This window comes from Engraulis encrasicolus, chromosome 14 (assembly GCF_034702125.1).
Source record: "Engraulis encrasicolus isolate BLACKSEA-1 chromosome 14, IST_EnEncr_1.0, whole genome shotgun sequence".
In the NCBI taxonomy this organism is placed as follows: domain Eukaryota; kingdom Metazoa; phylum Chordata; class Actinopteri; order Clupeiformes; family Engraulidae; genus Engraulis; species Engraulis encrasicolus.
The window spans coordinates 27,948,476-28,020,564 of NC_085870.1; the positions used below are offsets into that span (position 1 = coordinate 27,948,476).

Below are 72,089 nucleotides of genomic sequence, written 5' to 3' on the forward strand. Positions count from 1 at the left end.
GTTGTGCTCAGACACGGTTATATCTGGCTTCAGCAGTACATCTGTATTGGGGGATCAGGCAGGTGTGAGATAGTTTAGGGCCTCACAAATTTTGTAAGGCTGAAGACTTTGGAATTGTTGTGAGAATGTTTTGACTGTCATCAGATGACAAATACATACTAATTGTATGTCATTTCTTAACTGACAGTAAATGAGCAGATACTCACCCAGAACAGTTACTGTGGCAAGGTCTGAGTGACTAGATACTGTTCGGTCCTCAGGTGATTTCTCCTTTAGATAGTGACACCACACTTCAGCCTCCAGAGGGGAACTCTGACGTGCCCACTCCAGCACCTGAACGCCAGTGAGGGAGATCTGACATGACGTGTGACTGTAGGGTGCAGCTTCTACCCCATGCAGGCCGAACAAACACAGAGATGCAGATTGAGACTTGGGTACTTCACAGGTCATCTGAACTGAACCGCTCTCTCTGATGACTGCAGGGGAGATCTTCAGATGGGGCTTCGGAGGAACACCATGTGCTTCTAAAGATTAAACAATTTGAGTGAGAACGACTTGAGTGAAAACTCACAGGCGGCAAAGGTTCTTTGTTAAAAGGGTCATCCAGCTTTTTAACCCATTGGCGCCTGAGCCCGTTTTTAGAAAAGGTCCCCAATGCCTGAGGGTTTTTTGAGATAAGAAAAAATGGTTGGAAACTCCTATGAAAAATTCAATATCTCAGCCTCTGGAACACATAGGGACATGGGACAAATTGCATTTAAAAGGTAAAATCCTCTGCTTTCACGGGATTATGCTCATTCAGCATTAACACTAACACATATTCCTTAAAAAATCATATCTCATAATCAAATGATTGAAAAAAGTTTCATGTGCTTTCAGGATAATGCGTGATGCTGCTATTTATTATAGGCTATTAGGCTACTAGGCTATTGCTACTGTTACAATAGCCGACTATAACTAAATAATAATAGGCCTAATCATTATTATTATAATTATTAGGCAGTCATTTCTGCCATAAATCGGGGGACATTTGTCTAATACAGCCACTTGCTCTCCCACCGGCGAGTATGGCCGTTGTATTTTTCCAAACGTTATGCAGAGACCGATGAGCAATTTCATCCTATTTTGAGACGGGGCTCCACTTTGAGCTGGATGGCCGCGCGTCTATAATCCGCATGTCTGTTGTCTGCCTCACCAACAGGCTATCACCATATCCGTAAGTTCCTCAGAGAAAATATTCTGAAATAGGCCTATATCTAAAGGACGTGCTTCCTCAGATATTGACACCTTCGCCAATTGCCCCGAGTGTCGGAGTGAACTTTTTGGTAATGTCGGGTGCGAAATCTAGCTGACTGTCTATTTGGAAGACACTCGCCCACCCCTTCATGCGGCCGCGGCAAATCACACTCCTGCTCTCTATCTAAAGGGCCTTCCATCATATTTCCTTTCCTCGATTGAAATCTCTTCATTACCTTTCAACTGAACATCGCGTTCGCTGTAACAGTGTGTCTCGCGAACCACAGCCTTTTTTTTTTTTTTTACCTGTGTGAAACAACCCACGTCTGCAAAAGCGATTTCATTTGATATTTTTGTCGACGAATCAAACTTTTTTTTTTGCCACATGATCTTTAAAAAATCGAGAACACCCACCTCTTGTGTATTTGAACAAAATATTGTGCATTGCATCTCCCATGCGTCTTGAAAATATTGACAAATCAATAATGTTGCGTTTTGCAACAACCGGCGTCAGGGCCAATGTTGCGTAACGCAACAACCGGCGTCAATGGGTTAATACAGAAAAAAAAAAAATTGTTGCGCTCTAGACGCTAGGGGTGGGTATTGGCAAAGGGTTCACGATTCGATGCGCATCACGATACACATGCCACGATGCGATTCTATCACGATGCATTGCGATTCATGTACTACTGTGATGCATTGCGATATTTACTTCAGTAAATGTGTAAAATACAGCTTATTTGTCAGTTGCTGTGTAGCTTTCATAACTCAGTTCATTCTATTTAAGCATTGTATCATCTGGGAGAGAGCTTACATCACAACAGAAATATTACCTACTCTCTACTGAACAAAATCAACCCGTGGCAAATAGAATTTTATTGTTATCAAATAATCAATTGTCATGAGTCCATGCAGTATATTGAGAAAATAAGTATCACGATACCTTGTCATGAATCGATGCATTGTATCGTGAAAGTAAGTATTGCGATGCATCGATTCGACGATTATTTTGCACACCCCTACTAGACGCACAGATACAGTACATAACCAGATGCATGGACCCAAACAGAAAAGTTCAAAAGGTAAGGCTAGGTTCACACACTGATGGAAAAACGCAAAGGTCTGGCACACCATTAATGAATGAATGAATGAATGAATGAATGAATGAATGAATGAATGAATTAATTAATTAATTAATGTAGATAGCAGAACAGACGTTTCAGCACACTGCTGACAGTCAAGAACAGATGCATTACCCAAACAGAAAAGTTCAAAAAGGTAAGACTGGATCACACACTGATAGAAAACTCAAAGGTCAGGCACACAATGAATGAATGAATGAATGAATGAATGAATGAATGAATAGGCCTATACGTAGCAGAGCAGACGTTTCAGCACACTGCTGACAGTCAAGAACAGATGCATGACCCAAACAGAAAACTTCAAAAGTTGAGACTGGATCACACACTAAATAGGCACCAGAGGTTATTCGGCACCCTCGTGGTGTGAACATGTTACTGTGCTGTCTATTTCCAAGATGCACTTCCTGACAGCCAGCCATTTTAAGAATTACTTCTTAAAGAAAACTCACAGGCAGCAAAGGTTCCTTTTAACATTACACATAAACAAAATAGTTAATTAATTGTGCTGTCTTCAGTGTGTTCAGTCTCTAAACCAGACCTTTGTCTTTCTATCAGTGTGACAGCCAGTGTCAGAAAGTGCCTATTGCAAATAGACAGCACACAAACATGTCCACACCACACAGGGACGCCGATTAAACTCTGGTGCCTATTTAAGGGTCATATGTCAGAGGCTCAAAGAGAGTGCCACTTTGACAGGCCTGGGGAACAGGTGAGTACTGGAAGGCACCTACCCACACGCTTGGGCCTGTGTGGCCAGCATTTGGGGCTTGCATGTTCCATTGAAGTGTTCACAGACCTTTTGGATTTACTTGGCCTGATATGGTCCTGTACTGGAAACTTGATATTTTCTGTATTTGTTTTCTCACAATTTGTGCACCTAGAGGAGAGCCCGTCCTGAGTGTCTCCTAATTGGCTCTCCTCTAGATGCACAAAGTGATGACCAGAGGTTATTCCGCACCCTCGTGGTGTGAACATGTTTGTGCTGTCTATTTCCAAGATGCACTTCCTGACAGCCAGCCTAATCATTTTAAGAATTACTTCTTAAAGAAAACTCACAGGCAGCAAAGGTTCTTTGTTAAAAGGTTCATCCTTCTTTATAACACTACACATAAACAAAATAGTTAATTAATTTATGTTATTGATAGCAGAGTCTTGTGCTGTCTTCCGTGTGTTCAGTCTCTAAAAGTTAGTCGACACCCCTGTGTGTTCTGACAGCCAGCCTTATCTTTCAATGGCACATATAAGGACAGGAACATGACGGTCTTGAATGCCTAAGTCTCCTCATAAGTGTACAGATACAATATCTGCATTCGTCCTGTTGTCCCTGTCCAGAATAGTACGCTGTTATTTATGACGTCTTGTCACTTTGGAGTTGTGGGCCACTACCAATTTTAGCTTTCTTTGAATGTTTGATGTTTGTTAGTATCTATGTCTCTGAATATTGTCCCTACTTTGTGGCCCCTTTGTCACTAGGACAGCTATGGTTCTTGTGATCAAACTGACTCTATGTAGGTACTACATGTCACTTGTCTAATATAAGTGACAAAGTACAAGCTGTACTGCTATTAAATCGGCACGTAAAATTTAAGATTTGTTTAATTTTTTTTTTTTTTACCTTTAACAACGATGGGAACAGCCTGTGAATGGTGTGATGGTTCAGCAGCTGTAGAGCACTTAACTCGGACTACAGCTGGTAATTTGGTCAGGCTGGACCATTTCAACAGATCTTCCCCAGTGATGGAAAGGTGGCATAATGGATGCGTTTTGGCATATGCTATTTTATCAGCTAAGGAGAAGATGCAGTAGGAGACAGATGGAGAAGTTGACACGCTGCAGGTCAGCTTAACTGATTCCTTCAATAGTATAATCTGTGAAGATTCAGTCAGTTTAGGGGGAGTTCCTATGGAAATGAAAGAGCAAAAAGTCATATTACACTGATACACTGTAAAGTCACATTGTCAAGTCTCTACACTGTAAAAAAAAAAGAAATATTATTAATTATCTGTGAGGAATCCTAAAAGTCAACAGTTCTTCGACAACCCCCGGTGCTTTCTTAAAGAGGTGTTCTCAGTGGCAATCGAATATTCTTCAAGGAACATTTGGGTTCCTGGGTTCTCTCATGAACATTCAAGAAAACCTTGGCGTTCTTCCAAGAATCAATTTGTTATAAGGTCTAAGTTTCTCTTAGAACATTTAGGTTCCTCAGAGAACGTTTGTGGATTGCTCCGGTGGCAAACTGAAGGTTCGTTAGGAATACTGAATGTTAATTTTACTGTATAGCAAAACAAGATGGAAGTACATTTTGCATTTTGAAGTGTCTGTCAATTTATATCTCTGTATGTTAGAGTTGATGTAGTATAGAGAGAGAGGAAAGAATAATTTATGTCATTCTTTCCTCTCTGGTATAGAGTGCAGAGTTGATGTTCTAAGCAGAGAGGAAAGAATAAATTATTATTTCCTCTGCATTTCTACATTCTAAACAGTGAATGACTCACCGAGGGCTTTTGTGAATTGACCTAGAGTTAAAGCAGACAGAAGGATACAGGACAAAATCAGATGGAAAAAATAAAGGTCATGTCAATGTCAGGTCATGTAAACACATATGACATCACAACAATGATGAGTTGGACAGAGGTCCCGGAATGCACAGAAAAACTACATACAATTACGCAAACGAATGGCCACTGGTTGTGTTGTGGCACTTAAGCCCTTATTTATATGCTTGGCAACTGTCTGGGAAGGGAAAAACGGGACACATCGGTCACACGGCGATCTGAGGGTCCTCCTCCAGAAAAAAAATAATTATGCAATTCCCTGCATTTTAATGACATTGAGTCCCCTGTCTGCTCAATATGTAACGGTTGGCAATCCAATTGCTATTTTAAACAACAGCCCTAAATGCTGCTATAACAACAACCAATATTTTGCTATAGCTTTCTGTTCAGTGCCTGCAGCTGTCCGGGGGAGGTGTGTTAAGTCTAAGTTTAACTTTTTTTTTTTTAAATTAAAAGGTCACTATGCGCAGAGAGCCACGGTTGGGAGTGCATATCAGGTTAATTTGTGAATATCCGCGCTCACAAATATTGCAATGGGAATGTGGTTGGCAGCATCACTGGGCATGTCGTTTCTATCCGATATGCCGCATGCATAACTTGTTCACGTGCACGTGGATGTGCACAACAGTGAGCCCGTTGCATGTTTGCCTCGTGATGCTATTACGACAGGGATCTTCTTTAAACAGCTTGTGAATTCATCTGCTGATTAGACATATTCTTTGTTGTTGAAAATGAAACACCATTCGTTTCCTCCGATTGCTCCTCACATGCATAATTAGGTTTCCGTTTTGGGCGCGGTTTGTGGGCCAAGCGAAATCTATGACTAAATGACGTTGAAAAATAATAATAAACAACATGAACTTATAAAGATATGTCATACAAGTTGAATGTTTAGATTACTGTTGCACATTTTAAAACGTTGTCCATATTGTAATGGTGCAAGCGACTGTATTTTTAAGCTTTAAAGGTTATGAGTTGGGCGTCAGGCAGCAATAAGACTGCTGTCGGTTTAGCCTTCGTTACCTTTCCAAATATGAATAAAAACCACTGACCAACACATAAGAAATAACTCAGATCAACACAACGAATATATTTTCTTATTTTTAGTAGTGCACTTTGGCAAACCCTTGTTTGCAGACTTGCGTGCTCTTATCTCAATTTCGAACAGCGCACATCAGTGTCTGGCTTTAGTGATTCAGAAATTGTCATCTTCTCGGCGCACACTTCATGGTTCCTTCTCTCTTGCTCACTCGGCTCGTGTTTATTGCGATCCTGACAGTCTCAAACCCATTTTATAGGCTGCACGGTGAGATGTAGTGCACACGGGGCAACACTGCGCTCTCACTCCTGAGGAGGCAGAGGTAGTCCGTTACAATATAGTATACTTTTAAAAAAAAAAAAATTCACAAGAGGTGCCAGATCAGCCAAAACCCCGGGGGTTCAAAATCGCAAGGTGGGGGAAGGATCCTGTTCCGGCATATTCCGGCACAAATTAAGCTCTGTCTATATGGAATTAAAAGCATTATAGTATGTATCATTACATTAATGGTCAAAATCATGTTACAAGAAAAATAGGATGAAGTGTAAACTATACTGCAAAATATCAGTGCTACTTACCGCACATCTGGGTGATTGAAAATATCTCATAGACGAGGAACACTATTCTGCCGACTGCCATCATACTAAAGGAGATTTCTTCATGTGACAAATAGTCTGAGACACATACAGATATACAGTAGCCTACATGCCTGCTAGAGGAAGCAGAGGTGAATGGCCCCTCCCCTCTCATTATGATGGTCCTCCTTTGATGGGACTTGTGGTCTTTGCATGTGTGTAGCGACCCCCAACTGCAGCACTACAGTAGCTGAGTGTTGATTAGCCTAGTATCTGTGTACTGAATAATCATAAACTTATAGACAGTAGCCTATCCTGGCAATGTTGCTGCGGTGGCTTCAGCTCACTTCATCCATATTTCCATATTTCTCAATTACAGAATGAGGATCGTGACGTTCAGTTGAAGGGCTACAATGATGTTGAATTTTTGCACCATTATCTTTTTTTTCTTCTAATTCACATAATTTCACCTCAGGAAATAAACTAATGCTAAACTAATAAACTCTAAAGTGAAACAGAAGGGCCACCAGACTAGCTGGGTGTTCTCTTTCCGAACAAACTATGCTCAGGAGAAAGACCACAGCTCAGTAAACACATCAGTCTGTCATGAGTTTTGTGCAACACAAGAGGAAAAACACTCAGCCACAATAACGCCATATACACAGGCAATGGGCAATGCTATTATGGGCATCATGCAAAGGGGGTACTGTGAGAAAGATCAGTTGGGTTTGTGGCTGACAGCAGCTACAGTACTCTACATTTGCGTGCATGTCTCTTGCATTGCCTCAGTGATGGCAGACCACTATTCTTTGGCACATGGAAGAGATGTCAAAAGTAAAAATAAAAGGAAAAAAATAATTGTGTACATGGGTGGTTGACGTTTAAGGGCGTAACGCAAAACAAAAAAAAGTCTTTCCAATTCCTGAAAAAAATGATGGAAAAAAATAGAAAAAAATAGAAAAAAATAAAGCACTCAGTGGTCTGTGGAATTTCACCTTATTTTTGCCATTTTTGGGAAAATGTGTCCTGCATCAACACATAGCATAGGCATGTCACACCGCAGGAAAATGGAGTCACACCACAGGGAATTCACTGCATTATGGCCATTTTAATCATTTTGTATACATGACTGACATCTGAGCTCATGCTAACTTAACATAATGATATCATCATAATGATATCATGTTTAATCTTAATATGTGTTTTCATTAATAAAAAAAAAAATGTTCCTCCTATAAGAGCAGTCACACCACAGGACACCATAAAATGAACCTAAGCATTGCGTGACAGAAAGATTGCAATATGAAGACATATTAAGAGGTTAAGAGTCACCTTAAACTTCCACAGCACTCTCCAATAACTGAGGTACTGACTGGTTAGGAGCCAGTCTTTAAGACCCTTGTAGTTGGCCTTGCAGCTGCCCATTCACAAACATTGACATACATGTCACCCCACAGGACGCAATTTGTGTTACGAAATTGAACTTGTAGTTAATATTACTGTCTTGAGTTTTTTCCACATTCACATATCTTAATCTAAAGTTAAGATTTATGCAATCATGCCAAATGCTTCATACATTATTCAAAATGTTGTTGGTTAATTTATATATATATTATTATATATTGTTTCATTAATGTTACAGTCACACCGCAGGAAATTTGACATATAAACCTTTACATAAATCTTAACAAAAATGTTTCTTCTCATCTAAGACTAATATGAAACATAATGTACCACATCTTCTTTCATTGACATTTGTTTTTTAAAGGAAAATAACAGTTTTGTAGGTTTTTAACCAATGTTACGAAAAAACAAGGCGTCACGTCTCCCACCCATGTACAACACTAGCACATAGTTGTTACACCATTTACTCCATTGTACCTATGAGATTGTGTTGTTACTTAAAGGGGTATGCCACTATTTTGGGGCTTAATGCAGTTAACATCGTTGGTTGGGGTTTATAAAGGTGGTAAAGTGTCTAATTTTTCATGTTAAGCGTTGTCTTGCTTTAAGAGAAGTTAAAAGAGGGAATATGTCGCTAAGCTAGTGAAAGTCAATGGATCCGTGTTGCATTGTAGCATGCTATACGGATGCATTGACTTTCACTAACTTAGCGACATGCTCCCTCTTTTAACTACTCTTAAAGCAAGACAACGGCTTACATGAAAAATAAGACACTTTACCACCTTTATAAACCCCAACCAACGATGTTAACTGCATTAAGCCCCAAAATAGTGGTATACCCCTTTAAAAACACTAAAAAGCTAACAAGGACCCACAACAAACTTTATCCAACCAGTGCAGGGTCATCTGATCGCAAGAGACGTACACAAGTCTGCTGGTTACTCAGATAAGTTACTTGTGGTGGAAGGAAACTGTGTTTCTTTTTTTTACTTTTACTTTTGACACCTCTGCATGTTGGGCTGTCACCTTGCAGCAGGTGTGGCATGAAGGCGTGCCATTGTTTGCACTGTGTACTGTATCACAATGACAAAAAGTGGGACTTTCGCAATTCACACCCTTCTAGAGAGAATTTCTGCTCTTTTTGGACTTCTAGATCCTTTGACTGTATTCTCTTGTTAGTTGGTTGTCAGCTTTTCTTTTCTTTTTCAGGTGATGTTGGAACTGTATTTTATCCTTTAGTAGAGCAAACATGTTGCCTTGGTACAAATGTGCCTTTTCGCATTCAAGAATTGCTGTTCAAGGCTAAGCGGAAGATTAACTTACTGGACTGTGCAAAGACTTTATCTGTACCAGAACGATGGAATGCCCAAACACAACAAAGTTACATCTATACATAGCAGGCCAAGGTCTGTGTGTTTGTGTGTTTGTGTGTGTGTGTGTGTATGAACAAATCTCTATCTGGGTGATTGCCCCCCCCCTCCGTAGCGGGTAGAGATTAAATGTAAATTAGGGACAATCCTTCAATAAAATGGCTTGGAGCTGTTAGAGCTGGTAGAACGACTGGGGAAAATTGTAGCTAACGGTTTTCCCTACTCGCTCTCCAAGCCGGCTTGAAACTTAAATAACAATTCTCTGTTGTCTATTCATTTCAGGTGTTTCATAATACAAATGTTAAGGATTATCAAATTGCTGGGCTAATCTACACTCACCGGCCACCAAATTAGGAACACCTGTTACAACTACTCATTGGGCATGGTTACATTAGTCACTTGAAGATGAAGATTTTTTTGCTCCAATGTGACACATAGGCCTATTCGATATATGTGTAGTGATACACACTGAAGTAATTGGTTGTTGCCCATTGGAGCAGCCTCAACCTATGCCCGCGTTTGCCTACCTATTTAAAGTAGAATAATTTTGAACTCGGGAGGCGCGACAATCCGCCCCCTCCCGCTGGTGCTGTAGATTCTCTGCTACCTGTGGCTGTGCTCCCAGCTGTTGGCCTTGTCTTTGGTCAACAGTACTCCTTGTGAAACTTGACTTCTCGTCTGCCAACACCTGGTAAAACTTAGTATTTTCGTTTATTTGTTCTACCTGCTGACAGGAGGCCCTTTGTCTAGCTGCAGATAGCCAGTAGGCTACCTTATGGGCCTGATTTATGTGTTCATTTTATTTGTGAGAGCCACTTTATGTCAATGTGTGTGGTTAGTGACCACCTCTACCTACCGGTACCTCTCTGAATATTGTCTGTGACAAATTAAACTTTGTTGCCAACTGTATGTCAGTAATGGTGGGAGGTATTGCCAGCTGTGGATCACCAGTGGCTCTCATAGCCCCTTTCCCTGTGTAGTGTGTGTGTGTGTGTGTGTGTGTGTGTGTGTGTGTGTGTGTGTGTGTGTGTGTGTGTGTGTGTGTGTGTGTGTGTGTGTGTGTGTGTGTGTGTGTGTGTGTGTGTGTGTGCATTTCTGTTTAAGTTGTATACATGTGATTCCCCCACTCCCCCACAGTGATTTTGGTTTGTTGTGTTTTCAATTCAATTTATTCAGTTTGCAGTGTTTTTGATTTACCTTATTTTGCTTTGCAGTGAGTGTGACACGCGTGCTTGCTTGCATGGTGTGCCCCTTGAACCCCTCCTCTGTACTTAATATATTGCCCCCTGCTGGTAGGCCTCAGCCCTGTTAATGTTAAGTCCTCCTTACTCCTGCCCATATGTGAAACCAATGTCAGTATGAATGTGATGGTGCTTTTATAAATTAACAGAAAGTATATGTTTATGAGCATTGTAATAAAATAAAAGAGCCTTTTTGTATTTTCTTAACTCTGGTCTCTGGTGTCACTCTGTGAAGTGTTTGTATGGTTAATATTCTAGGGGTGAAAGTCCCCTGGTGGCATGGTCGTGCAATTGTTCATCAGGTCAAACTTAGCTAATTCTTTACGGCCAAGGCTACATATGCGACCCATATGTAAACAGCCACAGAGCGCATGAATTCCGATCTCCTCAGATCCGATCCAGGCTCTTACCAAATGTGGATTTTAATCGGATACAAATCGGATATATGTGTATGTGTCTGCGGTGTAAACAGGAAGTTCGGATATATCTGATCAATGTGACCCAGGAGTCATCAGAAGAATTTCTCGCACCTGTTAACAGAGGGTGGAGGCGTTATGATGTCAGCTATAGCAGAGCAGAAGACGCAGCCGCGGCAAACATGCATGGAGGAAGTTTAGGCCTATTGGCGGCAGGGTGATATATTTTGTATATAGAACTGATCCTAAATAAATAAAGAGTGATGCACAAGTAGAGGTTTTTTACATGATGAAATAATTTAATATAATAATTATTAATAATTTAGCCATCATGGTTCACCCTGTCTTTTCAGATAGCACACACGCGTCCTCAAGTTTCCCTGAGTTTGAATGGCTTTATCAGTGGAAGTCCCTTTGATGAACAATATTCAGTTGGTCACTGTAGAGTTTTATGTTTCCTGCCTGGTGCGTGCTTCTGCAACTATAGTGGATATCAAGCTATGTAGAGTTTGTACTACAGCATGTCGTGTCCCTTGTTTGGTGGTGAAAATAACGCATGTTTTACAGAGACGCAGGGTGCCTTTTCATATCGAACTGGGCCAGGGCAATAGTGAAGGTCTAAAGTTATAGCCTACTTAAATGGTGCTGTGTCCTCATTATTACAAATGGTATTAACTATAGAGGATAATAATCTATTCGAGCAGTCGCCTTAGCTCGCTAGAGAGTCTAGTCTAGCCTATTGATTTTTGTTTAATATTAAATCTAGGAAAATGCATGGCCTACTATGGCCAGAGGTTCTATTACTCAGTTATTATTGCTATTACGTGCAGGCAGTTAAAAGACTCAAACCTACTGTATAACGCATCTCTTTAGCAACTGGAGTGTTTCTGTAAGCAATTAAGAAGGGAATACAATGCGTGCAGATGGGTTACAAGTCCACATGGAGTAGGCTAGCGTTTTCGGCAGAGATGGGGCACAAGAAATGCGCGATCAGCCGTGAGGCGTGTCGACATGGCTACTGGAATGTCGGAAACGTGTGTGTAACGCATCATAATGGGGAAGAAAGTTTATTTAAATGACTTTGAACATGGCATGGCTGTCAAGCCGAAAGGGCTTGATTTGAGTATTTCAGAAAAGACTGACCTACTGGGATGTTCACACACAACCATCTCCAGGGTTTACAAAGAATGGTACGAAAAAGAAAAAAAATGCAGTGAGCAGTGAACAGCACGTCAAATCTTGAGGCAAATGGGCTATAGCAGCAGAAAACCACATTTGGTTCCACTCCTGTCAGCTAAGAACAGGAAATTGAGGAAACAATTTGGACAGGCTCACCATAAACGACACTAGAAGATCAGAAAAATGTTGTCTGGTCTGATGAGTCTTGATATTACTGCAACACTCAGGTGGGCCTTATGCGAATGATCCCACGTTTTCTATGAATGGTCCCCTCGGAAAAATACATTAGACGAAACGACCTGTCCCCTCTGAAGATTTTATACGAAACAGACGGGGGCCTGCAGCAAAGACAATCACTAGTACTACATGTATAAATGGCCATCCGGGTACTTTGTTTGTGAACGTGCGTTACGCCCCTTTTAGGGGGAAAACAAAACGAATGTGTCATTAACTTACATGCAACATCAGCTAGCCTAAATAAACACAGCCAATGCGGCCACAGCTGTTTGACTTGCACTGGCTTTTCCCCCAAAGTTTCCCCCCACGAAAGGGTGTATGGCACATAGCACACGTCACGCCATTTATAGGTTTCGTACACTATACTATCAATAAATCTTCAATTATATTTGGTCAATCAAGTCTTTCAAGGTAAAACTGGTACTAGATATGTTGCCGTGGGTATGGAAACTCAGGTTAAAAAATGATGGGGTGGTACCCCTCATATGATGGGACAGTGTATAGTGGCAGTTGTGAAGCCGATGAGACAAAGACAGACGCTGAATATTTTGTCACCACTATTGCAAACACATATCACCCTTGCACTGAAATTTATAAGCGGTTTAGACATATATAGATGTTTTTACGTCCGCCAAGGAGCGGATTTGGATGAAACTTTGTGGAGTTGTTGGAAATGACCCAAGGAACAAGTGATTTGATTCTGGAGGTGACCACGAACCGGAACCAGGGCCTATTAAAAAGATTCTTCACCATTGTTAGTAATCTAAATGACTCTCGTGACCGCAAATTAAGTTGCTGGATAGGGCGAAACATTCCAGTTTCTAACTCCACAAACAGAAGGCAGAAAGACTTCAAATAATAATAATTAAAAAAAAATGGGTGTAAATGTTCTATCAAACAGCTTCCTTGGCAGAGGTTTGCAATCTCTGAGTGCATTTCTAGTTAAAAACCATCAAAAACAGAAGTTGGGCCTACATAAAATTGATTTGGGCCCGCAAACACAGAGACATCATGTCAAAGTCAAGGAAAGAAAGAAAAGGAAAAAAATGTTCAGAGTTTAGGGTAAGATTACAATGTCTAATTAACAGACTGTTGGCATAGTCCCTTTCCCCTTTATATTACAGTATCTCAGCTGTCAGTTCTTTGTTATTGTGTTATTGTTAATGTTATGTTATAAAGTTGTGTTAGTTTCATTTTAGGTCAGTTATGGAGCCTGTGCGCAGTGCCACCCTCCAGTCCAGACGATGGCAGTAATGCGCGTTCTTGTTGTTGCCAACCGCCAACAATACCACGAAGAAGCTACCTGAAAGCATTTCGACTTTCCCACACCGTGGTGAATAGTGTATTTCTGTAATATCTTAAAGTTGAACAAATGAATTGGCATTTAAAAGTAAGGGTCGGCTTTAGGCCTATCTGTTCGTGCTAAAGATTGAGGCGCTACACATGTCATGCACGTGCTACACTTGTATCAACCTAGTTATATTACCTGAAGTTCTCTCTGCTGGGTAGCTAGTATTTCAAGTTCATGAAAGAACTAAGATGAAGATGGTCCCTGTGTCTGAAGCAATGATATGTAGACCTCCTTGGTCTGAAGTCTTTGAGAAGAACCAACGTTTTTGAAAGGATGTCAAGAATGGAACAACTCACCAAGAAAAGGGTCCTTATTAGCTACAGAAAAGCATGGGAAGCTCAAGTTCCGTGGGTTAAAGGAGTCAACGACGACCGACATAAAGCGTTTTGCTCTGTGTGCTGCCGAAAGTTATTAATTAGCTATGGTGGGTTTCGTGACTTAACTCGCCATGAAAAGACAAACGCGCACAGAAAGGCTGAGCTATCGAAAGGAGCGAACGATGCTTGCACAACCATCGTCACATCTACCTCTGAGATTGTTGCTGAAGCTGACTCCACCATTGAATCAAGTGGGACTCCCCAGCACACTGTGGATAAGAAAATGCACGTGGACAGAACCAGAGAGGATACGACAACCAAGCATGTCTTGGTAAGAAGCACTATGGGGAAGATAGTGTCAGAAGGTAGGGGTGATGCATTTTTGGTTGGTTGTCATGACTTAAGAACAGCTATCAGTTTTCATAACTAAAGATGTAGTCGCCTATAAAAATCAGACACAGTGCACTACAGTGATGTTAATACACCACCATGCTAAGCATGACCTAGGTCCCACTCTTCTATTTACTCTCAATGGTCCCACTCGATTAGATTTGTTAAACTATTTTAGATTTGTGAATTTAACAGTATTTTGAGCTTTCTATGGCTTTGGCTTTACTGTGTTAAGTCAAATCCAAGAGTGAGACCACAAGTGTTCAGGACAGTGTTGAATTAACACTAACACTTAACCTACTGTGTGTAGGCCGTGAATTAATAATAAGAGATAGGCCCCTATGTGGGTGGTTGACGTTTCAGTTAACGCAAAAAAAAAAAGTTTATCCAATTCCTGAAAAAAAATGATGGAAAAAATTGGGGAAAAAAATAAAAAATAAATAAATCTCTTAGTGGTCCGTACAATTTCGCCTATTTTTTTTTGCCATTTTTGGGAGAATGTGCCCTGCGGTGTGACATCCTTGGTGTGACATTTCTATACAATAAAATGATTAATATTCTGCACAAACATATCCCCCATGCTCTTTGTACTATTGTTCCTTTAACCCCCACCCCCCACACACACTACTACCCACCCGCACACCACACCACAGGAAATTCACTGCATTGTAGCAATTTTAATCCTTTTGTATACATGACTGAGCTCATGCTAACTAGATAATGATATTGTGTTTAATCTTAATATGTGTTTTCGTTTATATTTTTTAAAAAAAAACTTTTTTTCCTTCTATAAGAGCAGTCACCGCACAGGACACCATAAAATTAACCTAAGCATTGCGTAACAGAAACATTGCAATGTGTAGACATATTAAGAGGTTAAGAGTCACTTTAAACTTCCACAGCACTCTCCAATAACTGAGGTACTGACTGGTTAGGAGCCAGTCTTTAAGACCCTTGTAGTTGGCCTTGCAGCTGCCCATTCACAAACATTGACATACATGTCACCCCACAGGACGAAATTGAACTTGTAGTTAATATTACTGTCTTGAGTTTTTTTTCACATTCACATATCTAAATATCAAGTTCATATTTATGCAATCATGCCAAATGCTTCATACATTATTCAAAATGTTGTTGGTTAATTTATTTATATATATATATGTATGTATGTATGTATGTGTGTATGTATGTATGTATGTGTGTGTATATATATATATATATATATATATATATATATATATATATATATATATATATATATATATATATATACAGTATATCACGAAAGTGAATACACCCCTCACAGTTTTGCAGATTTTCGAGTATATCTTTTCATAGGAAAGCATTACAGAAATGTAACTTTGACACAATGATTAGTGACCTTTTAACAACATATTTAACCGCTTAAATTTCTTGTTCACTCAGAAAAAAACTAAATACAGCCATTAACGTTTGAACATGTACTCACAAAAGTGAGTACACCCCAGATTAAAATCCGGTAGAGAAGGGGCTATGTTGGCTCGAATCGTCTCGAAATGAAACGAAATGAAAAGGGATGACAAGGGAGGTCATCAGTGTGCGTTTCAACCTTTCTTTGCATTGAACTTTCACATTTTGAGTCTGCATCTGGCTTAAATAGATTGGTGTGAGATTTGAATGCAATCCTATGGAGAATATCATGATCTGCTTCAGTAGTCACAGTGCACGTTGACATGCATGTTTCTTTTAGGTGTATTTCAGATTACCAATGTTGACAGTGTTCATTCATCCCCAAACCATGTCAGTCCCACTACCATGCTTGGCTTATGAGAGGATACACCTTTTTTGTAAAACTCACTTGTTTACCACCACACATGCTTGACACCATCTAAAGCAAATTTGTTTATCTTGGTCTCAAGAGAGATGAACAGACCAAGGATATGGATCACTGGAACCATGTCGTGTGATCTGAAGAGACCAAGATAAACAAATTTGCTTTAGATGGTGTCAAGCATGTGTGGTGGTAAACAAGTGAGTTTTACAAAAAAGGTGTATCCTCTCATAAGCCAAGCATGGTAGTGGGACTGACATGGTTTGGGGATGCATGAATGCTGTCAACATTGGCAATCTGAAATACACCTAAAAGAAACATGCATGTCAACGTGCACTGTGACTACTGAAGCAGATAATGATATTCTCCATAGGATTGCATTCAAATCTCACACCAATCTATTTAAGCCAGATGCAGACTCAAAATGTAAAAGTTCAATGCAAAGAAAGGTTGAAACGCACACTGATGACCTCCCTTGTCATCCCTTTTCATTTCGTTTCATTTCGAGACGATTCGAGCCAACATAGCCCCTTCTCTACCGGATTTTAATCTGGGGTGTACTCACTTTTGTGAGTACATGTTCAAACGTTAATGGTTGTATTTAGTTTTTTTCTGAGTGAACAAGAAATTTAAGCGGTTAAATATGTTGTTAAAAGGTCACTAATCATTGTGTCAAAGTTACATTTCTGTAATTCTTTCCTATGAAAAGATATACTCAAAAATCTGCAAAACTGTGAGGGGTGTATTCACTTTCGTGATATACTGTATATATATATATATATATGTATATATATATATATTAACCAACAACATTTTGAATAATGTATGAAGCATTTGCCATGATTGCATAAATATGAACTTGATATATACTGTATATATATATATATATATATATATATATATATATATATATATATATATATGTATGTATGTATGTATGTATGTATGTATGTATGTATGTATGTATGTGTGTGTATATATATATATATGGGTGGGAGACGTGACGCCTTGTTTTTTCGTAACATTGGTTAAAAACCTACAAAACTGTTATTTTCCTTTAAAAAACAAATGTCAATGAAAGAAGAGTTTTGTAGGTTTTTAACCAATGTTACGAAAAAACAAAGCGTCACGTCAACCACCCATATAAACCTTTACATAAATCTTAAAGGGACAGTTTGGTCAATTTCAACATGCAGTTGTATTGCTCACGCTACCCTTGACTTGTCAGTACCTGGTGATGCCACATTTTTCGGCTCAGCCCTTTCCGAGATATGAGCAATTGTAATGGGGGCAGCGTTTGTTTACATTTTTAAAAAATGAAACATAGGCCAACTCCAAATATTTTCCCAAAAGGTACTGCTGTTTTCTAGTTGTCTGCTGATGTTTTATAACCTTTTGGATGTTTTTGGGAATAAATAAAAATGTTTTTTTGAAATGTAAACAAAGAGCTGCCCCCATTACAATGACCAGGATCTCGGAAACGGCTGAAGAAGAAGAAAAAAAAATCTCAGCCACTGACAAGTCCAGGGTAGTGTGAGCATTACAACTGCATGTTGAAATTGACCAAACTGTCCCTTTAACAAAAATGTTTCTTCTCATTTAAGACTAATATGAAACATAATGTACCACATCTTCTTTCATTCACATTTGTTTTTAAGAGGAAAAATAACAGTTTTGTAGGTTTTTAACTAATGTTACGAAAAAACAAGGCGTCACGTCAACCACCCACCTACAGAATGTCAACATCTTGATTGCGAATCAGACAATGATCTTTGAAAAGTGTTTTTGTGAGGTATTGAGTAACATTTATGTCTTGTTCCAAGGGGCAGAAGCTTGCCAATATGCCGGAGTCAGCCACTTCCCATCTCAAGGAGTTCCAGCCAGCAGGTTGAACAAAGTTCAAACATCGAGGGCCAGAAATATCTGCCCACCTCTCAAAGGTATTACATGAGCTACTGTATAAAAAAAACTGGTATCGATGTACGTTACCACTTTTTTTGAAAACCGATACGAGTACAAATACTTGTCGGTACCGAGTCCAGGGCTTGACATTAATTTTTTAACCCACCGGCTACTGTGGCTAGTGGTTTTCCCGAGTCACTAGCCATGCAGGTATTCCACTAGCCACAAATTTTACATTGTTTTTTTTCTTTATCATGATAGTGTACATGGTAGTGTGCGAAGATGAGATGCTAAAGCAAGATGAGTGTATAGCTTTCTACATGGAAGTATATCAAGCAAATAGAAACTGAGTTGCTAAGTTTTGTCTTGAACTTAAATACCTGTACAAACTGATTAAACTGCCAGCCGAATTGGCTAGTGACACTGAAAGTATTACTAGCCAAAGCCAAGTTTCACCAGCATTTGGCCCGTTGGCAGGTGCCAGTGTCAAGCCCTGCCGAGTACCGATACCGATACTTTTACTAAACACTGGGTGTTTCTGATATGACGTTTATTAGAATGCCCACAATGCAATCACAGCCCATTTATACTCTGGCATAACACAACATGACCACAGAGTGGCAGTATCAACCTACCGCTATGTAACTCAAAGAGGTTGTTTGTTCACGGTTGAGAATCACTGTATCAGATCATGCTTTCCCTTTACCTCAACTGGTTAACATAAATGAGTGTACTACTACGGAACCAGATTCCTGGAATACCTACCTACCAGGACTGACTAGCATCACAGCAGGCAAAGGACAGATGTGACTGAAATACACAGGGAATAACTACAGACAGACACACACACACACACCATAGGGCCAGAAAGTATTTATTTAAATCAGGGAGTTGTGGGAACCTCGTGCTCTACTCCAGTAAATATTCATGGAAAGATCAAATTTGGCAGTAGACAGCACAGTTTCAATGAGCAGCATAGTTGCAATACCTGTGGTTCTCCTGCAGTGAATAGCCTACTGCAGTGTTGCAGTATCTTGCATACAGACATTGTAAACACTTCATTTTTGACATTTAGGGAAAATGATGTAATCCTGTTAAAAAAAAACTTGCAGGCTATTATTGTACTGGGCTATTAAGGCATTTTGTCATAATGGGAAAAGCTGCATTAATTGAGCTCACTCTTCTACATTCCATGATAAAACCAACCCACTCAGTGCTAAGTGTATTGCCGTTCATTTGTTCTTGATCGTTCACTACTAAAGAAAACAACGGTGTGTGGTCATTTAAGCAGCAGAACTGCTCTAGAGTAAAAAGACGCACGCCGACTTCAGCATCTCAGGTTGATAATGTATGCCACTGCACCGCCCTCGCGGCCTTCCAGTGCGAGGTTGAAAGTTTTCCGATGTGAAAGACTATCTGGGTCCCCCATATCAACTGGCGACTCCAGATGATAGAAACACAGCGATTGGTCAAAAGGAAAGTCTATCAATCCTGGTCTGAATGAATACGCCCTTAATTAAGAGTGGCATTTGCTTACGACCAATCACCATTGTTTCTAACATCTGTAGTAGCCAGTTGTTACGGACCAAGATAGTCTTTCACACCGCAGCCTTTAAGTTTTTGAGTCCCTGCTCTACTCCTAACTCCGACATACTTGTTGCAGATCTGTCGTCTTCCTTGCACATGTGGGTCCCACCTCTGAGGCTACTGTCAGCGTCCATTTGGCAAGTGGTCCAGCAGCGCCAAGTCCAGTCCTACAACAGGGTGGAGGAGTTTGTTTCTGTTGTTTTGGAGCTGGTGCCTGATCTGCTGAGCACTGAGGAAAAGATTGAACTGCTTATCGGCCTGAGAACAAAGGTGAATAAGCACAGTCAAACTCTGTCATGTAGCGAAAGGTGTATATTTTAAAGGTGCACTGTGTAATATCTTAAGTGGTCAATTTCTTCTTCTCAATGTCTATCTTTTCACAAATGTTACCTTTTTCATGAATTCTTACCGACCACTATTACATTCTAAGTATTCATTATGACTTTGAGAATTGCATTTTTTTAAATGAAAAGGAGTATCTTCTCCATTGTACACCATTTTGAATTTCCAGAAAGAGACATTTTAGCGGCAGAACTTGCTGTACTTTAGACATAGTAGTAAATATAAATGTATTATTTTGTAAGTATGCATGAAAAGGTCAAATGTGGCAGCAGACGGCATAAAAGGGCAGTCATGGGTAAGCGGTTAGGGCGTCAGATTTGTATCCCAAAGGTTGCCCGTTCGACTCCCGACCCGTCAGGTTGGTGGGGGGAGTAATTAACCAGTGCTCTCCCCCATCATCATCCATGACTGAGGTACCCAGAGCATGTTACCATCCCTCCGCACTGCTCCCTTGGGGTGCCATTTGGGGCTGCCCCCTTGCACGGGATAAATGCAATTTCTTTGTGTGCAGTGTGCACTTGTGTGCTGTCACAATGACAATGGGAATTACGACAACGAGCAGCATAGTTGCTATGCCTACTCCGGCCACAGTCCTACACAGTGCACCTCTAAGTGACATCCAAAATTATTTTCGGTCTTTGACAGTTTGCTTTAGATTCATGCCATCATGCACCATTCATCACAGTCAAGATGATGCTCCCACACCTGAATAGAGTCTCCAGGATTGCTGAAATCGCTTCCAGTGAAGGGGTAAGAACTGACTAAAAACGAAAAGGGCAGTTTATAAATGTCATGTAAGGTAGAGGACTGCGCACATCCAAAACTTCAGCGCAGGACAAAAGGGTCAGACCATCATGAAAAAAAGTTGAATGTCTTGCTCCCATTTTGCTTGTTCTTTTATTTTTTTCAGCAAGTGAACATTTTCGAGTTGTACCCAGGCATGTAAAATGATTGTGCTGTAAAGCAGGTAACAATACAAACAAAGTAACAAAACAAAACATATCAATAATCTACCTAAACTACTCTGGCTGGACAACAGGATCATTTTAAAGTCATTTAATAAGGTTTGGAGCTCTGTGCAGTTACTGCCTTTTTGCTTTGTGGGGCAGTATGTAGAGCGGAGTAGAGTATACTTTATTTATCCAGAGGGAAATTAAGGGGTTCCATAGCATACTGTATGTACAGATTACACAAGACTAGAGATGCACCGGATCCTGATTTTTAGGATCCTACCGGATACCGGATCCACTGCTTAAGATCCTGCCGGACCCGGATCCTGTGAAAAACCCTATTATCCTGCCGGATCCGGATCCGGAACCGGAACCGGATCCGGTGCATCTCTACACAAGACATTACACACGTCATTGCACATATATTAACCATAAAGCACACGCTTGCATATATTCAGCCCAAGGCAGATCACGTACGCACGCGCACAGACACACACAGAGACACACACACACAGAGACACACACACACACACACACACACACACACTCACACACAGGGCTCTTGTTGTACTGACTGGGTCGGTTGTTGTCCTGCTCCTGTTTTAAAGGATATGGGCCAGACAGTAGATGCTGCTGTCAAGGAATTCAAGGAACTCATGCAGGGCCTTCTGAAGAGTCCTGCATACAGGAGAGATTTCTTCCAGGTGAGAATAACTAATCATTTATTATTTATTTTATTTAGTGTGAGTGTGTGAGCGTGTGAGCGTGCCCCCCACTGTTGCTGTGCTCAAGTGTGTGCTATTTAATAAAATGTGCAATTATGTGCATTAGGTCTTTGTGTACTATTTTCATTATCCTAATCCTGTCCTCCCTTGTGCTTGTGGCCTCTTATTGACTTCGCAAGACGTCATTGACGACATAAGTTTTAATTTAACATCTCAAAAGGACGAGAGAGAGAGAGAGAGAGAGAGAGAGAGGTGTGCAATGCTTGCCATGGATGTTACTGAATGTTGTCCTTAATTTAATCAGAGTAAGTTAGAGATGTTATTTTTCCCAATGGGATTTTTTTTGTCAGCAAGTGAGGTTAACACCAGGCAATTTGCATTTGCCTGTGGCATGATTAAACAAAGATTTATAGACATTACATTACACATTACAGTATGGTATGGACGAACTTCTCGACCAACATCAGTGTGTGACCTCACCAATATGCTTTTGGAAGAATGCTGAGAAATTTGGAATGGGATTGCAGTTAAGTTCATATGTGAGTCAAGGAAGGTTACTGAATACTTTTTGTAATATAGATTGAGGCATCATATTGTACACAGCTCCTTTAAAACCAGTACTGTCTTTTCGTTCCTGGGCAATTTAACAATATCTTTTCTGGGTTTGGGCAATATCTATTTTGGTTTTGTGCTCTGAGGTACTTGCATATACTTAGAGGATCTCTTTTCCAATAGAGACATGGTTGGAGCATTTTCCCATTGAACAAAAAAATAAAAATATAGCAAATAATCAATAATTTTCATGAAGACGTGGTGATCTTTTAATTAGAATCTCTAATGTGGGTCATGAATGGCGTCATGAATAGAATTATACACTACTGTAAAAGTATTTTTCTCGAAATCATTATTTTTGGAAGGCGCACATGAAATCTGTCTTGGAATACTTGGAGGAGGGGCAAGACACTGACAGCCAATCACGTCAGCTAATTTTTTGACCGACAGCGGTTTCCAAGAATCAGATGTTGCACCCCAGGGTCGCACAGCCAGGGGAAAGCAAAAATGTAGAACCCATGTTTAAATCTTTTGGCTTCGTGAAGAAATTGTCCCAAAAAAATGCAAATAAATTGGGACATTTTCTATATAGTCCTAAAATTTCTTGTCATTTTTATAGGAAATCTATCCATTGCGCTATGGTCCAAGCTATGACGCAGCCCTGCAGTTGCTGGTGTGGGAATTCCTCTCTCGACTGGAAGTGTTGCTACCAGTGCCAAGCTTCCATCAGGTAGGTCATAGAACAGGGACCGCGGGGTGAAATTGGTCAGTGGGCCAGATTTTTCCAACGTAGACCTACGTAGATTACACTTCCGGCCTGAAAACACTTTTTGTAATATAGACTATACTATACTACTATTTTGTAATACAGACTATATAGTCTACCAGCCGCACGCTCTAGGGGCGGAATTCTCCCACCCGCTTAAGTCAAAAAGCGTGCAACAGCGCCTCCGAGCTTACTCAAGCCCGTGAGTAAACGGGGCTTACGCGCGATTTCATCACTTGCGCACTTTGGGTGGGGCCAGGCCAAAATCAGGGAGTTCCCCATGTTAATCAATCCTAAGCGGATTCTCCCGTCCACTTAAGCGTGTTTGCCTTTACGCGCATCAAAGGGCTGTAGTAAGGTCAAGCGCCACTATGAGGTAAAATGTAATTAGGGCCCGAGCACCGAAGTGCAAGGGCCACGCGGTGGCCCTTCGCCCTCTCGGTGCGAAGCCCTATTGTTTTCCTAAGGATTATTATTATTATTATTCTCCCTTGGTATTTAGCCACGTTGGGCCATTTTTCAGGTACTTCCGGTGCTCGGACACTTACGCCACTTGGTACACAGATCGGAGATAGCCACCGCTACTCAGGCACCGAATATCAACCCCTGATGGGACACGGGGACGACGCCACGCCCCCAAACGCGTTTAGGGGTGGGGCCAACACATACTTTGAGCTAGAGACTCGGGAGTTTTTTTAAAATGTGTATCTCACTAAGGCGCATAATAAAGTCCAATACAACGATATGGCCACGCCCAACAGGAAGTGAGATATTTTGACTTTTTTGGCACTTTTTGGAATTTTTTGGCATTTGTTTCGGACTTCAACGTACTTGTCCTACACCGTACATCGTATTGACTTCATATTCGGTGGACATGACCTCAAGGCATTGACGATAATATATTGCAAAGGAATTTTTGATATCTCGTAATTTGACAAGATGGCGGCTCAATGAATTTGGGTATATAAATTGGGTTCTTCCGGTGGTCGGACACTTACGCCACTTGGTAAACACATTGGAGATTCCCACCACTAGTCAGACGCAGAATCTTAACCCCTGATGGAGCGCGGGTACGAGGCCACGCCCCCAAATGCGTTTAGGGCCGGGGCCAACATATACTTTGAGCTACAGACTCGGGAGTTTTTTTAAGGTGTGTATCTCACTAAGGCGCATAATAAAGTCCATACAACGATATGGCCACGCCCAACAGGAAGTTTAGGGGCGGGGCCAACCTCTACTTTGAGCTACAGACTCGGGAGTTTCTTAAAGTTGTGTATCTCACTAAGGCGCACAATAAAGTCCATGCAACGATATGGCCACGCCCAACAGGAAGTGACATATTTTGACTTTTTTGTCATTTTAAAACAGGAAGTTGGCCACCATTTCAGTTTGGAGTGTTTTAAAACCGTGCAAACGCACACATGTATGCATATAATGAATACTGACTTTTGTATTTGCCTGAAATTGAGGCCACACCCCCAAACACGTTTAGGGGCGGGGCCAACATCTACTTTGAGCTACAGACTCGGGAGTTTTTTTAAGTTGTGTATCTCACTAAGGCGCACAATAAAGTCCATACAACGATATGGCCACGCCCAACAGGAAGTGAGATATTTTGACTTTTTTGGCATTTTAAAACGCACACATGTATGCATATAATACATGTTGCTTGAAAGTAAGTTTTGTGTATCTGGCTTAGACAAACAAAAAATGGTGATGGGGCGCTGGCAATATGCCCCGGCCCTGCAACGTAGGTGCGAGGGCCCGATATCGCCGCTAGCGGCTTTAATTATTGCATTTGATGCTCGCTTCGCTCGCATTTTGAACATGTTACACGGCATGCTTTGTTGATGTTCCTTACCGTCCGCGTGAGTCCAAATTGAAATTCATTCACAGTTCCACATAAACGTCCTTCATTAATTGTGACGAAATATGACCAGCTGCCCAGAGCATGTTCTCATATCGGTGAACTTACAAACAAAAGCAGGTAATTAATTAATCAATATGAGGATCATCATGTTGTCTCCACGGACGGTAACCAAAACCAAAAACACCTCGTTGCAGGTTGCACCATGCACAAGTGGGCTAAATTGACAAGGCACGCCAGACCGCTGTTCCAGTCGTCCTCACAGCCACCCAAAGTATACCTATTCCAAAACGTCCTTCACCATTTTTACTATGTTGTAGCCACGACGTTAAGTAAAGGGTTTTTATTTCAACTCCTCCACTTTTGTGATTTATTGGAACTCGTGCATATGTGCATGTAACCTATTAAACTTTCTGAACTGATGCCCGACATACAAAACCACCACATACTGAGGTAGGCTACAGGTTGTCCTATCTGTTTTTGTAAGGCAGAAAATATTTCCTGAATGTCATTACAGCTAAAAGTAAAAGGTAGGCCTACATATCAGAGCATGTCTTTGGCATTTCGCTTCCGGTCTCTATTACACCCCATCAGCTGCGCGTTTAGGTCCTGGCTTGGCATTGCATGCCCATGTCCAATTAATTCCCATGTCTGCGACAGAATATAAAGTCTCCGTTTTTTCATGACGATCGATTTCCTTGTTCATTCTTCAGCATGCATGTAGCCTAAGTGTAATATGCTGACGGACAGCTGAGATCCACATATTTCCAATTATTTTAATATCACGTTGCTGTACAGAGAAGCGGAGAAAACATGTGAGACAACATGATGATCCTCATACTGATTAATTAATTACCTGCTTTTGTTTGTAAGTTCACCGATATGAGAACATGCTCTGGGCAATCGGTCATACAGCTCCAGGCCTTTTTATTAGAATACCATGAAAAAGTTGATTTATTTCCATAATTCCATCAATAATGTTAAACTGTCATGGATTGTAGATTCATGGCCCAGTTCTTTAACTATTCCAATCATTAAATTGTTTATTTTTACACATTTTGGTCTTCCAGCTCAAAAAAAACATGAATTGGGGAATTCACATCATTAGAATATTGTAATAAAATCACAATTTTCCTCATCAAAATTTGTTTCACATCAGTGCACATCAAATCAGTTGAACTTTGGTACTTTCTACACAACATGCAATGTTCAATACTTGGTTAGGACTCTCTCTGTCTTAATATTATTAATAATAACGGCCATGATGCGTTTAACATTGAAGTCAATGGCAGAAACAGTGCATGGGAGTAATGGAAGGCCAGATATCCTTGATGCTTTGCCGTCAGCTGTTTTTGTACAGCTGACCTGGTGTCCCACACTTCCCTCTTCAATATACCCTGTAGATTTCCATGCCACGTTTTGGCGCTAACTCAGCAGTTTAATTCTAAATAACCAGAAATGAAACCCCATTGAAAATGAATGGGGTTTTATTTCTGTTGAGTTAGAATTAAACTGGTGAGTTAACACCAAAACGTGGCATGGAAATCTACAGGGTATATTGAAGAGTGAAGTGTGGGGCACCAGGTCAACAAACAAGAACAGCTGACAGCAAAGCATCAAGGATATCTGGGCTTCCATAACTCCCATGCACTGTTTTTGCCATTGACTTCAATGTTAAACACATCATGGCCATTATGAAGACAGAGAATGTCCTAACCAAGTATTGACCATTGCATGTTATGTAGAAAGTACCAAATTTCAACTGATTTAATGTGACCAGAATTTTGATGAAGAAAAATGTGATTTTATAACAATATTCTAATAATGCGAATTCCCCAATTCATGGTTTTTTTGAGCTGGAAGGCCAACGTATATAAAAAGAAAAAAAATAATGATTGGAATAGTTAAAAAACTGGGCCATGAATCTACAATCCATGACAGTTTAACAGTATTGATGGAATTATGGAAATAAATCAACTTTTTCATGGTATTCTAATAAAAAGGCCTGGAGCTGTATTTTGTCACAATTAATGTAGGATGTTTATGTAGTGGAACTGTGAATGAATTTCGATTTGAACTCACGCTGACGGTTAGGAACATCAACAAAGCATAGGGCCTACCGTGTAACATGTTCAAAATGCGAGCCAAGCGAGCATCAAATGCAATATTACTTTTTACAATATTATTTTACCTCATAGTGGCGCTTGACCTTACTACAGCTCTTTGATGCGCGTAAAGGCAAACGCGCTTAAGTGCACGGGAGAATACGCTTAGGATTAATTTACATGCGAAACTCCCTGATTTTGGCCTGGCCCCACCCAAAGTGCGCAACTGGTAAAATCGCGCGTAAACCCCGCTTAATCACAGACTTGAGTAACCGCGGAGGCGCTGTTAAGCGCTTTTTTTGACTTAAGCGGGTGGGAGAATTCCGCCCTAAATGTTTAATCATGTTTATTATTTCAATCAACCTGTTGCGCACCAAAACGCTCAGCTGAGTTCCCGCCAAAGGGACACATCGCGTTTCCATCTCATTATCTCACCTCCAATACTTGCCTTGTGCTTGTGAAAAGGAGCGGAGGTTAGATTTTGAAACGCTTTTGCAAGAGGACTTTTGGCACGTGGTTTTAAATTCAAAGTTAAAGTTCAGTGTTGGATCTCAATGGACTGCCGAGGTTTTCACATGGTTGATCTGAAAATCCATGCTCCATATTTTCTTTGTAGCCACAACTGATGAACTTGGTGGAGACTCATCCCCCCATTTAGCATATATCACGCCTATGTTGGGCTACGCGCTGTTTTTCTGAGTTAAGCGCGAGGGGTGTGGCGACGTTCCAGAGGGGAGAATACGCGCAAGATAAGACCGCGCAAAATATGCGCGCGTAAAACCGACTTAAGTGGAGACGGGAGAATTCCGCCCTAGGTACTCTCAGTCAAGACTGTACTCTGTTGTTCTACCCAAGTGGTGGAACTGTCTCCCAGAGGCAACAAGACTAAGCACATCTCTTGCAGCCTTCAAGAAGCAAATAAAGACTCTTCTCTTTCGTGACAATCTACTAACCCCAACTCCGATGAAGTTGGGACGTTTGGTAAACAGTGAATAAAATCAAAACGCTATCATTTTCAAAACATTCAATCTATTCATTAGATGGAGAATAGTGAAAAGACAACATATTAAGTGTTAAAACCGAGAAAAAATATTGTTTTGGGGGACATATGTACTCATTTCTAATTTGATAAATCCAACACGTCTCAAAAGAGTTGGGACGGGGATCAGTGAAATTTAGTAAACATCCAAATAAGATAAAACAACAAAGAAGAACATTTCAAAATGAATTGTACTGACGGACAATATAGGTGTCCAGGTATAAGATCATCACAGAGAGGCTGAGTCACTCAGAATTAAAGATGCAAAGGGAATAATTACCATAGTTATTACATACATTTTTGAATTCCCTTTGATTTACCACGATTGAGTGTATATAAGACATATTTTTGTTAATAAAATCATTGTATAGGTTCATGACATCATGAAATATATATTGGCTATAGTCTCACTCTAATTCCTGGAGTGCTAGAGCTATTGAAAATTGACCATATTAAGAATGCTTAATGCATGAAAATGACACAGGGGTTTAACATTCTCCTAAGCACCTGAGCTCACTTGAAATAGACCCAGAAGACATGGGAAACTGTCCTTTGCTTACAGAAGTCAGCAGAAGTTGTAGAAGTCCATTCTTTTTAGATGCGTCCCACGCATCTCTATAAGAGGCTTTGGTGTCCGTCCGTCCGTCCGTCCGTCCGTCCGTCCGTCCGTCCGTCCGCCCTCCCGTGATGGGTTTCTGAATTGTGATTCCCTCTTGTGATTCCCTCTTGTGTCCACAAGGTGGCAGTCGCTCAGTTTTGGCCTGGAGCTCATGCGTGCAAACCAAAAGCTCTTTGCCAGTGAGAAAAACATGGCGGCACTTCCTGTTGATTTTCACATGAAAGTTTTGCTTAATTTAAAGTCCCTAAGCGACTATAAATGTTGTGGCTTCCATATATTGATGTAAAAGTGCCCCACAAAGTAATGAAGCACAACAAAGTTACTCCACATTACCATTTGACCACTCGTTTTTCTATGCTAACAGGGTAGCTAATGTAGCATTGTAAATGATCCAGGGAGAAAGGGGGAAATGTTGTGATTTCAGTCCGCCTGAGGCAACGATTTTCGTGGGGAAGATGACCTGCATCTCGGTGGCATTGAACCACGCCCCCGTACCTTATTTGGCTCGCTCAGCACGTGCGTCCTCAGTCCAATCGCAATGCTTTATTTTCCCCAGACGTTTAATCGCATTTAAGTGAAAGTGCCATGTATACACATCGCAAAATAACTCTTAATCCGATCTATATAAATCGCATTTATTAAATCGGACTTAAAAACATCATGTACACGTAGCCAATGTCTCATTGATTAGTTTATGGAACTTACGGTTTGTCTGTTACGGCCCACGAAGACAATATCCACGTGAAAACGCAAACGCCTGCAAACCACTGTTTTGACAGAAATACAGTTCACCTGTCGCCTACTCTGTTTTCTTCCCAAAGCGGCATTTAAAAGTATTCCATGAAATCCAACATCAACGTCACTTCAAATAGGTGACAGCATCATGCACACACATGAAATAACACTTCAGTGAGGGGGGGACATAACTGCTCTCATATTAAAGTGAAAAGAGAATTTCACATTTTAGTTTATTTAATGTAGGCCTATGCAAAATTGCAAATAGCCTATTCATTGAAATGTTTCATTGTAATTCATTGTAATGTTTGCCTGTTTTTTATGTTTGTAATTATTTATTTTTTTAAAATAAAAAATCGTGATTAAAAAAAAAATAGCCTAACAAAAATAGAGATTTTATGTTAAAAAAAAATGTGATAGGCCTATGGGATGGACCGATGGCCCCCCTAAGCTAAATTCGCCTTAGGTCCCCACATTGCTAAATGTAGTGTAAGGGATTATTTTGAAAAGACAGTAACATGTAATCAGCAATGCATTACAGTTTTTCAGTAAATTGCCCAACACTGTTGAAATCCTATGGTACTTTTTCAAATCCAGGCTTATACAGTACATGGTAGGCTTATTGATAAATTGCCTTGACAGGTTATGAGGAGGCCAAGGGGGCGTTTGGGCAAAAAAGGTTCAGAACGGGCATAGACGGACGCATCTGTTGTCCGCCTGTCGGACTTGTTGACAATAATAGAGCATTGCACATCCTGTGCTACAGTGAAAATGGACCATCCAACTTGTGTTAGTGCTAGCTTCAAAAGTCAGCCTCCATGATGGCATGCGGATGCAGTAGTGCATTGGTTAAGATGTTCTCACTCATCTGTATAGTTAAATACAGTGCTGAATGGTATAAATGGGTTTTAAACAGCATGAAAAGCCACTCATGCATTATATTTTGAAGGGAGATCTTCGATTACTGCCACATAGTAAGGTCAAATTGCATTCTCTACTATGTTTTAACAGTTTGGCTCCATCATAAGGACCAGCATGTGATAAAATGGTGGGTTTTTGGTCAAGACCTGTCACACTGTAAGCACTACAGAAAGGAAAACATTGCAAAACATGACAAGGAATACACCCACCATTTAAGCTGGTGAAATCATGTCCAAGATAGGAATTAACACTGTTTTTTATATAAAATCATCTCATCGGTTAATGTATTTAACTGTTAAGTGTTGTCTTTTGTTTTGTTTTTAGTCTTCCTCGACATTTGCTGCCATTTATTGTCCCCGTCCCAACTCTTTTGAGACGTGTTGGATTTCTCAAATTAGAAATGAGTACATATGTCCCCCAAAACAATATTTTTTCTCGGTTTTAACACTTAATATGTTGTCTTTTCACTATTCTCCATCTAATGAATAGATTGAGTGTTTTGAAAATGATAGCATTTTGATTTTATTCACTGTTTACCAAACGTCCCAACTTCATCGGAGTTGGGGTTTGTACTAGAATAATGTCTGAGCTGCCCTAGCCCCAGGCCAGACTCTTGTCATTTTATCATTTGAAAACATAACACAACAAAACACATTCCTATGAATGACACAAGTGTAAGTGAGCAATTGCTTTGACAATATTGAAGGCTTCCAAACGGGCCTGGTTTACCCTTAGCAGAGTTACTGTTTGCTAAGTCCAGTGTAATGTCTTCTTGTAAGCACTACATCGAAGGTGTTTCAATTGTTTAAAGAGACAGTTTATTCCAATGCTCCATTAATTCTGGGACTTTTGTCATTATTCTCCATTATTCACTCCAGTAAAAGACAAGAGACGTACAATCACAAACACATTTGCACATTCCTACCGGACTTAAATTATCACTGGATTTGCTCGTTCTCAAGTAGCCTCTCAGATGGGCCTGCCCGCTCATCATAACAACATTTCTATGAAATTACTGAGAGCCTTAACACTAGAACTACCACGGAGGGGTCAATTGACCTTTTTACCTAAAAGCCCCACAAGAGGGTCATTTGACCCTTTGGACCCCCTGCGGACACTCCTTTTGTTGTGGAAATGTGGCTGTTAGCAGCTCACAGCTGTCACTTGAGTCACAGAGGGTTAGGGTTGCAAAGAGGAGGATACTGACACCCTCAGAATTGGAAACCCACTCTGCACAGTGTTGGCTACTTAAACGTTACAAAATGATAGGCTACAGTTTTTCTCGATTGGTTTGGCTCATTTCTCAAAACTGAGATGACATTCTCAAAACAACACGGACAAATCTCCAAACCAACTTACAATTTCCCACAACAGAATGGCATTTTTCATTGCTTTCATCAAATTTCAAATGTTTTGTACATGTCTCAAAAGTTTAGTAGGCCTACATCTCGGCAGATGGCTATATACAAGTACCCTACAGTTGACACATTGAGCATACATTTAGCACATTTTCCAAATAAATTGACCTGTCTTATCTAAACGAATTAGACAATTCTCAGTCTAATGGTTGCCCTCTCCAAAACATGTCAGCATGATTTCATTGTGTGAGTCATCATATGCAAAGTAGTCTACACAATTGTCAAAACAGTCAAGGACATAATATTTTAAGAATTTCTTTACTGTAAACAGTAAGTTCATGACAGTGTTCAACAGGCCAGATGGTATTGTAACTTTATTAGTTTGTAGAAAATAATTTTACAACCATGTATACTACAGTTTCCTCTGTTATTTGAACGGCATTCTGTGGAAGGAATATAATTTCGACACACGGGTAAACTGTTTTTGGAGTGATATGAGCAAGTGATGAGGATCCATGGCGTTATGCTGAACCATCCAGTTTATTTTCACAGAATGACTAAATGAATGAAAATGAGCCAAACCAATTGAGAAGGATATATGCCATTTTTATGGTACTGACTATTTATGTGGGAGAAGGTTTAATGCTGATGCAAGAATGAGCTGTTTTGGGAGCATATGACATTCTGCTAGTTATCTGAACTGTTGTGCAGAAGTGTAAGAATGCTTAGCCAAATGACCCAAAATGTATAGAAATGTCATCTCGGTTTCAAGAAATTAGCCAAACCAATCGAGAAAAACTGTAAACAATGAATAATTGACTTACCTGCACATACTGGTGCTACAGCTCTTACTCTGCCAGTATTCCTATCAACTGATACTCTGTATATTTGTTTCATAGCGATTCGTTTCTGGATTGGATTGGTCAAATAGATTAGTCACCTGCAATGTGGAACTCTCCTCATTTGTTAGGCAAAAATTATGTTACTTGTTATATACTAACCTGATTGTCATAATTTTGATATGACATCTTCCAAAACGTTCCAAAATATTTTATCCCAATTCCCTGACACTATCTTGAAAATTGAGCAGAATATTCTGCATATGATGACTTATATGAAGAAAATGTGCTGACATGTTTTCAGGACAACCATTACACTGAAAATCAACCAATTGGGATAGATCAGCAAGGTGCATTCATTTGAAAATTGTACTAAATGTAAGCTGATTGTGTTAACTGTAGGATACTTGTACATAGCCATTTGCAAGGGTGTACTAAATGATTGAGACATGTACAAAAGCATTTGAAATTTGATGAAAGCAATGATAAATGTCATTCTGTTGTGAGGAACTGCAAATTAGTTTTGGGATTTGTCCATGTTTTGAGAATGACATCTCAGTTTCAAGAAATGAGCCAAACCAATGGAGAAAAACTGTAACACACTGTCCGCCAAACTGTGCTATCTGTCTTTGCTGCTGATATCTTCATGCAAGTTGCTATTTACCTGTGGTGATTTTGGAGGCTGACAGCCCTTGGGAAGAAGCTGTCTGTCCCTGTTTGTCTTGGCTGTTAGCACTGTAAGGTGTGACCCCCTCACCCCTCACCCCACACACGGCCCCTAACAGCCTCATTACCATAACAAAATGAGTGATTAGTGTATTAGGTAAAAGCCACCGGGTCAAATGACCCCTCTCTGGTACTTCTAGGTAGGCAGAAAAATCCTGGTAGTTCTAGTGTTAAAGGTGCGCTGTGTAATATTTTTAGTTGTTTATTTCTAGAATTCATACTGCCCATTAACAAATGTTGACTTTTTCATGATACTCACCATCAGTATTCATTATGACTGGAAAAATGCACTTTTCATTCATGAAAAGGGTGATCTTCTGTATTGTCCGCCATTTTGAATTTCCATAAATATTTCTAAAAAAATCCCTACAAAACTTGCTGTACTTTGGTCATACTAGCAAATATTAGTTTATTATTTTGTAAATATTCATGAAAAGATCCAATTTGGCAGTGGACAGCACAGTTTCAAGAAGCAGCATAGTTGCAATACTTCCTCTGGCCATCATCCTTCACAGGGCACCTTTAAGTAACATTTTAAGGTTTAGTCATTACAATTAAGATTTAATCATTACGGGAGCGCTGTGGCCCAGTGCGCTAAGCCCCCCACATTTGGGCTTGCATGGCCACGGGGACCCCGGTTCGAGTCTGGCCGGCGTCACATCCTGATCCTCCCCCGTATCTGTATCCCACTTGCTTTCTGTCTCCATGTCACACTGTCCTGTCAAATAAAGGCATAAAAGCCCCTAAAAAAAGATTTAAATCACAATTAAGTTATAACAGAGGCTCTGAGTAAAGTAATCAGTTAATGAGCGTTGCCACCGTGCTGCACTGCGTCGACTACATTTTCTCGGTGGTATTCATTTCGTCGCACAGTCATAAGTTGCTACTCAAAAAAGTGTCAAGGTTGGCAGGTATGGGAATGGGATGGCACTTAAGTTCATAATTCCTTTTTTTGTTCACGAAAAACACCTCACATACAATGTAGACAGAAAGTGGGAAGACACAGAACAAAAAACAAAACAAAACATCAATAACATATATTTCTAGTTCAAGTTCATATTTCTTTTCAGGCAGCGTCTTTGTTTGACGAGGACCCTTTGCTCTTGGAGGAATTTCTGCAAATGGGTGACGATCTACAGCCCATTCAGGAGTTGTTGCTTCACAAGAGACATTTTATGTTTCTGCTGTCAGGTTAGTTCATTGACCAGAACTGAAGTACCACTAGAAGTCATTTCTAAGTCATTCATAAGGTGCACTGTGTAATGTTTTTAGTAATTTATTTCCAGAATTCATGCAGCCCGATCACAGGGCGATATCTTTGATGATGCTGATTGCATAAAAAAGTCCTAGGCCAAACTCTTGACGTAATGTGTATGTGTGTGTGTACTCTACTTAAAAAAAACTTACACTACACTACTTTGCATCTGCACTTGTTGTTGTGTATATTTCCTGTGCACTTCATATTTCTTAGTTAGAAAGCGTCTGCCAAATGTAATGTACAATATGTAAAAGTTGATCATTTGATTGATACTCATTTAAGCTGCATGGTTAATGTTTAGTAGTCAGGGAATGATGTGTTGAATTGATAACTATTTTCCCAGGGTCCTCGCCGCCCACCAAGAGCAACAATGTTCTCTCCACATCGTCTGATTTGCCTATTGTGCAACCAGTCCTTACTGCCTCTGATTCTCCTATTGTGCAACCAGTCCTTACTACCTCTGAGCAATCAGACAAATGTCTCTCAGCGCCCCATGAACCCCACAGTTCCCAGAACAGGCCAGACATGTTTGGAGTCTCAATCGATGAGGACTGCAGTGCAGATGTGGTCGAAGGAGATTCAGAGGGACAGAGTGACACCAGTCAACACGACCAACAGGGTGACTCAGGGCAGAACAGCCAAACATCCAATGGCTTGTCGTCATCACCGTACATCGTGGTTAACTGGAGGGGAGATGATGATGATGATGACGATTATGACGATGACAACGATGACATTGATGATGATGATGATGATGATGATGATGAGGAGGAGGAGGAGGAGGAGGAGGAGGAGGAGGAGGAACATTCACAACGAAACACGGATGAAGAAGCAAGTGGCTCAAGTCAACATGACCAACAGGGTCACATGCAAATAAGCAGTCAGAGGACATTGAATGAGGAAAAACAGAAAGAGATTAATGGTAAAGATTTGTTTTCCCTTTTAGGCAGGTCAGCAGGTGGAAAAACTAGGCCTTTCATCCTACCAACATTTTCTCCGCGGATTACTGATCAGAAGGCCTATTGGAAGAGATTAAAACATGGGGCCACCTCAGTTTTTGCCCAAAATTCAATATGGCCGTCGTTTTCCAAAATTACTGGTTTTCATAGCCTGGGCGAAAAGCCGACGGTTGATTCAGTCAATCAGTCTGGCAAAAGCCATGAGGAATCCGTCTCCGTGGAGGGTGGGAGATGGTCTGATCTTACTCTACCATTTAAATAAATTGGAGTTCCAAACTCAAATTAAAACCCATATTTTGCTTCATTAGCATGCCTGTTACGATATAGCGTCGCAAAAGCATACAAATAACAAAACAAAAGTGTGAATATAGTTACCTTAACCAATCAGTAATGGACTTCACGGGTGAGTTCTGCGTCACCACTCTCAACTGTTTGCTGATTGGCTAAACACTGCGAGAACCGAGCTCGAGGCTTTTGCCAGACGATGTGCGGAGCCAAAATCTTTGGGTGGAGTACATGGCATGGCGTTGCCAGGCTAGGTTTTCATGCATCAGGCATGAAAATCCCTCACCTTTCGGTGAAATTGGCCTTTTTGAAAGCAAAATGGGTCATTTCTGTGAATCGTGCAGATCCGAGGAGAACATTTTAGGGGAGGGGGGGGGGCTCGAGCGAGGAGAAAAGTGTACAGCAGAAAACAGAAAACTTGCAGCAAATTGCTGGAGAGATTCCACAACTGACGATGACCAATTACAGCATTTGTAGCTGTCGACACAGTCAATAATATGAACGAGCTCAATCTAAGTCCCGTCCTTCATACTTCTCTCTGAAAGACAGGCAGCGCTGAACGCAATTTAAAACCACGTTACACGGCACGATTTCCTGGTAGGAGAGAGAGAGAGAGAGAGAGAGAGAGACGCTTAACCAGGCCAGTCAATCCATCGTTTGACACGGTACAGATTGCAAGAGAAATCATTCCCAGTTTTTTGTAATCCTGGTACATCTAAATGATGTATTAAAAATCTACCGATTCATATTTAGTGGAACACGGGCAAACACGTTTTTCACGTCAAAGTTGGAGCTTTCCTATTACTTTTTTCATAGGGAAACTGGTATACTAGGCAAATTTAGTAAAATTGTATTAGTTTGGATACAATTTCAGCAGTTTATCCAAACTATGACAAAGATTTTTTGTATTGCAAATTGTCTGAAATATGATGAGTAAATATGCAAAGGAGTTCACAACCAGGCAAGCGTTGAGGGGGCATTTGAGAGTGCTGAGAGGAGGGGGTGCTTAGTTGCCTTTGGGGGGCATTAGTCTATTTTATTTTCTAATAAAGGGGGGCAGGGTTTTGATGAGATCAATGGGATGTTAGGAAGCTTACGATGAGGTGAAGGGGGAATTTATTCAAAAAAGGTTGAGAACAAAACCCTATCTATCTATATCTATCTATCTATCTATCTATCTATCTATCTATCTATCTATCTATCTATTAGAGCTGGGCGGTATACTGTTAAAAAACTGTGATCTCGGTTTCACCTACACAAGGTTCTCTTTTTGATGAGAGACGTTTTTTTGTTGTTGTTGTTCATACTAGGCTATTTGCGTGAACTTCATACTTCATGTCACAGTTCATTTCAACTCTGCTATGTAAGTCCACTGTTGCTTTTCTACTAGGAAATGTCAACACAATTGAAGATGTTGATTGAAGCCATACAAATAATTGGTTAATCGCGCTAAAGAAGCTGGTGACAGTGAAGCATAGCCTAATGAAGGACCCACATGGCATGGATGAATCATGATGAACATTTCAATAAACTTAGCTTACATTTGATCTCACAAAGTTAAATAAAAGGCTATTCTAATAGGCTACAACAGTTCTTAGATTCTTAACTGTATTTAATTACCATCCCAACTTTGTGTGCAGGACTGCTGTTAAGGCTGCTTATGAGTTTTGCCATTGAGGCTAATTTAGCCTAGCTTGCAAAATGCAATGGGCAGACAAGATACATTGCTACATTGCTGTTTGAAATGATTTAGGAGCGAAATACATCGCCATATGACACAAACTACCTGACAAAATACATTCTACGTTAGATTTGGCCTTTAATTCAAAGAAAATATTCACACAATGTCAAGTAAATCCGTTTGTTTCGTGTCTCTTCAGTCTGTTCCGTTTCTGTCCCACTGTTTACTCGCTAGTCATGCGCTGCGCAAGCAACATGTGGTCCTAGTGATCAGTGTTGCCAGGTGTACAACGACAACTAAGCAATTAGTGTTGCCAGGTGTAGAACAAGAAATATGCAGTTTTGGGCTGTCTTGAAAAAAAGCCAAAAACAGCTGCTTATAATAACTTATTAAGCCTTTTTACTTGAAAGGGAACTTAAAGTGTTGGGTAGGGAAATATAAACTATAAATTATAAAAATATTATTGAAATGAAAATAGAAATAAAAAATAGAAATGGAGATTAATTTAAATTCATGATTGTATCTCATTTTTAAATTAATTTTTTTTCGTACAACAGATTAAGATTTGGGGGGAAATCGCCGCTTATCAAAAAACCGTGCAGAAAACCGTGATGTCAATTTTCATCAAGAAAACCGTGATGCTAATTTTTTCCAAAACCGCCTAGCCCTACTATCTATCTATCTATCTATCTATCTGAATCTATCTATCTATCCTAGCCCCCCCCCTCACGCTATCTGCCCCCCTCATCAAACATGACCGCTAAATCATGAATTAAAGATGGCGGTTGGCAGTTCTTCTCATGTTCACTGTCCCTGGGTCTCTAGGTATGCTCAAAATTCAAATTAAAGACTGTTTTGGCTAAATTTTCTCCCATGGGGGACCATGCCTACACACCCACCTAGTATGACTCTCATAGCCTACAAAACCATCCCCCAAAAACGCCACTGCACACCACACATGAGCGCACGCACCGCTGCCACACACGCGCTCCGCCCCGCAGCACCCTGCCCCGCTCCGCCCCGCCGCACCCTTCTCACCTTTTTCATCCCTGACCCATTTTCATGTCTGTCATTATTATTACAAGGCGATATTCATGAAAGATTAACTACTTCTGGACTATTCTGTCCTATCTGCTTGGCAAAAATGTAAGTGGCCGCATGTTTATCTCTTCCAATAGGCCTTCTGGTCAATACCACATGGATCATCGTCACATATTCATATCTCTCCAAAATCATTATACCCATGTTACTAAAGAATCATCAGTGTCCTTATGTTTGTTAAGGGTAATAAACTGTAATATTTTTCTCTATACTAAAAATAATCATGTTTTGTATGGTTTGTGATGTGCAGGCTGCATAAATACTGGTGAGAGGACGGGGAAAATCCAGAATGAGGGAAAGGACCCACCAGACACAAAAGTATCCGCTGTGATTCTGGACAATGATGTTGGTCTGTCTTTGCCCAGAAAACATGACAAAGTCTCTTTAAAAGTAGACCTGGAGAAAAACACAAATTACCACACCAAGGAGAATCATGTAGAGGTTAAGATGTCTGCTAATGGACCATCTCATCCTTGCTCCATATGTGACAAGACTTTCACCAGAAAACATGATCTTGAAAGGCATCACAGAATTCATACAGGGGAGAAACCTTATGTGTGCTCTCACTGCGGCCAGAGGTTTCGACTAAAGAGTTCATTGACCAAACACGTGAGCACCCATACAGCAGAATGGCCATTTGAATGCTCAAGCTGTGGGAAGAAGTTCATCAGGAATTCACAGTTGGTACACCATTTGAAATTGCACTGGGGTAAGACTCTTTTTATGTTGTGTGTTAAGTCAGACCCAAGTATCAGCTTCATACGTATGTTGGTCCCCCTTTGCTCAGGGAATATGACAAAGTATCTATAAAAGCAGACAAACCTTTGAATTCCCACACTGCAGAGAATCATGTGACTGCAAACACTGATCCAAACAACAAGACTGCTGATGAACCACTATAATGTATCTATGCTCCATATGCGGAAAAACTTCAATAGAAATGATTTCAAAATTGATCAAGCCACTAATGCAGGAGAGAGACCTTATATCTTAGTGCCCCTTGCACCTTATGTGTGCTCTGAAATTTGACAGGAAATTTTGATTGAATTTGTTGCTGACCAAGCACATTACCACTTACACAGCCTTTTATTTTCTGTGATATTTGCTTTTCAGACTGCATGATTGATTGTGAGAGGATGGTTAATAACAGGAGTGAGGAAAGCAAGCCCCCGTCTACAGAAGGTTCGCGGTCATCCACACAACAAGCCACCTTGCAAAAGGAGCCATCCCACTCAAACAAGCAAGTTGCAAAGAACTCCCGGAAGTACCCATGCCTGGAATGTGACAAAGTGTACATGTCTTCATCTAGTCTTAAGAGCCATCAAACAATTCACACAGGGTTGAGGCCTCATGCATGCCCCCAGTGTGGCAAGACCTTTCGACATAAATCTGGGTTGACCATACACCTCAACATCCATACAGGAAATCGACCATTTGAATGCTCAAGCTGCAGGAAGAAGTTCTTTCGGGATTCAGATTTAGTAGAACATCTGGTACGGCATACTGGTAAGGCTGTTTTTTTTAATAAAAATGAGGAGAATGTTTCCATCTTTCAAGTCTCAACCTGTTACCATCATTCCCTCTTGAATTAATATTGTGATGATATTGTCTGAAATATCTGTTTTATGTAATGAACATCTGCATATTTTCCATGATATTTGTTTTTTCAGACTGCATGATTGGTTTAGAGAGGATGATTAATGACAGGAGTGAGGACAAAGACCTCCCGTCCACAGAGCGATCTCGGTTATCCACACTACAAGGCACCTTGCACAAGGCCCACAAGGCTCCAAAGTACCCATGCGCCATCTGTGGGAAAGTCTTCTTTCGTCCGTTTGATCATGCAGAGCATCAGAAAATACACACAGGGGAGAGACCTCACCCGTGCTCTTACTGTGGAAGGACGTTTAGAACAAAAACTATTTTGGGAATGCATATACGAACCCACACTGGGCACCGTCCCCATAAATGCTCAGTGTGTGAAAAGCGTTTCTCCCAGCAGTCACAGTTAATTGTTCATAATCGACTACACACTGGGGAGAGACCCTACTTGTGTTCTTTCTGTGGGAAAGATTTTTACCATTTGGGCCATTTATACAGCCACACAAGAACTCATACTGGAGAGCATTTTCACCACTGTGAATTTTGTAACAAAACCTTTAATAACTCTAGCACACTGAAGGTTCACAGGAGGGTCCACACAAAAGAGAAGCCTTTCTTATGCAGTCTTTGTACAAAGAGTTTCCCCTCTAATACTGGACTGAGGAGACATATGCGAACACATACAGGAGAAAAACCCCATACATGTTTAAAGTGTGGGAAGAAATTCTCAGAGACGGGCAATTTGAAGGTCCATCAACGTGTGCATAGGTAATACTTAATTTGGCTGTATAATGTGATTTCAATCTTGATGACAATAATGAAGCAAAAAATAAACAGCACTTACAAAAATTACATGTGGATGTTGTCACTTGTCAACAAGACCTACATTGTTGGAGTCTTAATTATGCTGTAACTTTTGTCATTGACCAGTTCGGTTAAAGCCTGCGGAGTGTGAAGGTACTTAAAGCCTCAAGTGTTACTACTGTATACAGTCAGCCATGTTAAATTAATCGAAACTTTATCCACTACTTGCATAAAGTTGATTTTAACAATTCATATTTTCGCAATTGTGCATAGTAGGGCTGTCAACAAATATTCGACGTTCGAATTCGAGTTCGAATAGTGCTAGAAAACACAAATTCAAATGTGGAAATTAATAGTCGAATGTGGGGGAAAAAATGTGCATGGTAGAGGAGACGCTGGATATGCTGGCTGAAAGCATAGAAGTGTAGTCCAACTGGACGGCAGAATAAAATATTTCACCTCCTGTTTTATCTTTAACACATGTACTTTTCAGCTACACGGACAATTGTTGCAGCATTTCTATGAAGTTGTTAACGGTGCTTTTTTTTTGCTCTTTACTGAATTGAAGGTTGGTTGACCGAGTTCAGCATTGAGTTTCAGTTCATGTCCGTCCAGTCCCAGTGTAAGTAATCATTGGAGACAATCACAGCTGCTTTTTAACGAAGCTGAGAGAGAACCCATAGTAGAACAGCTGAGTTGGTGTACAGTACAGTAAGACAGCTGAGCTGATGTACCATTTACACATATGGAGAGTAGAGCTGTTGTACAGTATTCACACATAGCTGAGCTGGTGAACATTACACATAAACAATGCACAAGTTATTATTTCATGTGCGCTGGTTTTTGTTCTTATTTCTAGGTTTGATGTTATTCTCCCATGTCCATGGCAAGTATCATATGTATCTCACAACTTTAAATGGTTTATTATTCAAAATATCCTGGTCTGTACCATTTCCTGAATGAAGGAGTCTGAATTTCAATGGGAAATCAAAAATAAAGCATGCTGCTTACAGTGTTACAGAAGAGTTTTCAAATAACATAAAGGCGATAATGATGACATGAGGCAATATAATATCCCTTTCAGGACATCAAGAACAAAAACTAGAGGCCCCTAAGGTGTCTGTGTCTCCAGCAGTCATCCTGCCGCAAGACACCACTACTCTGACCTGTGTAGTTCCACACTACTCAGCATCTCAGTGTTACTTCAGCATAAGGGGCAAAAAAGAACACACACCACAAGCTGAATTCAAGTCCCACTCATCCTGGCAGCTGGTTGCTACATGGGAACAGCTCAAAGCATGGTTGGATGTGAAACTACCATCAGAGCTGCATGTAAAATGTTACTATACAGTACCTACCAGTATTGTAGTTCAGCAGCCCTCTCAACACTCTTCCTCTGTTTCACTGGTTTTATTGGGTGAGTATGAGAGAACCTCAGTGGTGATACTGCAGTGATTATTCTCTATGTTGTACTGTTTGTCTTCTTTATTTCTGCTGTGTGTGTTGACAGGTGAGCTGCAGAAACCCATTCTAGGCATCAGTCATGACAAAGTGCATATGCTGGTTGATATCACCTATGAAATACCTGCACTGTCTTGGAACGTAACCAAATGCCACCTAAACACTGGACACGAGTTATATTTATCTCCACAAAAAAGGACACAGCACTGCTTGTTTCATTTGGAGAAGAAGGATTTGTTAAGCCGTTTGGAGTCATTAACTCATTGCCTGCCTTCGACGTCGCTATGACGTCATTTCGAATAGTGACGCCCCCTGCCTTCGACGTCGTTCGCCGATAATTGCGTTTTTTTACAGCCAGGCCTCGAGGACGGTCTGACCCACAGACATCATATATGAAGACTAGATACGTCATCGCGTATTTCAAGCACGTCCGCACAGGTCGGCCATATTAGCGCAGCCTAAACTCTCCACAGACCCCCGTTACACCTGAAGTAAACTGAAGAATTGAAACGTCGAGATACTTAAAAATGTATACTGTTGCTTCGCTGAAATATTGACACGTGTATATAAATGGTAGGGCTCCTTAAAACTTAAGTGTAGACTGGGGTAAAACGCCCAAGAGATGCATCCCTCTTAGCCTGTTGTCCAAACATTTAGATAGACCTACAGCAAATACACATTTTAACCATTGCTGTGCATTATGTTGACGGCATGGATATATTCATTGCACCAAATTAAAGACGACAGAGATGACGTACTGGAAGAGAGATGTACAGCGCAACAAGTTCATTCTATCTGGATGGCTTTAGCGTCACGACTCATTTTGAACACAAGGTGGAGCTGTCGAAACCAAAGCATATACTACAAGTGAACGTTTATTTGTTATTTTACTGAAAATATAAAAGATTACGTTGTGCATTTGTTTATGGGGTCTATTTAATTACATGAATAAGCCTACTGAACTATATTATACATGATTTTAGACCTATGCACATAATAATATAATGTAATATAATATAATAATATTGTGAATATTCATCACTATGCAGTATCAACATATACTTTCGTTTGGAATTTTTTATACTGTATAAAAAAACAACCCTTTCGAAAATCAATATAAATTTGAGGGAATTATGGCCATCTGAAGAGTATACAACACCCAAAACTCACTGCAACTGGTTGAGCCAGAAGGCTGCTTTAACATGGCCGCCATGTGCGGACGTTCGTCTTGGATGACGGGAACGCGGACGACGCATCTAGTCTTCCTATATGATGTCTGTGGTCTGACCTATCTTCTGTATACATTTCAAGCCTCTAGGCATTTTCTAACTGTTCCTGTAGGTGGCAGAAGTGTCCTTAGGAACAGTCAAGGCAGGGCTTTAGTTCAGATCAAGAGGACATGTCAAGACAAAAACACCCCTTTTTTACTATTATAATATAATCTCAAAAGTAGCATAGCAAAATCATTTTTGAAAGTAAAGCACCTGTGACAGTAGTCTACTTTCTTGCCCTCTGATTTTAACACAGGTAGGCTACTGATTTTAGTGTCAGAGCCTGACCAAAAAAACCCTTCCTCTCATGACCAAAATACAACCCTGTTGCTATCTAGCTAGAAGGCATTGTACCTAGCTTGCCCAAAGTACACCATGAGGTGATCTGTGTGACAACCTTTCATTTTGGATCATGTGATCAGCCTACACAACATCAGGATGATGCTTACAAAATATCATCTAACAGGAGAATGCACGGGACTAGTGGTGACTGATGTGTCACCTCAGTTGGGAAATGTTTGGCTATAAAGTTTGCTACGTTAGCTAGCTAGCACGAAATCGCTAACATCTTATAACTAAGCCTAAATAAAGGAGCCTTGGTAAGTCAACTATTTTTTACTCATTCTACAGTTATTTTTTATGGATCTGTATAGTATGATCAGCTTACTGTATCATCAAAAAAGACAGGGGGGGTTGCAGATTCTTGGAACAGAGTAGCCTTTGTGTCTGGTCAGATGCTTTCAGCTCACATGAGAAAGCATTGCACTTAGCGTCAGACCACCACTCCAATCGGCTTGTGAAATGTTGGATATGTGATCAGTACTTTATCAAAAGAAAATTCATTGAACAATATATGACAAGATCACTATAGCAGAACCATGATGACAGTAATCATCAATCTGCAAATTGTCCGCTCTGCCAAAGAAGCTGCAGTAAGCTACGCTAAGCGGAGCTGCCTACCTACCTGCCTCCCTCCCCCACAAGACACAACACGGACGGGAGGAAATAAACCAGCTGTGATTCGTTCTCCAACGAGGGGAGAGAGAGAGAGCAAAATCAGAGGGAGAGGGAGAGGGAGGGAGTTCCCAGAGTTAGGGGCACCTGCTGTCATGATCCATTCTGCGCGCCAGCAACTAAATCAAAACACCCTTGTTTTCGAGTCCACCCCCGTTATATTTCAGTATATTAGGTTGAAAAGTTCATACAAACGATTTTTTGTTCAGGCTACAGATGACAGAAGACTCTGTAATAGCATCTGATAGGTTTGGAGTTGTTAGGACGATGCCATTATGGGCGAAACGTTTGCAGTTATAGTTCTACTTCAAATGGCGTTTTCTCAGCTTTTTTGCTAGAAAGCAGCATTTTGGCGAATTCCACTTAATTTCAACAGATGATTATGAAAGAACGGAAAGGGGTAGAGAGACACCGTTTTTTTCTGATGACAGATGAGCGTCTAATCTGTGTTTTGACATAGACACAGAACTCAATTTTCTGTGAGCCTCCAAAAAACGCCCAAAATGCTGAAAAATCTCTGGCACTCCGAGGTACTCTTATGAAAATGGCTGGCAGCCAATGAGTTAAAAATCAAAGAGTTGATCTGTAATTTCACAGTGAACACACAACCTCCATCTGTCTCTCCACCCAGTGACCCAAAACTTGTTTCAGGTATAAGCATTCTCTAAATCAATTAATCTGTTTAGAAATGTATGATATCAGTATGGTTTTGCACACCATTTTTTAAAATAGTTTTATTTCTTTAAACAATGACCTAAATCATGACATCAATCATTCTATGATACTTGACCACAACCATCCATGTGACATCAGGAGCTGGTAAGTCATAATGATGATGGATGCCTGATGACTAGGGGGTAGTAGCAAAAACCGTTAAGAACAGTCGGCCCAATCTTGGCAGAATGTCGGCACTGTCGGCTGAGAGTCGGCTCGGCTGGAACACTGGTTACCGTGACTCAGCCAACACTTCATAGAACACTGAAAATAACTGTCACTTCATGCAGTAGGCTAGCCTAACTGAGCCAACACTCTGCCGACACTGAAAATAACTGTCAGTCTCATGCAGTAACTGAGCCAACACTGAGCCGACACTGTCGGCATACGGTCATAGGACCATTATTGGGCCGCGGACAAAGCCAGAATCGGACCGACTGTTATCACTCGCGAAAAAAGGATCGGGCCAACCATGGACCAGATAAACTTTGCTACCTGCTTGCTGCTCATCTCAGACTCAAATGCAGGGTGATGGGCAGGCACGGCCTAGTGGTCTGGAGATCAGAGTGTTTCAGGTTGAAAACCCACCCAGGTCTCCATACCGCCTTCAATTGAATTGCATTGCTTCAGGGATTGTAACAAATAGCGTGTACCTAATGACTGCAATTTGCTTTGGATAAGCATAAACTGTGTGTGTATTTAATGTAATGTGTTATGTATTCACTGATCAGATATCATGCATGAACGCATGCATGATTTTTTCATGATAACTATCCAATACTGTACCTCTATTATAGCCTATAAGTGGACACCTAAGAAGCCCATTACAATGTCATTACAAGGTTGTTTTCTTTTTTCTCCGTGCTTGTTTGTCATTCTACGGCAGTTATACCCACTAGCAGTACAGCGCACCCAATTACAACAACGACGATGACGACGACAACGACAACGACAATACCACCACCACCACCACCACCACCAAACCCAACAACAACAACAACTACTGCTACTACTGCTGGGACCAACAAGTAGAGATCAACAATAGATTCAGGTTGGCTCGTTCCTGTATTGCTGATCATAGAATTTGTGAAAAGGGTCATTGGTTGTTGATTTAACATGTGACAACACTTGGTGTGACATCCCTTGAGGTTTACTGGAAATAGACAGTACATCATGTGATCATGTCATGTGTGATCAATATCAGGAAGACAATGAGACAATATACATTTAACTGATCTGATTTATGTTTACAGGCAAACGTTAAACTTAAAATACATTTAAATCGTGATAAATATCAGACGGACTGAACAAAACTGAAACTGAAATGCTTTTCGTTTACAAACATTACTCTTCTCAGAAAGAAGAATACATGGAGTACATGTGCATGGTTGAAGTGCCTTTCATTAAGGCATTTAACCCACATTGCTCCAAATGTGACCTATCACTTTGACATGATTTTAAATGACATGCTACATTTTAGGAACTTTGACCATGTGATATACTCCCATCACTCTTCTTTTTCATTATTTGTTGAGTTGGCATGTGGAAATGCACACTGCTGTAAGTTCACATTAGGCCTACCTGTCTTACAATACATGTATACACATCTTACTTTATTTATGCACTGTGGCTGCATATAAGCATGCAGTGCACATACTATATATATGTTCTTGTTTGTTGATTTAACAAATGCCCCAAATCACAGAGTTTGGCATCATCTGAAGATGCTAAGTGTTATTGCAGTCGATCATGTGTTTTCATGTCTTTTGTTTTAACCAAATGTCTTTTTCCAGGCGATTCTCAGGAGGATAACCGTGTGATTAATGTATATGCAGTAAGTGAGTAATGTATACTCAGTAACAACAATTACATTGTTAATGACAGTTTTCATAAAATTACATTCAGTATATTGTGTTTTTGTTTCATGAACAGTATTTGGTGTTTGTGTTTAACCTTTTCTTCAGGATCATACAGTGTTTGCTGGGACGTTCTGTCTGGCGTCCACTGATGCCTTTAAACCCAAACCCTTGAGAAGTGAGACAGATTATTTCAGATGATTATTTCACATCTTATTAATGTAGGCATAAAAATGTGACTAATACATTGAAAACAAATTCATTTCTCAAGATGTGACCGTAAGAGATTAGTCTGATGTCGTGTCTCTGGTTGAAGGTCCAGGGTTCCATCCATGCTTCATTAAGTTTGTCTCTAGATGTCTTCATGACCCACCTGAACCTCCCAATAGGTCTAATGATATATTCATCAATCTGTTGATCGGTTGTCAATGAGTTTTGAGATTTGAATACAATCCTACTGTACCCTTTATGCAAATGTACTCTCATGTCCTGTGTTATTCTCTTCCAGATGGACATGAAACTCCTCTGCTGTCTTCACACGCCCACTCAGCAGCACTGATAGCGCTCTGCATTGTGATGTATCAGTGTCTTTCAATGTACAGTTATTGAACTTCTTTTATTTCCACAAGACATTGTTACATTGTCACATTGTTTTTATCACTAGTTAATTGCTTTTTGCCAGGTGGGCTTTTATGAGGTGATGCACACAGAATATCAATAAAAAAACTTAAATGATGGAAAGAACTTTTAAACTGTTAATAATACATATGTTTTTGCTAATATTCTCTGCGTTTTTAGCTTTAGGACCAATTATACTCCACTCTAGACTCTCTCTCTAACATATAGGCCTTCAGGGGTGAGCTGGGGAGACCAATATCCCTACTCTAGACTCTACTGGGGTGGGTTGGGTTGGGGAGACCAATACTACTCTACTCTACTCTAATGTGTACTGGGGTGGGGTCGCTGGGGTGGCTTTAGTTTACTGAAGGTACTGGTGAATAATGATTTCTTATTGGCTGTTCCCTGGGATACAAAACGAAATGTGCTACCAGGCGCCCCCTCTCTCCTGCACCTGCCGTGTTAGGTCACCGATGTACTGTGGCGATATGTTATCAAATAAACAAAGTTTACTGTTATCTTGCATATCCACCTTCGTGTCCTTTCAGTTGTCTCCTTAAACACTTTACTACGTAGTGTGCAATACACCACAACCTGTCTTCTGGGTCTCATTCACTCACTGGCCACCTTGACATCCTCATGCCTTGTAGGGTAGAGTTACTGTACAGGCTTTTGGTTAGGAGTTTGGCAGACCTGTATATGGCCTGTGTAGTTCTGCATAGCTTTACAAGTTTCACTCACTTGGCCTGGGAGCGTGTGCTGGATTGACCTTCAGAAAGCATGTCTTTATCTATCACTTGTCCGGAACTACACGGAGGTCTGGTGAGAACCAGGCTGGTATAAGCACAGAACTACAGTACAATACAATACAAGAAGCGTAATCAGACCATTCGTGAAGTAAAAAGTAATTCAAAATGAATGGTCTGGCCTGTCAGGCTGGGGCAAGGGTGTCTTTATTGGTGAAAAAAACTTGTGATAAATGGCCCTGGTTTACAATCGCGATAGGTGAGGTTTCTGATTATTTTAATTTATTTATCATCAGAGCAATAGGCAGGTGGGTCATGGGCCTTACAAGCAGGGATAGGTTTATGATGCAGGACTATTTTAGTGTCTTTTTTTTAGGTTCTTCACCAGATGCAGGAAATGGCCATAGGTGAAAATAGACATAGTCAGACATGGCCCTTGTACAGCCTAGATTTGTAGGTTTCTGTAGCTCATGTCTGTGTTAAAGGCTGAACATCTCACAGCAGCAAGGCCGTCACCACAGATAAATCAGCATTAGGCCGGTTTCACCCACTGTTCTCAAGACAGGTCAGCGTTAGACCAGTTTCAAGCAGGCCACTTGCAGTAGGCCAGTTTCCCACGAACACAAACCATCACTACGGATGGGCTTCATGAGTGACCGGTTTCCTATGCACACACACCATGACCACAGACAGGCCAGCGCTAGTTTCCCTCACTCACACACCCTTTTTCTTATTGTGAAACTTTAGCAGCTGTTTCAGAAACAGTAGCTGTCTTATAAAGCAGAAGTAAAACCTTATGCCCTTTATTTATTTTAGATGATACCTCTGAGGATATTTTTTGTGTTTCTAACAAGATGTTTATCCCATTAGGGTATAATTAGATTTAGCTGAAACTTTTGAAGTGACACACGCACACATACACACATACAGTACACACAGACAGACACACACACACACACAGTTTTATACTTTCGTAGTTTGGTATGTTTAAGTTCTGTGCCTTATAATGTAGGACAACTAAATTCAATTGAATTAAAATAATAACTTGATATTATTCATTATATTAATCATGACCATTCTGGTTGATTTTTGCTTATCGTGGATGTGCTGACACCTTGAGCAATGTCTTCATGCCAAAATGACAGACATGGTATAGCACCTCTGTGCTGTAGATAAGACATGACACCTCTTTACAGCAGATGTCTGAGCACACTATACGTATACAGATGCATGATGGGAGGAGGTGAGCTTGTGGGTTTCCGATTGGTTTCAAAGCATTTGACTTCCTCGCGTCATTATTGTAGGCTATGGTCTTTGTTGAGTAGTAGGCTACTGTTAGTTCTCTTACAACCCTAAGAATGTCATTGCCTACCACTTTCCAGCCATTGGTACTTTTGGGGATCTATCTTTGTTGTAAGTCATTATGCTGTACTTCTATTTCTCTTTCGTAGGTGTGAATATAAGTATATCTGTAAAATAGTATGTCTGAGAATATTTTGGTGTTGATTTATTTAAGAAGGCATTACTAGATGATGTTGATGTGTAGCCTAATGTTGTGATGTGTAAGGTGCTTTTTTTGCTCTTTACTGAATTAAATGTTGGTTGACCGAGTTCAGTATTGAGTTTCAGTTCATGTCCGTTCAGTCCTAGTGTAAATAATAATTGGAGACTATCACAGCTGTTTTTTAACAAAGCTGAGAGAGAACACATCGTAGAACAGCTGAGATGGTGTACAAGTAGGACAGCTGAGCTGATGTACCATTTATAGAGAGCTGTTGTACAGTATTCACACACAGTAGGACAGAGGGGTTGATGTACACACATAAACAATGCACGAGTTATTATTTTATGTGCATTGATGTTTGTTCTTATTTCTAGGTTTGATTTTATTCTCCCATGTCCATGGCAAGTATCATATGAATCTCATAACTTAATGGTTTATTATTCAAAATACGGTACCATTTCCTGAATGAAGGAGTCTGAATTGCAATGGGAAATAAAAAATAAAGCACGCTGCTTACAGTGTTACAGAAGAGTTTTCAAATTCCATAAAGGCGATAATGATGACATGAGGCAATATAATATCCTTTTCAGGACATCAAGAACAAAAACTAGAAGCCTAAGGTGTCTGTGTCTCCAGCAGTCATCCTGCCGCAAGACACCACTACTCTGACCTGTGTAGTTCCACACTCCTCAGCATCTCAGTGTTACTTCAACATAAGGGGCAAAAAAGAACACAGCAGGCAAAGCTGAATTCAAGTCCCACTCATCCTGGCAGCTGGTTGCTACATGGGAACAGCTCAAAGCATGGTTGGATGTGAAACTACCATCAGAGCTGCATGTAAAATGTTACTATACAGTACCTACCAGTACTGGAGTTCAGCAGCCCTCTCAACACTCTTCCTCTGTTTCACTGGTTTTATTGGGTGAGTATGAGAGAACCTCAGTGATTATTCTCTATGTTTTACTGTTCTTTCTTTTTTAATTCTGCTGTGTGTGTTGACAGGTGAGCTGCAGAAACCCAGTCTAAGCATCAGCCAAGACAAAGCGCAGATGCTGGTTGATATCACCTGTGAAATACCTGCACAGTCTTGGAACGTAACTAAATGCCGTCTAAACACTGGAAATGAGTTAAATTTATCTCCACAAAAAAGGACACAACAGTGCTTGTTTCATTTGGAGAAGAAGGATTTGTTAAGCCGTTTGGAGTCATTAAAGATCAAAGAGTTGATCTGTAATTTCACAGTGAACACACAACCTCCATCTGTCTCTCCACCCAGTGACCCAAAGCTTGTTTCAGGTATAAGCATTCTATGAATCAATTAATCTGTTTAGAAATGTATGTATGAGTGATATCAGTATGGTTTTGCATACCATTTTTTAAAATCGTTTTAATTCTTTCAACAATGACATACATCATGACATCAATCATTCTAGGATACCTGACCACAACCATCCATGTGACATCAGGAGCTGGTAAGTCATACTGATGATGGATGCCTGATGACTAGGGGATAACAGCTTGCTGCCAGAGCAAGTCATCTCAGGTAGACTCAAATGCAGGGTGATGGGCAGGCACGGCCTAGTGGTTAGAAAATTGGTCTGGAGATCAGAGTGTTGCAGGTTGAAAACCCACCCAGGTCTCCCCACCCACCTTCATTTGAATTGCATTGCTTCAGGGATTGTAACAAATGCCTTGTACCTAATGACTGCAATTTGCTTTGGATAAGCATAAACTGTGTGTGTATTTAATGTAATGTGTGATGTATTCACTGATCAGACAACATGCACGAACACATCCCTGCTACTACTGCTGGGACCAACAAGCAGAGATCAACAACAGATTCAGGTTGGCTCGTTCCCGTTCTATTGCTGATCATAGAATTTGTGAAAAGGGTCATTGGTTGTTGATTTAACATGTGACAACACTTGGTGTGACATCCCTTGAGGTTTACTGGAAATAGACAGTACATCATGTGATCATGTGTGATCAACATCAGGAAGACAATGAGACAATATACATTTAACTGACCTGATTTATGTTTAGAGGCAACTGTTAAACTTAAAATACATTTAAATCGTGATAAATATCAGACAGACTGAACAAAACTGAAATTGAAATGCTTTTCGTTTACAAACACTTTTACTCTTCTCAGAAAGAATAATACATGGAGTACATATGCATGGTTGAAGTGCCTTTCAACAAGGCATGTAACCCACATTACTCCAAAATGTGACCTATCACTATGACATGATTTTAAATGACATTTGAGGAACTTTGACCATGTGATATACTCCCATCACTCTTCTTTTTCATTATTTGTTGAGTTGGCATGTGGAAATGCACACTGCTGTAAGTTCACATTAGGCCTATCTGTCTTACAATACATGTATACACATCTTAGTTTATTTATGCACTGTGGCTGCATACAAGTATGCAATGCACATACTATATGTTCTTGTTTGTTGATTTAACAAATGCCCCAAATCACAGAGTTTGGCATCATCTGAAGATGTTAAGTGTTAAGTCTTTTGTTTTAACCAAATGTCTTTGTCCAGGCGATTCTCAGGAGGATAACCGTGTGATTAATGTATATGCAGTAAGTGAGTAATGTATACTCAGTAACAACAATCACATTGTTAATGACAGTTTTCATAAAATTACATTCAGTATATTATGCTTTTGTTTCATGAACAGTATTTGGTGTTTGTGTTTAACCTTTTCTTCAGGATCACACAGTGTTTGCTGGGACGTTCTGTGTGGCGTCCACTGATGCCTTTAAACCCAAACCCTTGAGAAGTGAGACAGATTATTTCAGATTAATGTGGGCATAAAAATGTGACTAATACATTGAAAACAAATTCATTTCTCAAGATGTGACCGTAAGAGATTAGTCTGATGTCGTGTCTCTGGTTGAAGGTCCAGGGTCATTGCTGTGTGGATCAGTGATGTCATCAGTGATGTCATCAGTGCTGGCCGTGGTCCTGACACTCCTCTAAATCCTCATGTGTCTGCTTCAGTAAGTTTGTCTTCTGTAAAGCCCCATGTGTCTGCTTCAGTAAGTTTGTCTCCTCTAAGCCTCATGTATCTGCTTCAGTAAGTTTGTCAGTCTCCTCTAAGCCTCATGTATCTGCTTCAGTAAATTTGTCTCCTTTAAAGCCTCATGTATCTGCTTCAGTAAGTTTGTCTCTAGCTGTCTTCATGACCCACCTGAACCTCCCAATAGGTCTAATGATATATTCATCAGTCTGTTGATCGGTTGTCAATGAGTTTTGAGATTTGAATACAATCCTACCCTTAATGCAAATGTACTCTCATGTCCTGTGTTATTCTCTTCCAGATGGACATGAAACTCCTCTGCTGTCTTCACACGCCCAACCAGAAGCACTGATAGCGCTCTGCATTGTGATGTATCAGTGTCTTTCAATGTACAGTTATTGAACTTCTTTTATTTCCACAAGACATTGTTACATGCTTTTATAACTAGTTAATTGCTTTTGCCAGGTGGGCTTTTATGAGGTGATGCACACAGAATATCAATAAAAAAAACTTAAATGATGGGATGAACTTTTAAACTGTTAATAATACAGTACATATGTTTTGCTAATATTCTCTGCGTTTTTAGCTTTAGGACGAATTATACTCCACTCTAGACTCTCTCTCTAACATGTAGACCTTCAGGGGTGAGCAGGGGAGACCAATATCCCTACTCTAGACTCTACTTGGGTGGGTTGGGTTGGGGAGACCAATACTACTCTACTCTCCTCGAATGTGTACTGGGGTGGGGTGGCTGGGGTGGCTTTAGTTTACTGAAGGTACTGGTGAATAATGATTTCTTATTGGCTGTTCCCTGGGATACAAAACGAAATGTGCCACCAGGCGCCCCCTCTCTCCTGCACCTGCCGTGTTAGGTCACGATGTACAGTGGCTATATGTTATCAAATAAACAAAGTTTACTGTTATCTTGCATATCCACCTTCGTGTCCTTTCATTTGTCTGCTTAAACACTTTACTACATAGTGTAGTGGCTATATGTTATCAAATAAACAAAGTTTACTGTTATCTTGCATATCCACCTTCGTGTCCTTTCATTTGTCTGCTTAAACACTTTACTACATAGTGTAGTGTGCAATACACCACAACCTGTCTTCTGGGTCTCATTCACTCACTGGCCACCTTGACATCCTCATGCCTTGTAGGGTAGAGTTACTGTACAGGCTTTTGGTTAGGAGTTTGACGGACCTGTATATGGCCTGAGTAGTTCTGCATAGCTTTACAAGCCTCACTCACTTAGCCTGGGAGAGCGTGTGTTGCATTGACCTTCAGAAAGCATGTCTTTATCTATCACTTGTCCGGAACTACACGGAGGTCTGGTGAGAACCAGGCTGGTATAAGCACAGAACTACAGTACAATACAATACAACAAGTGTAATCAGGCCATTCGTGAAGTAAAAAGTAATTCAAAATGAATGGTTTGGCCTGTCAGGCTGGAGCAAGGGTGCTTATTGGTGAAAAAAACTTGTGATAAATGGCCCTGGTTTACAATCGTGATAGGTGAGGTTTCTGATTATTTTAATTTATTTTGTGTTTCCATCAGAGCAATAGGCAGGTGGGTCATATATTTCAGAGTGTCTTCACCAGATGCAGGAAATGGCCATAGGTGAAAATAGACATAGTCAGACATGGCCCTTGTACAGCCTAGATTTGTAGGTTTCTGTCGCTTTACTGTGTTAAAGGCTGAACGTCTCACAGCAGCAAGGCCGTCACCACAGATAAGTCAGCATTAGGCTGGTTTCACCCACTGTTCTCAAGACAGGTCAGCGCTACACCAGTTTCAAGCAGGCCACTTGCAGTAGGCCAGTTTCCCACGAACACAAACCATCACTACGGATGGGCTTCATGAGTGACCGGTTTCCCATGCACACACACCATGACCACAGACAGGCCAGCACTAGGCCAGTTTCATACACACACACACCCTTGTTCTTATTGTGAAAACACTGTTCCAGAAACAGTACCTTGTCGTATAGGCTATAGCAGAAGTAAAACCTAATGCCCTTTATTAATTTTAGCTGAAACTTTTGAAGTGACACACTGGCGCATCTTACCACCAGGCAAGGCAGGCAGCCGCTTGGGGCCCCCAAGCCCCTAGATAATGAATAACAGCCCACGCTTCACCACAGTAGTGGCAATTTTGGTTAAAATCTTCATTCTTTTGCATTTTCGCTTGGGGCCCCATCTGACCCTAGAATCGCCTCACACACACAATACAGTATATGTTGTTTATAAACATAGTTCTGGAGGAAGTCCGCGAATGATAGACAGCTGTCATTACTTGCCCCTGCCTTCTCCAAAATGTAAGTCCCTCCTTCCCTTTTTCACCTGCCATGCGCAAAGGCTTCCCGAATTGTCCCACCACCTCCCCATACTCCTCCATTTCACTAGAACACCCAGCTACTCTTCCTCTAGGCCTACTACACATAGGGGGTAAGCGGATTTCATCCCACATGAGTTCCGTTTAAAGCATCCCAGGACCGAGGCCAGCTAACATGCCAAACATGCATATTGTACACCAAGCACTCAAGGACAAGCTTGTGAAATCACTGTTGCTCTTGTTGTCACCACTTATATGACAGCTAATGCTCTGGCTGTTTCTAGGACACTTCAATTTGCCACCATTGACTAGAGATTGAATCATATTGCAGGACAAGGATACAAGGACTCAGTCAGTGCTTCCTGTAGTTTTATCCACAGTGCTGGAAATAGATAATCTTATAGCCTACTTAATATTTGATCTCTTTCTTTAAAAAGGATGTGTATGAATATTCATTCTATATGTATACTTTTACGACATGACATCCCACTTGAACATGTGCATTCTTCTTTCTTAAAGGCCTGTGGTCATTAGTCAAATTTCAGAGACAGCAAACAGACCACGTTATGTCTTGTGTTCAGTTAACTTCAATTCTTACATTATGATTTCATTGAGTATGGTATGTTGTAAATATGTTTTGAGATTCAACAATGGTTAACCTCCTAGCAAATAATTCTACTGCTATATTTGACATTTTAAACAGCTGTCAAAAGGCTCAAGTCAAATAGGGAAATGTGATACAATTGTATGTAAGAAGAATACATTAATTTCATATGGTATAATGATACGTAGATATGAATATAGATCTGTGTCAGTTGTACAGTATGTTTAAAAACTGTTAACACTTTGTTTGAGAGGGTTTGAGATTCCATAGACTTCCATTGTTGTAGAATTCTACTGAAGACTAACTGGAATATACATTCCATATGGATACAGTATTATGACATCACAACAGAACATGGTCATGACTTATGTGTGATGTCACAACATTCTTAAAGTCCACAAATTGTTCAGAGTGATCATTGTGAAAATGATTTCATCGAATATGGTATGTAACACAGATTTTTTAAAAAGATTTAACATAGTGAACCTATAGAAAATCATTCTAATATGCTACTGCATTCAAACAAGACAGCAACAGTGTAGAAGAATATTAGGCTAATTTTCTATTATGATACATGTAAAGATGAGCATAGCTTATCCGCTCTTTGTGTGTCACTTTCCTTATATTAAATTGCTCATTGGTAATTAGGCTTGATCATACAGTATGCCTCTGAATCTTTCAGTTTAGGATAGACAAAGTGAGGAGATTCTTATCATCTCCGACTCCTTCTCCTGTCAAGGTAAGTTATGATGCCCTTTGGCATTACAGTATACTGTAATTAAAGTGATAAAAAGTATTATTGTAGGATTATACAAACATCCTTTACAGATTTATATTTTTAATTAAAACAAAGAATAAAATGAATTAATACCATCCAGAATGTTTGTTCTGTAGTATCTATCAACACCCGATCCCCACATTTGTCCCTTAATCATATTGTAAAGGCAGACATTTCTGTTTATGGATTTTCTCTATGAGCTCAATGTCAAAGTGTGCTGTGACCAAAACCCATCCCTAAACCTAACCTGTTGGTAAAGAAATGTTTAGATGCTTTCTAGTTTTAGTAGTAACGACAACGTCTGCAAGAAAGTAACAAATGTCAGTCACCTCTAAAAACGTGGGAGAAGAAATGTCCGCCTTTACAATTAAAAAAATGGAGAAATGTCCGCCTTTACAATTAAATAAATGGAGAAATGCCTGCCTTTATTCAGATGAGTGGAGATACTTCATGTCGGGGGTGGAGAATTGTCCAGATAGGCTACCAGGCCAATGAATGTGCACAGTCATTTTTGCAGTGTTACTTACCGAGTAAATGAGGTCAAGAGTATTAAATTCAACACCTAGAGAGTAAAATGACAATGTGAGTGAGTGTTATAATGAAATCTAACAGGGAGTTCTCCTCTCCCTCTTACCACTTAGGTCTATGAGTACTCTCTGCGTCGGTCTGTCAGCCTGCCACTGCTGGTGGATGGTGATCCAGTTTGGGAGCCACACTATTACCATGGAGCCCAGGAATGGCTCTCCCCTGCCCTCTCCCTCTCCTCTTCGTTGGCATCAGAGGACTTCATGACCGCTTGCAGTCGGCTGTCTGCATGCTCCTCTCTGGCTCTGTCCCTCTGCAGCTCATTGGGGTCTGAGGCCTTCATGTCTGCCCGAAGTGAGCTGTCTCCGCCGCCCTGCCCCTCCCCTGCTCTCTCCCTTGGCAGCTTGGCACCTGAGGACTTTGTGTTCACTCCTCCACGAGCCTGCTCCCCTGCAATGGTGAGGCCAGAGGTGGACCCTGCTTCTGCGGAGGCAGCTGCTGCCATGGATAACCCAGAGAACCGTCTGATTACGCTCAGTACCATGAGCATCATGGACACCCGCAAGGTATGATACAATCCCCTTTCTAAATATCAAAAGGGTCCAAGGGACACGTAAGACTATTGATAATATAGAAAATGTACACTATAGCTCTGCTTTGAAGGTTCATTCAAGTCATACAAAGTTTCGACCCAGCAGGGTCTTCATCAGGCAGCTGATCCGATCCAGGCCCAAGGCACGATCAGCCCTGAGAGGACAGAGGTGGACCCTGCTCCTCCACGACCCTGCCCCTCCCCGGCCCTTGGAAGTCTGTCATCTGAGGACCTTGCGTCTGCTCCTCCACGAGCCAGCTCCCCTGCAATGGTGAAGCTAGAGGTGTACCCTGCTTCTGCAGAGGCAGCTGCTGCCATGGATAACCCAGAGATGAGCCAGAGAGCACATTCCACCAACTCCAACTACCTGGCTCTAATCACGCTCAGTACCCTGCAGTACATCGACACCCGCAAGGTAGATGATAAAATCCCCTCTCTAAATATCAAAAGGGTCAAGGGACAAGTAGCCTAATTGACATTAAATGTTCTCTTGATCAGCCTGTAAAGGCAGATCTACGCAGATTTCTAGCTGAGCGAATATCACAAAAGTACAAATAGTTCAGGGTATGTGACTTTGCGTAATGTGCAACATATGGTGTTCAAAAATGTGTATTCTTGTAGTCTACTGCACTTAAAATATAAACGTTTTCTTTGTTCTCTCAGGTCCAAGATTGCAGAAGTGACAGAGGTGAGCAGGAAAAGCAGGAGGGAGTGTGTGAGAAGAGAAGTGACGTGGAAATGAAGAAGAAGGGAGGCAGGATGAAGAGGTGGAGACGGGCAGTGAGGAGGGCCTGCGCTATCTTCAGCAGCTGCTGGAGGAGGAGAGTGGAAGAGGAGGAGGAGGAGGAGGAAGAGGAGGAGGAGGAGAAGGAGGAGAGATGAGGAGGAGGAGGAGGGATGAGGAGGAAGAGGAGGAGGAGGAGAGGGAGGAGGAGGAGAGATGAGGAGGAGGATGAGAGATGAGGAGGAGGAGGAAAGAGATGAGGAAGAGGACAAGAAGGAGTAGGAGGAGGAGGAGGAGGAGAGAGAGATGAGGAGGAGGTGAAGGATTAGGAGGAAAGAGATAAGGAGGAGGAGGAGAAGGAGGAGGAGGAGTCCACTCGCTGCTGAGTGGTGAGGGACTTGGGCACAGGTTGAAATGGTGCTCTGTTGTCCTGCAGCACGGACAGAACTTCTGAGGCTCCCTCTGATGAGCTGAAGATGGTGATGAAGATGACGAAGACGAAGACAGCGAAGATGAAGGGGATGAAGAAGATGATGATGGAGACGGAGATGATGACTGATGTGACTCTGCAGACTGCACAGACGGACAGTCAGCTAAGAGAACAGTGGTGGGATGTGATGTGACACTGAGTTCTGCTGGGCTGGCATGTCCTTCTGGTGACCCAGGTGGCTCTCGACTGGCTTCGGGGGAGGGGGTCCAACTGCTCGTCCAGCTGGACCTGGACTTCATGCTCCAACCGCTCTGCATAGTCCAACAGGGTGGGAACAGAAACGCGGTGAGGGCCCACATGCCACCTGAGTGCCACACGCAGCTCGTGTGGCAGCTTGGGGAGAAGGCGTGACACATGTGAGCCACACCTCAGCTCCAGCTGCTCCTGTGTGCCCATCTTGTTTAGCATGCCCACCAGTGCATGGATCTTGAGGGTGAAGTTCCGGAAGGCCCTCTGGTCGCTGTTGATGATGGGGGGGGGTTCAGCCAAGACCTAGCTGATCTGCCTCAAAGCCAGCTTTGTGAGTGCTGCCAAGGTGTCACTGTAGGGGTAGCCGCTGTGGCAGTAGGCGTCTGCTACCAACAGAGCATCCTCCAGCTTGAGGTGGTTGAGCAGGATCTGGTACTTATATACATATATAAAAATACAACAGAGTTGAAACAACATACGTTTGAAAGTGCTTATGTCCCTTAACCCTATCCAGACTGGGGGGGGGCTAAAAGTGCCCGCACCAACTTTGATGTTGTATAATTCCTAAACGACTTAAGCTATGACTACGAAACTTGGTGACTTTTCCTAAAATTTAGTTGGCTACAGTTTAGTACCGAAAGATTGTGTTTATCATTTTTGCCGTTGCCATGGCAACAGTTTTCTGACAGGTATGTCCGACCGAAAATCACTGATCTAAGTCTCATTATTGTTCCTTTTTCATATTTTTTTGTTATTTCCATTAGTATCAGACAGCTTTGTGAGCATCAAAGTGGTCTGAAGCATATAATCATTAAAATTTAAGTGAATTACCTAAATTTGATGGAAAATACATTATGGCGAGATTTTGGGCATTATAATCAGATGATGTCATAATGACGTCATAATACCAGATAATGACACAAAAATCATGTCATTCATAGATGTCCATATGTAGATCATCTCCCCAAAGTTTGGTGGTCATACCATATTCCGTTCATGAGTTATGAGGGGGGGGTCAAAAGAGCCCCCCCCCCAGGCCCAGGAATGCCAAAAAAGCCCAGTCTGAATAGGGTTAACAATAGTGTTGTAATTAATCTGTGCAACTCATATAGAAAATGTGATTGTTGCGCTTCATAAGTAGGATTTTATGATTCACTGTGATACAGACTGATTTGAATTTAGTCACCCTCCTTACACAAGACTTCCCTCTCCAGAGATAATCCCTATTGTCTGGTCTAGGATTTTTCCAACACATAAGGGATCAATAGCGCAAAAACACTTTCAAAACAGTCAACCGTGTTACTCAACTGTGTTACGGTCAACAGTGCAGGAGTGGCGTGGGCTGTAAGAAGGAGCCGTGTACTCAGGTGTGGGTACAGGATGAGATGGGAGGAAGTCTGACCTGGTGGCTGATGCAGACTCCTCATGAGCTTCATTGGTGCCGCATACACTAGCGATGCCCGTCTTCAAGGGGGTGTTTGGTGCCTACAGAAATTGGTGCAGAGTAGGAACACAACACTAAAATGAACTGTATGTGTGTGTATCTGTGTGTGTGTGCGTGTGCATGTGTGTGTGTGAGTGTTACGCAAACCATTTAGATATTTTAGGTGAACTCATTGCCGCCTCAAATTACATTTTTAATGTACCTAACTAAAATGGACAAGCAACATAATTCAGTTGAACAAATTATTTACCCTTTGGAATCAGCATACAGGCAGAACATCCCTTGACAAAAAGCAAACGTTATTTAAACAATTACTTGTATTTCCTATCAATCTGTGCCAGGAGAAAACATGTAAGACTGAAACTGTGATGGCATCTCACCTCTCCTCAGTTGTCCAATCAGCCTGGCGTGAAGGGAATGCTGCTTGCAAAATAATTCTGGTTGACCTGTTATCGAATAGGGCGGTTTTTTTTTTTACCAATTCCAATCAAATACAGCCCTAAACTTGATAGAGAAAGTCCTCTGACAGGTTTCTCAACTTTCTAAGGAGACAAATCCTCCTATATTAAAACAATATGTAAAATTGAGAGTGAAAAGTAAAGAAAGAAAAGGTTAGTTAAAAGTTACAGAGGGGTCTCTGCAGAATTCGCCCCAACTTGGTGTTTAACTGAACAGTTAGATTACCGTACCACGTTTGCAAGCCAAACAGTATCACACTTTCTAAAATCAAGATGATGATGCAGCCCATATGTTTATGATGATGCTGATAATAATAATGATGAGTATAATCATGATAATTAGGCTATAATAAAGATGACCATAACAATATAACTTGGCTTTTAACTGAACAGTTAGATTGCCATGCTTGTGTTTTTGATGCTCCTGATGATCATGATAATTATAATAATGATGAGTATAATCATGATAATTAGGCTATAGTAATGAGAATTATAATAATGCATTAATACATATAATAAGTATAATATAAATGATAGTAAAGAGGAAGATAATGATGATAAAGATGATCATGATTATTTCATTTTTGCTCAATTACACACACACACAGACAGACAGACAGACAGACGCACACACACACACACACACACACACACACACACACACACACACACACACACAGACAGACAGACAGACAGACAGACAGACAGACAGACACACACACACACACACACACACACACACACACACACACACACACACACACACACACACACACACACACACACACACACACACAGGAGTTTTTACTGTGTGATATCCTTTATTGTATAAGCTTTGATACTTACAAATAAGTAAATGAATTATATATATGATTTAAAAATGCATACAGCAGGTTCACAATGTGAGGCATTTTAAAACACTTACCATTAGCCTATATGTAACCAAACAATTGTAAAACAGTTATGGCTTGTAGAAAATAGTCTATCACTGATTAAAAAATAAGTATTCATAACCAACAATGTAAAGCATGTTGGAATATAAAATATGTATAATATGCATACATACACAGACCACACACACACAGGAGAGAGGAGTGTGTTGAGTTCAGTAGAGATGCATCAATCAGCTTTTTTGGGGCTGATCACCGATTATCAAAATCATGATCTGCCGATCACCAAGTGCACTGCCAATCACAGAAAGGATTGGAATTTTGCCTAGTTTTTTTTTTTTAATCAGACCATCAGTAATCTTACTATCTATAGTTAACTTTTCTAAATTATAGTAGTCCAGTCATTATCACAATTTGCATAGGCCAATGCACTGTATGTATTTCAACGACCTCCAGATGTAACCTTAAAGCAAACCAAAAAAGTTGCATCTGCTTTTTGCCGATCACTTAATGCTGATTGCTGATCATGCAATTTTTGCCAATATCTGCCGATCATTATCGGCAGCCAATTGATCGGTGCATCTCTAGAGTTCAGTCTTCAGTCTTCAGCCTCCAACACGTCATCACAGAGGATCCTTGTCCAGGACACACACACAGACACACACACAGGAGAGAGCGGTGTGTTGAGTTCAGACGTCTTCAGTCTTCAGCTTCCTCCACTTCATCATCGACCCCTAACGGATCCCTGTCCAGAAGGCGAATCCTCCCCTGATTACACAAAAAATCACTTCCATAAGGACAGGGCCGGTTTTTAGCATAGGCCGGCTAGGCGGTCGCCTAGAGCGCCATGTGAAGAAGGGGCGCCGAAATGGCGCTCTCCTATGCGTAATTTTGCAATATGAATTTTTTTCATGAAGTCGCAATCAACAAAGAGTGGCGAAAGCGCTCCTCACGGCAAAGCGCCCCTCAGCCAATAGTAATATCTCTTCCAACTGTCTCTGGGAAGTCAGTGAACCAATAAACAGACAGTTCTGAGAAAGGGGGCGGGACGAGTGACAGCCTGCGATCTATTTTGAATTTGGAGACTCACTCGAGAGACAGAGGGGGCAAGCGCAAATACTAGTGCTGCTCTGCTGGATGGAGATTATTATGTTCTCATTAAACCACTCATTGCATGATGCAGGAGTTTCAGAGGGTGTTTTGGAACTATGTGATTTAATCAGCAACCGTTTGTGATTATGGAAAGCCTAATAGTTATGAGGTTACTATTTGGAATTAGAGAGAAAAAGAGCTTTGTTTTTGATCAGAGAAATCGCTAGTTAGCATGCTAACATTAGCCAAGTATGCCAAGCAATGAGATCCAGTAAAGTAGCTGTTAGTAGCCTACTCACTACTCACTAACACCCACCTGATATCATAATACTTGCTTAGGTTGACAAGCAATGTAAAGTAAGACTGGTGCAATGTTTAAAACAATTTTAGCTGCCATATCTCCTTCCATCCACATGAATTACCTGCTTGTTGTAAGCTTAAAAAAACATTAATTTCCAGACCAGAATGACATAGCCTAGCCTACATTAATCATGTAACAGAACCATGCACAGCAGACAAGTCAAGTCAAGTCAAGTAGGTTTTATTGTCAATTTCTTTACATGCACTGGTCATACAAAGAATTTGAAATTACATTTCTTGCTTTCCCATTAGACATAGACTAATCTAGGTAAGGACATAGACAGTATAGACATAGACAGTACTTATACATGGACTTAAGACAGTATGGACATAGACAGTGCTCATACAGACATTTAAAGTGCAAGACTGGACAACAGAAGACTTGTAGAGGACATACATTAAGAGGTATCTGTTGTGCTTTTGTGCTTTTCCTAAAAAAAGTCCTTTATAGCGTTCTGACATGGTAAGTGAGGCGATTTACTATATTTTGTATATTATGAAATTCAATAGCGTGACAGCTCTTCTCCCTTTCTCTCACCCTGTCCCTCCAAACACATAGATAGCCCCCTTCTCATTCTCCTACTCACAAATGCACCACTATTTCCAGTCCAGAAATGAAATTGGTTTGGAAGACAGCACAAATGTGTAGCTTATTAAAATTGTTATGCTGCCATGCTTTGTGATGCTGTAGATAGTGTAGATCAATGCAGACCTCCTTGGTAGGCTTATTGTCTACACATGCATTTTACTGTATCACTCTCCTGGCATTTCAATTTCACGTTACAATTCAAACACATTGATAACCTCCCTCTCATCTGGGGTTGGGGGCCCCACCACCATCACATCCAACACACCACACAGTGAAGCTACTTTCATGCGACTCAATCTGATGTGTTGGTCGCCTGTCAAAAAGAACCACAAATCCATTTGATGAAAAACGGTTATTGTTCTTGATGCTATTTAGTTAAGCTTACTAAGGATATTAGTCTTGTGTTCTGTGAGGTATAAGAAAGGTTTTTTTTTTCTTTCAAAGGTAAGGGGGGGGGGGGGGCGCCAGAACTCAAACTCGCCTAGGGCACCAAATAAGCCAGAACCGGCCCTGCATAAGGGGGATCACTTATGACTCTCCATGTGTATACTACTCCACTGTCCTCTGCTGTGAGGTTGGAGATGCTCAGAGACCTGCCGGAGTTGAACACAGTCACTCTGCCCATCAGATCCTCAGGCACACGCACCTCATTCACACCAAAATAAATCAAATCTTTTCTGTCCACGGCGTCTATAATCGGCATCTGTGATGGATGTAGTCCTGTAGTCTGTCGGAACCACTGGGCCCGGTGCAAAATCTCAGAGTCGTTTACACGTGCATCCATTAGGACACTTTCACCATGAGAGAACATCACAGTCACAGGGGAGAATTCAACACAAACTGAGAGGAAGATCATGTGTATGGGTACATTGGAATGAACACAGCCAAACCCACCATGATGTTGCCTGGACACAGAGGGAATGATGAGGGAATAGTCTCCAGACTGGCTGCCGTTCAGCATGTACATCACTTCCTGTGGGCGGGTCTGATTGCCGCTGATTCTGACCTCTCCAGCTGGTGTCTCCCAGTAGACTTGTTCTGATGAATTCCCCCTGAAAGTGCAGGGAATAGTGACAGTCTCCTTCTCACGAGTAGCGATAACTGGAGGACCTGAAACGAGCTGCTGTGGTCTAACGTGTTGACATTGATCTCCTCTCCACATCGTACATAAGAACTTCTTCTCATGTTCAATGTACATCATCCCACTCAGCGTGACCCTGGAGGCATTGGTGTCCACCTGCAGCCTGCCCTTCATGCCTGGCACGAGGGGCTCCAGAGAGGAGCTGGTGTCCAGGAGCAGAGTGGAACGTCCATATCTGTCAACTTCATACAGCTGCAGACTGCTGCCGTTCCCCAGAGCAGAATCAAGCTCACACAGCACAGCACTGCCATCTGTGACATATACAATCTGGGCCTCTCGGAAAAAATACCAGGTTACATCGCCCTCTGCACAGATAGTGAGACGGTAGACGGTGCTTCTTACTCCGATACTGTTTCCTCTCCTCTCCACTCTGTAGTCTCCACTATGTGACATGGTGAGGTTGTTTAGTCTAAAACCCTGTAAAAAGTCAGGGCAGGTGATGTTGTAGCCATCGGGTTGTGGGCTGTCTGGCTGTGAGCAGTTGACCAGAAGTAGATCTCCATCTTCATAAATCCTGTACATCAGGGTGTGATCAGCCGCATGAAAATTACCTAACTCAGCACGTCCCCCTTTAATGCCGAATCTGAGAAGAGGACCGGGGCTGAGGAGGTGGACACCAGAGATGAACACCAGCAGGAGAAATGCCCTCATGCAGCCTGACTTCTCCATCCTGTACTCCCAGTTAGTCTTCATGTTTAGTCTCAGAGTGTTGTCCTGAGTCTAGCAGGCAGACTGGGCAGACCTGGGGCACTTACAGTCCTGTTTCTTGTGACGTAGATGGTGTGTGTTTGTTGTGTGTGTGTGTGTGTGTGTGTGTGTGTGTGTGTGTGTGTGTGTGTGTGTGTGTGTGTGTGTGTGTGTGTGTGTGTGTGTGTGTGTGTGTGTGCTTGCGCGTCTCTGAGCAATGTCTCAACTCTCTCTATCAGATCGGATTTGCAGCCAGACAATTAAAGGAAGGAAGGTCCAGTACATACTCCCTACAACGTACACTGAATAAAAATAGGTTTACTCCTTAACCCTCTGGAGTCTAAGGCCTTTGACTTTGAGGCAGCTTGCAACAGCTCGACATTTTCAAGTACAGTATTTTAACTAACTGTAAACGTCTATGCAAAAGTGACACATATGGTTGTATTCTGAAAAGTATGAGAAAAAAATTATATGAGAATAAAGTAAATGTAATACAAACAAGTTTTATTTAAATAAAGTGTTAACACAACTGTACAAAAAAACAGATTGTATAGGTCTTCAAACAGTGCAAGAAAAAACACTTTAAATACACATAGCCAGTACTTTTGAAGTTTGAACCTTGTAAACAAAAGTGTTCGCTACATAGCCTAAATGTAAAATGAGCATTTAGAAATCTTTTGTTGTTTCCATGGTAAGTGTGAACAAGTAATTGTAAGTCAAGCCAGTTTCACTGTTGTTCCATTTGTTTCTTTGAATTATGACAAACATAATTGCAAATTACTTTTTACATATAATATATTATTATGCAGATAATTAGTGGGCAAACAATCGTGAAAGATTCAGTATGATTCTGTACGTAACTCTGTCTATCTAGGAAAAGGAGATCAGTTGGGTATCGGGTCGCTAGGTTCGCAGGAGGACTGCAGTAGTAACTATTTTGTATAGTTATGGCTTTTATCACCCACAATAACACACACGACAACAGGATATGTCATAAAAAACTTCTGTATTGAGCAAGTATTTGGTATTCTTACAAATATTAAGAGTGGAAGTTAGTATGATTTAGCTAGGCTATGTAAAAGAAGGAAAATAAAAGGTAGGGAGAAATGGTTTCAGTAATTCTCGATATACCTTACAGGAAAACACTGTGTGATGCGTGGGAGTCTGGTATGATGCAATTTCATTACTGTGGAGTGTTAAAAGAATGTAGTGTAGTGATGTGCTGTTGTGTGGAGTGAATGTGATATTGTGTTATAAAAGTGATGAGATCAAAACCTGGAAATGATGGGCCAAAGTGTCGGTTAAGTATCCTCAAGTATATTATGCAAGTCACTAATCCTAAAGCAGTGCTAAATGGTGGGCGGTGTGGAGTGTTTGTGGATGTTGTGTGGTGAAAGGTGGATAAAGTGACTGAACGTGTAATATGAGATGAATGTGGTGAAATGTCACAAGCTATGGTATGGTTACCGGGTTCAGAAGTGTCAGTAAGTATTTAACATGAAGTATTGATGTGTGTACGTGTGTGTGTGTGTGTGTGTGTGTGTGTGTGCGTGCCTGCATGCGTGCGTGTATGTGTGTTTGCGTGCGTGTGTGTGTGTGTGTATATGTATGTGAGTGTGTGCGTAGGTGCGTGCGTGTGTGTGTGTGTGTGTGTGTGTGTGTGTGTGTGTGTGTGTGTGGTGTTTGTACTGAATGTGAATATCAGTGTGTCATACCCAATCAAATATCAAAACATCAATAAATGTACAATGTATCAAAATACCATGTGTATATCAAACACCAAGGTGTATCTTTAAAACAAAAGAAATGGATCCATGTTGGATCCAACAACCCCAAAACAACAAAAGAAAAGAAAATAATGTCCTCTGAGCTCAGGGAAAAAAGTAAACAAATTAAGAGAGGAAACTGTCCGTCTGGGGGAAAAAAAGAAATGCTCAGGCCTTCAGTTCAGAAATACCGTATTTCTTTGACCATTGTTGAGGGTTCAGTCAGTGGTCCTACCGGTAGGCAGTAGTCTCTGGGGGAAAGGGGGGAGTAGAGAGATAACGGGCAGCGATGGCGTCAACGCAGTGGGCTCAGATGGTGGACGGGAGGCACAGGCAGGCACCGGTGTTCTGTCGAGATGAGCTGCCTCAAATATTTAAGGTAAAGTGGGCCGCCCCTTTTAGGTAATTTGGGCCTTTTTTCTATGGGAATTACCATTCATATTTTCTACAAAAACAATGTGACTGTTATTGAAGATGGAGGTGTCAGGGGAGCTGTTTCAATGAAGTTGTGATATCTTTTTGGAAACAGATGCGTTGAAAACTAAAAAAAATGGAGGAATATTAAAATCACCACTAATTTTGTTTTTCTTTTGTGCAATTCTTAGTTTTACCATTGGATTGAAGGTGGCCCATTTTGCCTGAATAGGTGGCCCATTTTACCTGATTTTTTTTCTATCCAGGATGACACACCTGTCACTAAAACTTGTAAAATTGTATAATTTTTACATTAATCATCTTGTTTTTTGTCATGAAATTGAAGATTATGAGTCACTTTACGCAATCAAACTTAGGTTTGGGTAAGGTAGGTTGATGTTCTTTCTCAGATTTCATCAGTCTTTCTGAATTTGCCAAAATGTGGCCCAATTTACCTGAATGCACTCTACATATGACATCTGAGCAAACACAATAAGATCATCAAAATATACAGTCAAAAGACATAAAGGTCATAGGCCTGCTGATACAAATGTGCAAAGGTCACTGAATAAGTAAAGAAGAAACACATCAGCAGTACTGTCATTACATACTAGATGCAACCACAGAATATATCTGTGAGCAAAATGCAGATGTGTGAAGTTTATTATTTTTAAAATGTGGTGAGTGTGGGTGGACATGGAGAGTGAGGTAGGCGGGTGACTGAAGCCAGTTTAACATCTAACAGAGGAGGTATCTATCTAGTAGTCCTCGTAATGATGAAAAGAGCAGAACACACACACACTCACACACTCACGCACACACACATGTGCGCGCGCGCACACACACACACACGCACACGCACACACACACAAATTACATTAATAATACTAATGATCAGTTCTGGTTGTGTTTTGCTTATCGTGAGGCATGGGGGCCGCTAGGGGGGGAAAAGTGGTACAGATTCTAAGGGCCCAAGCACTGATAGGGGCCCTTAAGGGGACCCAAAATTTGAATCTTTCATGGGGCCCAACATTTCTGACAGCGCCCCTGTCGTGAGGACGTGTTGACACCAGAGCAATATCTTCACAGCAACATTAGGACAGACTTGACATGACACCTCTGAGCAGTGTTGATGATGAATGATAAAAACTTGAGATTCTTTATAAATAATTGTGAAAATTTGGTTCATTTGTGCTTATCGTGAGGATGTGTTGACACCTTGAGCAACATCCTCACACAAACATGATGACAGACATGACACCTCTACAGTAGAGAAGACATGATACCTCTACAGTAGAGAAGACATGATTCCTCTGTACTGTATTGCCAGAAAGGCAGTAACTACAGATTTCCGAGCTGACTAAAGCGACTTTAAAAGTATCTTATTGCCCAACTTAAGTAGTTTTACGTATTATGTACATGTGGCAGTTTGGTTATTTTATATTTCCACATTCTTCGCAGAACAATAATTTAATTTAACTATATTTTTGACTTACAGTTCATTAAAAGCATTATAGGTCATCTTCAACAGCAGTGTAATTACTGCCTTTTTGCTTTGTAGGGCAGTGTAGGTGTCTCTGAGCACATATAGGCCTACAGATGCATAATGGGAGGAGATGAGGTTGTGGGTTTCCTATTGGTCTCAAAGCATTTCACTTCCTTGTGTCATAGGCTGTGGCCTTCTTTGCTAGGAAGGCTACTGACACGTTAGTTCTTTGCCAAACCCAAGAATGTCATCTACCGCTTTCCAGCCATCTGTTCTTTTGGGGGTCTATTGTTGTAAGTCATTGTGCTTGTCTTCTATTTCTGTTACGTATGTTATGCACCTGTAAAATAGAAGGTCTGAGAACATTGTGGTTTTAGTTTGATTGGAGAAGGGAATCACTTTCCTCACACTGTTGATGTGTAGGCCCTAATGTTTAATGCAAACAAACAAACAAACAAACAAACAAACAAACAAACAAACAAACAAGATACATGCCGATCTATGAAAAAAGTTCCATGCTCTTAAATGTATTTAATGTAGGTTGACTTAGCCCGCTCCTCACTTTCAGTTTGTGAATCTTGTCAAAAGAGAGTGATCATTGGAGACTAAAAGCAACACGCTGAGAGAGGAATATACACAGCAGAGAAACAGAACCAGAGTACTGTGCTCATACACTATAAAGCATTGCAAGCCAATTAAACATAGAAAAATAGGTTGCCCTGTTTGTAAGTTAACTTAACTGGAGACTCAATTCAACTTGAGGAGTTAGCTTACAAACTGAAGGCAGCAGGCAGCTTTTTACGTTTAATGACTGCAATGATTTGCAGTGTATATACAGACTTGTGTTTGTACCTGTAATGTTTTTGCTCTTATGTGTAGGTTTGATTTTGTTCTCTCATGTCCATGGCTGGAATCAAGGTAAGGAAAATGTGTCTCACTGGGTTTGGTCACAAAAGAGATCCTATGCTGTTTCAGAATGAATGATTAATTTCTGTATATTGTAGTCAGACTTTTAAAACATGTGCATGTTGCTTATAATTTTCTAAAATTATTTTCAATTTTGATGGTATCTCTAAAATGATATAGAAATAACACAGTTAGGCCTATACCTTTTAGGATGTCAAGGACCCAAACCAGATGCACCCAAGGCGTCTGTATCCTCCCCAGTCATCCTGCCGACACACACCACTACTCTGACCTGTGAAGTTCCTCCTCAGTACTCAGTATATGAGTGTTTTTTCAGCATAAAGGGAAAGAAAGAGTCAGAAGTCAGAAAAGCTGAATACATGCCCAATTCAGCCTCATGCCAGCTGTCTGCTACATGGGAAGACATTAGTGCATGGTTGGATGCGACAGCACCTTTACAGCTTCATATAGAATGTTACTACACAGAAAAGACAAATAATTTTGTATGCCCCTCTGAACACTCCTCCACTGTTTCACTGGGTTTAGGTGAGTGTGAGAAACCTATTAGGCCTACTTTACATTTAAAACTAGGTTTGCCAATTGCCCCTTGAAGTACGTACGTAATAGCCCTGTATTAACAAAAGCACGGTTCCGTATTGAGCTGAAATGTCACGCAATTTGGTTAGAATGCAGGAAATTGCATCTAATTAATAAAAAATGTTCTGGGGGAGGCCCCTGCACGAAGGGAGTTGGCAACCCTACATGTATTTGGTACCTCTACTTTGTCTGACAGCTTATTGGCATATTTCTGTCTTGTGTATGCTGACAGGTAGGCTGCCGAAATCCAGTCTATACATCCACCATGATCTCAAACAGTTCCATATTGTTTGTGAAATACCTAAAAGGCCTTGGATTGTCACCAGATGCCACCTAAACACTGGGTCTGAGCTGAAGGTTAATTTAACTGAACAAAAACGGATTCAATTCTGTCATTTTTATGTGAAAGAAGTGGATTTATTCAGCTGTTTCATGTCGATAAATATCAAAGAATTGACCTGTAATTATACAGTCGACACACAACCTCCATCTGTCTCTCCACCCGGTGAGCCAAGGCCTGTTCCAGGTAAAGACTCTCTACCTGTCTATCTTTTTCAATCGAGGAACAACACATTTCCTAAAATCCTAAAATCCTTCAAGGGTCATATATTAACACAAAGCAGGATTTCACCTTGCACTTTAGGCCTATATTGAAGGCGTACACTTTTACAACAGACCCCACCTCCACTACGTCCCCTGAAAATATAACTTAAATGTATTGCAAATATAATTTCTATGATTTCTTTGATTTTCTTTGATTGATTTCTATGATTTTCGAATAAGACGGTCTCAATGACCATAAACCCCACCCCTTCTC

At 40.8% G+C, this 72,089-nt stretch overlaps 1 protein-coding gene and 1 long non-coding RNA gene across 2 annotated transcripts; both read left to right on the forward strand.

Moving 5' to 3' along the window:
* The first annotated feature begins 13,689 nt into the window (after positions 1-13,689).
* Positions 13,690-41,033, forward strand: LOC134463440 (zinc finger and SCAN domain-containing protein 12-like). Its single transcript, XM_063216638.1, has 12 exons — positions 13,690-14,427; positions 18,086-18,202; positions 19,828-20,021; positions 20,739-20,843; positions 21,652-21,747; positions 22,940-23,050; positions 34,366-34,486; positions 35,002-35,172; positions 35,338-35,475; positions 38,830-39,288; positions 39,693-40,085; positions 40,250-41,033. The coding sequence occupies exons 1-12, from the start codon at positions 14,019-14,021 to the stop codon at positions 40,951-40,953; spliced, it is 3,018 nt and encodes a 1,005-aa protein (XP_063072708.1). The 5' UTR covers positions 13,690-14,018; the 3' UTR covers positions 40,954-41,033.
* Positions 41,034-46,738: 5,705 nt separating this feature from the next.
* LOC134463228 (uncharacterized) lies at positions 46,739-48,164 on the forward strand. Its single transcript, XR_010037683.1, has 3 exons — positions 46,739-47,279; positions 47,410-47,479; positions 47,810-48,164. It is a non-coding gene; the product is annotated as an uncharacterized LOC134463228 (long non-coding RNA).
* The last annotated feature ends 23,925 nt before the right edge of the window (positions 48,165-72,089 follow it).

What these genes read in the sequence shown, in the direction of transcription:
- LOC134463440 (XM_063216638.1), top strand. Translation starts at nt 14,019, where the DNA reads ATGTCAAGAATGGAACAACTCACCAAGAAAAGGGTCCTTATTAGCTAC. An exon ending in CAGTGCCAAGCTTCCATCAG is followed by an intron (nt 23,051 to 34,365) that starts GTAGGTCATAGA and finishes ATTTCTTTTCAG; the next exon opens with GCAGCGTCTTTGTTTGACGA. An exon ending in AAAACAGAAAGAGATTAATG is followed by an intron (nt 35,476 to 38,829) that starts GTAAAGATTTGT and finishes TGTGATGTGCAG; the next exon opens with GCTGCATAAATACTGGTGAG.